Genomic DNA, 72,089 nt, shown 5'->3' on the forward strand with positions numbered 1-72,089 from the left:
AAAATAGAAATAACTTACTGTACCAACAATTACATGTATGAATATTTAATCATCATTGTTAGCTAATCTTTCACTAACTACATTTCCTTTCATTTGTAATCAGCACGTATGGGCCACAGTTAATCATCAATTTGGCAAAACAAATTATTAATTTTTTTGCAAATAACGGGATCAATCCAACTCAAACTTTTACAACACTTAAAAATCAGTTTGAAAATAAGAGTGCCTCACAACTCAGATAGTAAAAACTATACAAATTATTGAGTAAGAAACAAGATAAAATTGTAAATGGACTATGACTGGCCAAGAATCTCTGCCATTAAAGACAAACAAATGGAAGTTAAAGAACTTATTCTAGAAAGTTTATGAAATATTACTTGGGAATTCTATTAAAAAATTAAATTCAATATTGGAATTTAAAAAACAATCATCAGAAATAATCTTGTAAATAATTAAGTATGCGTTAAGTGGGGTCCCAATCTTTCATAGCCTGAAAATACAAAGAAAGAATATTGGTTACTACATCATTTATGCAGTGATATATATAGAATAGAGAAAAGTTTTACCAACCAGAAATAATCTGTGATAAAATGTGGATATGTTATTTTACTCTACAATTTAAACAAGCAAGTACACAGTGGCAAAATTCAAGTTCATCTAAACAAAGGAAAGAAAATACCACTTTTCATCTAATGAAATAAAGTCATTTTCTTTTGAAATTCACAGGGAATATTCTAATTCAACCTTTTCAGAAAACCAAAAATACATTACTGTTAAGTTCTTTGTAAAGATTTTAAAAAATAAAGAGAAGTCTGTTTTTCATTCAAAAGGAGTTCATTTTGTTGTTTTTTATTTGTGTCTTTCATAACAATAATTTACCTCACACTAAAACTTAAAACTATAGAAATACTATGTATTTCTATATGAAATACATAGTATTTCATAAATAGTATTTCTCTATGAAATATTTATTATGGAATTTTCACCCCAACTTCCATTTATATAACTGAAATCACTTACATTTGATTTGTTTAAGGAATTTTTAGAAAGGAAGAAATTCAACTCAGATTTGTCATTGATTATGTGCACGATATGTCAACATGTATCAGAAGACTTCTACTCAGGGATCAAGAATCTTCCTGAGCACTGGAAAAGTAATAAGAACATTGGAAGAAGACAAATTAAGAAATCATGGTTAAGTCATCTTATAATGCTCACAAAATAAATTATGGCTATGAAATTAGTGTTTATATTTTAGAACTCCTAGTCTAAGATCCGGGCAGCTGATTTCTAGAGGTATCTGCTTTTTTAATGAAACTCGATTTAAATGAATGAGTAATGATAATTTAATACATTACTGCCGAGTTGCCTAGCAAAAATTATTAGCCGCAATTACCTTTAATTAAATATATTGTAATTAATTTATTTCAATGAATTGCAACTAATTTTTTTTAAAGTGAATTTAACATCATTTAAAAGGAAATTATGTAATGAATGTAAAAAAAATGGTTGCCAGCTCTCACTCAGCCGCAACCTCCAAGTTGCCAAGTATAAACAGGTATGTTATTGTTAATTATTTATACTCTAGTGTTTTTCAAAAAAATTATACACTAAATTGAAGTCTAATTTTTTCTGTACACGATAACACATGGTTGCCTGTAAAAACAAATGGCTGCAAGTAGTGGTTGCCATTATCTGAAGTAATTACTTTCAGTGTAGATGAGTGTGAAAAAGAAAGAAGGAATGCGCGTGTTGCTTCTTTTGAATAAAGATGTTGACAAGCAACTTTAGACTTCTCATCTTTATTGCTGTTTTCATTGTTATGTAATTAGTTCAAATAATGGCAACCATTACTTGTGGCATTATTTTTTACAGGAAACCATGTGTTATCGTGTACACAAAAATTAAACTTCAATTTAGTATGTAATTTTTTTTAAAAACACACAGTGTAAATAATTAACAATAAAAACCTGTTTACACCTGGCAACTTTGCGGTTGCAGCTGACCGAGAGCTGGTAACCATTTTCTTTTTTACATTCTTCTTATCATTTTCTTTCAAATGACGGTTAATTCACTTTAAAAAAATATAGTTGCAATTCATTAAAATAAATTAATTACAATATATTTAATTAAAGATAATTTCGGTTAATTTTTGCTTGGGAAACTGGCAGTAATGTATTAAATTATCAATACTTATTCATTTAAATCGAGTTTCATTAGAAACCAGATACCTGCAGAAATCAGCTCCTGGATCTTGTACTATTCCTTATATATAAAGAAAAATGAATAAATAAAATAAGTTAAGGATAAAAGAAGGATAAGCAGAAATTTATTATTGTTGAGGTAAGATATAATATTCATCACTGCAGAAGCTTGCACTTAAAAAATATATAGAAGATAAAATATAAAGAAAACAAATTAGTTGATAAAAAATAATGATTTTATTTTAAAATGATAATTTTCTACAAAGTAACTGATTTTCTTACAAGCAGTTACACAGTTACGGTTAGTGGTTATATGCAAACTAGAGAAACAGGAAAGGGTGAAAGATTAAGAGGTCATTTAATTTACTCACTATCTGTCTGCTATTTAGTAAAGGGGTAGGTAGATACGGATGTAAAAGGGAAGTAGTAGTTGCAGAGTTTACTGCTATTAAAGGACCCTATCCTGTCTGTATATAATGTTGGTCTGGGAATAGGGGGGGGGAGGGGTTGTTGCAGTTAATGATATGCATAAGACTGCTTTACTAAAGGACACTGCGTGTACCTGTGGTTAACCTAGTTGCATATTATTACAAACAAACCGATTTAATTTGCTTACTGAATGAATTAATACTTTGTTTTATAATTTTAATTTAAATAATTAAAATTTATTGTCAAAATAAATCATAATAAATTTTCAATTAGTAATTAATATTTAAAATATTATGTTTAATATTTTTTTTTTTTTTTAAATTGATTTGGACACCACGTAACTTTCTTGTATGCCTATTAAATTACATATACACATTTTTTGCTACAATTCATTTAAACTTATTTCATTTGAAAGTGAGATACAACCCTCCATTTCTTTAATAAAGTGGACAGTTACACAATTGCTGAAATATTAGTTTTTATTAACATCAATTATTTATACAATTATTAAATTCAACAATCTTACATTAAACATTAGGATAGAGTAAAAGTCCCTTTATTACTTGTATTACTAGATCAGTATTATTCGTATCTTTGTGAGTTGCTGATTAACAAAAGTTTTAGATTTCTGGTGTGTCGTATAAGTAAAAGTTAATAATTGAACTATTCTGTTTAGGAAACTCTAGTATACTGGTTACAAATGTTAATTTCAACCTTTACAGTGTAAAATATTCAGTTTTTATTATTGGTGAATAATAAAAAATGAAAAAAAAAACAATCATACAGGAAGAAGAAAGATAACGTGAAGAAATATATCTCAAAAAAATGACAAGAAGATGAATATGAAGGGGAAGAAAATGTTAAGAACAAGAGAAGAATAAAAAAATTAAGAGAAGATTATAGATACTATAAAGAGGGAGAAAATGTTAAAACCAAAGAAAGAATAAAAAGGAAGAAAATGTTACAAACACATTAAGAGATGATAAATATAAAGAGGAAGAAAACATTAAGACTAATGAAAGAATAAAAAGATTAAGAGAGAATGACGAATGTAAAGAGAAAGAAAATTTGAAAACTAGAGAACGTGTACACAAATTAAGATCAGAAGAATTATATCAAACCAAAGAGCGATTAAATGATTGGCAACAAAAAACAAATAAACAAAATGATGGTCAACTTCGACTTAGGGAGAATATCAACCGATAATATCAGAGGGGTAATGAACTAAATGATAAGAATTTTCTGCAATTTATTAAAGATTGGGCATGTATGCCTCAGTGTATAAGTTGTTCTTGCAAGGGTTTATTTTTCAATCACTCTGTAGTTAACTTTAATGTAGATAAAATTAAACAGAAATTCCAGAATAATTAAACAAAATTAAACTAGAAAATTCAAATAATATGATTCTAAATTATAATTTTCTATTACTATTGAATAATCAGATGTTTCACCAAATCTATTACATATACACATAAGTAATAATGCCTATTAAATTACATATACACATTTTTATAAGTACGTAAAATTTTATTTCACTACAAATTTCGGATTTTATTTCAATTTTTTTTTTCTTTTTATTGTTATTATTGAATTATTAAATGTAAATTTATTTATAGTCACAAGTTAATTAATTATTAATAAATCAATACATTTAAATTTTAAAAAAGTTAGAAAAAATAAATTAAAAAAAAGTTAAAAAAAAAAAGGAGATGAAATCTGATTCAAACCGATGTGCCTTCCCTTGCAAGATCCAAATATTTCATTAATTATAATTTATTTGCTATAACTCTGAAACCAATGAAAATAGGTATATTTATGATATATTGTTGAAAAGCTCTAAATGAGCTCTAAATTACTGCAGTTAAGAAAAATGTCAAAATCCAGATTTTTTTGGATTTTGGGCTTTTTTGGACACTTTTAGTTCAGACGATTGCAATCAAAGGGGGAGGTGTACAACTAGATGTTACAACAGTCCTAAATCCATAATTTCAACATCCTACAGCTAATAAGTTTTGAGTTATGAGAGAGACGTACAGACGTCACGCCAAAACTATTCAAAATGGATTAAGGGATGGTCAAAATGGATATTTCCATTGAAATCTGAAACCGAAATTTTATGCAATCACAATACTTCCTTTACTTTGTACAAGGATAATAATATTACTGCCTAAGCAGCTGAATGCATTGATGAAAGTAACATTTGCACAATTGCAATGTTTTATGGAAATAAAAAATATTTCATAACATTATTTTTGTTTGTCTAAAAAATAATTGTTATGTAATAAAAATAATGTTTAATGTTATTGTTTAAAAGTTAAATTATCCTAAACTTCAAGTAAATTTGGAATGAATATCCAGTCCAAAAATTTACTCTTCTGTCTCATACAGTGTCTAAAACTACAGCACAATATATTTACTATTACAATACTGGTTAAAATACCATAAGATTGTTGTTTTAAATATAAATGGCCATTATCAAAATTTTTTTTTTTTTACTTAGGTGTTAAAAATAAAAATTAATAATGTTTTTGTAATTCTATCAGTTTGATGTTCATTTTGATTTCTTAAAGAAATCTTTTTCATGAAGTAGATACTTTCAAACAGTTCTACAATAACACTAAACTAGTGTAATGATAGTACACTAAAAAGTTTGACAATCATGAATCAGTGAGATTTTAACCTAAATAATTTTTGGACAAAAAAAAGTGATTAGATTCATCGAAGGAAAAAGAATTTTTTTTAAATTTATATGAATGAATTTTGCTCATACAGTATAAAAATGCACAGTGTTTTACATACTGAGCTTTATAACAAAACTGAATAAATAAAATTAAACACGAGTGTATTGAGGTAATATGGAAGAGAGCACAGGCAGAATGAAATTGACAATAACTTAGTATTATCTAGATTACATCATGATAGTTGAAACTAGAAACAACACTATCCATTCAGTTGCTGAGAGAACCCTTGTGACACAAAGTTATATCAGAAATGCTGGGAAACTACATGTTTACTCTCTCAGCAGCTTTGTGATGGTCCGCTTAACTGCTCTTTTTCTATATAGCCACTAAAATCTGATCCAGCAAAATTGATTAATTCATATGATGTGTTTGAATTAAATTTCCTACAAAATGATGTCTATTTAAATTGCCTGTTTAGATTCAGAGGTGGTAATGATGACATGTGTTACATAACACAAATTGTTTACGCCATTCTGGCATAAAGTTTCCGTTATTTTCTACGAATTCCAAGCTAGGGTGGGTCCCGTTGTTTTGTTACAAGGAATGTTTAAATCTCACTTTGTTTCGTATTTCTGTGTTTGTCAAATCCACCTGTTTCTATTATTTCTTCTTGTGTTCAACCCTCCCACCATCATCCTCAGTGACCGCGTCCATTCTTCTATCGAATTATTTTAACTACCCTTTTCATACACCCGTTATTCTTTCGTCCCCTTACTAATACATGCACACATCTCTTGTCTTTTACACACACTCTCTCCTGTCCACTACCTGGATCTGGTTACCCCCTTTTTCTTTCGCCATCTTTTCGGCAGAGTAGATCCAACATCTCACCAGTGCAGTCGCCTATGGCCATACTCTCCTGCAAACCTTGTGGTAACATTCTCATTCAAGCAGAATCTCAAAACTCGTCACTACACATCTGAGATTCTACGCATCATTCTACCACCAAACCACATCACACCTCTGTATTCCTGATACACCCGTGCGGACTACGCCCAGGATTACATAGGTATTCATCTGTACTTGCTTTTACGAGTTTATCTTTGGCTAATATTTGTGTGTGATACAGGCAAGTGTAAATTATTCATTATTATTCATATTAAACGTTTATGTTATCCTTATTCATGTGTAGCCCATTTTATGGTTCATTAAATGCAAACTATCGTTCTTATCAAATCTACTTTTAATTTAAACACTACTTCAGAATTATAAAACTTATGTATGATATATTTCATATATTATTATTGATAACAATTATTATATTTCGTGTTGTTCATCAAAAGTTCGTGTTCAAACGTCAGTTACTCAGAGCAAATTACCTTTACTTGAAAGGTTTATTGCAGTCAACTCTCTCATTTAATCTAATTTAACTTGTTAATCGCTGAGATTAATTCTTACCTATTCATGCACTGAATTCATATTCTCTTAAATTAATCTAAAGAGAATTACTCCGGATATGAAGTCATGTTTTTGTGCTTCTTTGTAACTTAATACTTTCAAGAAAACTTACTATTAGAATAAATTCTATTTATATTATTATTTATTTTAATGTGTTTATATTGTGATTTAACGCCTTCTATACTGAAATTATTGTAAACAACTCTCTTATTTTTCGACTCTGTTACACTGTGTATTTATAAAGGTTTATTCGTGTATTTTTGTATTTAACAGCATTATTCATTTATTAATTCAGCTGATATATTAAGTAGTATTAAGTCATGCTAATTTCACAATCTCTTGTTATGTTTTAAGATTATAATTATAACATAAATTCATTTGGTTTCAATAAAGTCCAATTTCTTTTGGCAAATACTAGCTGTGTGTTTTTTGTTAACTTTACCCAACACAAATACTATCATTTATTTCTATAAATATTTCTTAAAAACCTATTATTGGAGAATTTATTGTGTTTAATAATTTTTTCTCTTTCTTTTAAGGTCTTAAAAAGTAGTACTAATATTATTGATTTATTAGTTATATTTAATACCTTATTTAGTCTTTGTTTATATATATATATATATATATATTTATTTATTTTTTGTTGTTGGTAAATTCTGTATCAATAGCCTATAGTCTGTTGTTTCTTAGCTGGGTATGGTTCTTCCTTATACTATACGTATAAGGATGGTTTGAAAATTCCATGCAAAACTAAAAACACTTAATTTTTTGAGATAAACATTTTTTTATTTTTCTATGTAGTCTTCTTTTAAGCTTACATACATCTGACTTAACGCTGCTCCAGTTTGTTGATTGCTTCCAAATAATAGAATTGTTCCAGCTCTTCAAAATAGGAATTTATTCCTGCCAACACCTCCTTGTTTGAATAAAATCTCCTTCCTGCCTACCATGTTTTCATGTTGAACAAATACTAGTTCAAAGAAGCTAAATTTGGAGAATAAGTGGCATTTAGAATGCGTTTAAAACCTAACTCTATCAATTTTGTGACTACAACTGCAGAGGAATGAGCAAGTACATTATCATGACAGGAAAGAACTGTAACAATTTTATGCTCAAAATGAGACTTTATGCGCACATCTCTTTTTTAATGACCTCGTAATAAAGGCTAGCAATCATTTGTGGAGTTCCATGTTGGCTCACCCGATGTAGAGGCTCCTGGCCTGGTTCATCATCATACACAAACTCTCGTCCTGCCTTTTCTCGGTAGTTCAACTAACACGGCATGAGGCCTTTTCCACACACCTTGCGGTGTAGGGTCCTCTCGGCAGATGTCCCTGAGACGACTGTGCTCGGATAAGGCCGCTCTCCCAAACAGTCTGCGTGCCTGTGCTACGTCCACTCTCCCAAACAGTCCGCGTGCCTGTGCTATGTCCACTCCGACATGGTTTTTGTGTCCACGTCATAGCGAAGTGTGGTTTTTCTGACAAACCATGGCGCTCCAAAAATCGTCCGCAGCACCACGTTTTGGTAGGCCTCTAACATTTTCTGGAATGTAGAGCACAACAAAGCCCCCCATGCCGGGTAGGCGTATGTCAGAATTGGCAAGATGTAGAGTCTATATATGAGTATCTTAGTCGCCAGAGGAATAGGGGGGCACGATTTAGCACTGGGTATAAGGAAGCCCTGGCGGCCTTTGCCCTCTGGGTAACATATTTTACACGTTCGCCTAAGGTAAGTCGTTTATCTAGGACTACTCCCAGATATTTGATTTTTGTCTCAAAGGGTTTTTTTCCTCTGAGATTTCCAACTGTCGGGGCGGAACGCGTCGCTTGCATGTGATTAGCGGACTTTTCCGTGTTGACCCTGATTCTCCAATTATCAAGCCACGGCTCCACTAAATCCAGTTGCCGTTGTAGTCTCTCGACCGCGTAATCCATATTTCGGGATGTGTGGTAATATGCCATATCATCGGCGTATAAAGCGGTGTTGACGCCTTCCGACAACGACATATCGTTTGTATATGCAGTGTACAGAATCGGCGAAAGGACTGCCCCCTGGGGAACCCCGGAGGTTATCGTCCTGGTAGTTGATAAGGATTCCCCAACGCGTACTGTGAACTGTCTTCCCTGTAGGTAATACCTTATTAGTTTGACATAGCGGCCAGGGACCGTTGTGTGAGCGAGTTTATGTAGTAAGCCGTCATGCCAAACTTTATCGAACGCTTTAGCAACATCCAAGAAAACGGCCGCGGTCACTGCTTTCTATTCAAACCTCCGACAAGACTATCCACCAGTCGAACTAGTTGGAAGGTCGTCGAGTGGCCTTCTCTGAACCCGAAAGCTCAGACCGAACCTCCGGCCCCAGACATCGCCTTAGTCGCTCGAGGAAAAATCTTTCGAACAACTTTAACAATGTCGGCCTTTAATTTCGGGGAGAATATAGACTTTCCCCCGGTTTGGGCAGCCATACAACCTTCACCGCTTTCCAGCATTCTGGAAAATACCCTACGTGAAAAGGGTTGCCATGGTCGCTATAAGAGTGGGGGGGACGTACCGGTATGCTCGGGCCTTGATACCGTTCACCCTTGGGGACTTATCGGAACTTGTGGCTTTGATAGCCGCGGTCACTTCTGCTTCAGTGATGCGGTCTATTTCGCGGCGGGCATCCTCTACCTGAGCGAAGTAGTCCGCGAGGAAAGAGTCCACCTCGGTTACATGGTCGTTGTTCGGGTTTGGAGTGAACTGTTCCTCCAGTGTGTCCGCGAAGACCTCCGCCCGGTCCGACTCAGAATAAGCCAAGAAACCTCGTCGTCCGAACACCGGGTGGCGAGGCTTCTTTCCTTCGCGTGGCCGTTTATTCAACCTGAACATCGAAGAGATGTCGTCCGATATCGAGACGAGATAATCTGTCCAAGATTTTTCGCAATGTTTTGTCAGCTACATTTTCACTTTGTCTGTAAAATACCCGCTTATCGGCGGGGAACAGGGTGAGGCGATATCTCCAACTCAGCCAGCGCTTTTCCAAGATTGCCTCGGAGATGTGAGGCAGGAGATCGTTACGGAGGAACCGTGCAGCCTTCTCCGTAGTGTTATAAGACAGAGCCTCGTTTATGGATGACGTGACGCGATCGACCGAGTTGTCGATATCCTCCGGTGTGGTCAGAAGTTCTGGAGAGCTTCATGGAACTTTCTCCAGTTCATTGACCTTCGGGGAGTTAGTGGTGGGTCTCGCCCGGCCCCTGCTAGGCCCAACTCCAGCAAGACCGGAGAATGGTCTCAGCTGAGGTTCTCGATCGTTTCTATTGAGAACGGTATTTGTAACGCCCTCAGAATCGCAATGTCGAGTATGTCAGGTCTCGACCGAGACCATCTGCACTCACAAAGGTGGGCACTTCAGGGCCTGTGACGACTAGCCTGTGGGCTCTCGCTTCTTTGCATAACAACCTGCCATTAGCATTTATTATGTGGCTATTCCAAGACGTGTGCTTAGAATTGAGATCGCCCATGAGTGTGAAGGGAGCATTCCAATTTTCCAGCACGGCATCTGGGTCAGCGCCTGTTATATTCCGAGACCAGTCTGTATACTGCGCCTAGATGTGGTACATGTATGCAGGTCTGTTCCATGACATTGGTGTGGACCTCGACCCGCATATGCATGATTTGTCTGTGGACTAAAATAGCGTTTCCGCCACTGGCGGGGCTTCGGCATGGCACTACCCTGTCGGTTCTGTAAGTGAAATAGTTCCGAAGGGTCAGTGATTTGTCCGGCTTGAGGTGCGTTTCTGCTAACAGTATCACATCAATTTGTAGGTCATCAGCCAGACAGCATAGCTCCACCATCTTGCCTGCTACGGAACGCGCGTTCCACTGCAGCAGTCGCAAAGTTTGCCTATCCATACTGGGTGAGTAAGATCATGAGGCGTTCAATCAAGAACTAGAGTAGGTCCCCAATAAATTTCGCCTGTAACAGGCGGGACAATATAGCCAAAATTTTTGGTAGGACGTCCTTTATTGACATCCTCGCCAGAAAGTCGTTCCCGGCGCTCTCCTTCGAGGATGCGGCTTCCGGCTTTTTCCGGTCGGGGCGGCTGGGTGTTTTTGACGCCACCGTTGGTGGGCGCCGAGCCTCGGGTTTTGCCACAGTTTGAGTTTTGGTTATCACCCGCTGTGGTTTCCCGAATTTTTGGCTTCTTTTGTCGCCTGTGGGGTAATCCTAATTTTGGTTTTGGTCGGTTTTGTGGCCGCGACCTTCTCGGTTGCTGAAACCCGTTGGGGCTTTTGCGGGAGCAAAAGTTTGGGGCTTTTGTGGGAGAAAGTGGCGCCTCTTTTCCACCTCCAGGGTAGCCGCGGACTGAACCTCTTGCTGGGGTTTTGGTATCCCCCTGGTGACCAGCGCCCAGCTACGCCTGTCAGTGACTTTTGTGGGGTGCCCTTCTGTCGAGCCAAATGTTCCTTGTAATAAGGGCATCCCCTATAATTTACCAGGTGAGGCCCCTTGCAATTCGTGCACCATGCGGGCTTTTCTCGCGACCTTAGGCAAGACGTCGTTTCGTGGTATCCACCACATTTGACGCAGAGCTGTGCCTTGCGGCAATAGTGGCCAAACTTTTGTCATCTGAGGCATTGAGGGGGGCTTCCTCGTGACACGAATGTCGTCACGGTTATTTTACAGTAAAACATACGGTTCAGGTCGTAGATTCCCGTGGTAGCTGTCGTTCTTTTAAGTGCCACAAGGTACGTAGGGGTTTCCTTACCGTCCCTTGTGGTCAGCTTTTTCACTGACGCCACGTCATAGCCTAGTGTGGAGAGCTCCTCTCCCACTTCGCAGGTGGCCCAAAAGAGAATACCCCGGACAACAACTTGAAGTTCCCTCTCCTTAGGGAACTGGTAAATATGGAAGGCGATGCCCTTCGAGTCCAGAAAGCTCTGCACTTCCCGGAAATCGCCTTCGCTGCTTAATTGCAGCCTTATTGAGAGCCCGGTGCTCTTTACGACGAGGCGCTTGCGGACTATGACGGGTATGGCTCTCGCCAACGTGGGACGTGGACCATTCCCTAGGGCAGTCCAACATTATGGGCGGGATTTTCTCCCGCTTCTCGACCGTTGTCCGGACCGCCCTCGGTTGTGGTTGGCTCCATAGACTCAATATCCACGGCTACCAACGCCTCGCGCTTGGCCCTTTTCCAGGCTCCCATGGTTACGCCGGAAATTTCCGGTGATGGAGAACGAGGAGGTGTGGGCGATTAGTCACCTTTAGCGTTAGCGTAAATTGCTAATACAAGGGAATGGTTAAACCTGGAAGTCTCTATCAGTGAAAATCAAAATAAAATTTAGGTAAAAATGATTTACTTAATACTAATCACTACTTAATCTATAAAATAGTTCGAAAGTAATAGAATTACTTTCTTGTAAGACTAAAAATAAAATCGACATATTTAACTAATTGTTGGACACTTATTTAAAATAAAATAAAAGTAAATTATGCTAAAACTTATCCGGTTTGACCAGAAGGTTAAACAAAAGATATAACTCTATCACTGGCTGGACTAGGCGTCCTAACGGTATGTTGGTGACAACACTGGAAATATTATTCAGGTACATACAGACAACACAAAGCTCTAGAAAACATGTCCTTTCACAACCACTGCTAGACAGAGACTATAAAAAGTCAAACATCAATAAAATTAAAAGGAGTCCTACGCTAGTACTATGTCATCCGCATAGCCGACCACAGCAACTTCCTATGGAAGTGAAATTCGAAGGTCTCCATCATATACGGTATTCCATAAGATCGGTGCAAGGACCGACCCCTGCGGCACATCCCAATCAATGGGTCTTACAATCATGCCATTCTCCGTTGTATAAGTCAATTGCCTGTCTCTTAAGTAAGACAATAATAATTTTAATAGATATGCAGGAACCTACAGATTCCAGAAAGCATTTACAATGACGACGTAAGAAACACAACTGAATGCATTTCTCACATCCAACTCCACCAACACACACATTTTACGCTCTGCAAGCGTAAAATCCGAGCCATGCCTATCACCTCCTCCATCGCATCAAGTGCAGAGCTGCTCATCTAAGGTCAAAGAAGCCAACACCCTTTAGAGTAGCTTTATACACTATAATTTTTACATTTCTTAACTGTTTTTATTCTGTACACTTCCTTCTAGAATCAAATTCAGAAACCCAAAACGTCTTAATATAATTGCAACCAGCCTTGTCCTTCTTTTTATTAGATTCTGCCACACAGCTCCTCTCGCCTCAAATTCATTTCAAAACCTCTTATTTCATACTTTATTAATCTACATTATTTTCAATATTCTTCATTAATACCAGATCTCAAAACCTTCTTAATTTTTATTTCTTTACCTAATGTCTTTCTTTCTGGTCATAAAAAAACTTTTTTCGAAGTCCAAAATCTATGCTAAATTCCAATATAAAATCATAAAAGGTTTATGCAAAAATGCTTTTGATATTCTTCTTTACTTTATCTACAATTTATAATTTTGCCACACAATAAGAAAACTCTGTGATATTTGATAACTGAATTATCATATCTCAATATTTAACTCCTGATTATCCTTCATCCTTCTATCTGTCTTGATTAATGTACCTAATCTTTTGCTCTTTTTTATTTTCAAACAAAATTTCTCCCTCCACAATAACACTGGATGACAAAATTCAGTTTCTTGTTTGATATAGAAATGTTAACAGCTAAATCTTATAGTATTTTTGACACTGATTTCAAATGTGTAAGTGGTCTCTTTTTATCAGGCATAGTTTTTTTGTAATTACCATTTTTGTTGTAAGAAAAAAAGCATTATGATGATAGTGTAACAATATTATGCATGTAATTTCTAAATGCATAATATCTACTTCTTTTGGATTTTCTGGTATAATTACCAGTTATCAGTCTTGAGATTCCAGCATTAGTCAGCCAATATTCTTGGTTACACGACCAAGGAAAATTCCTTGGTCGTGTGTTTCCATGATGGATATTTTAATTTTAATGAAAGCATTCCCCATTTTCATCGCTCACGGCTTCAAGATTGATGTGAGAAAATCCAGATGAGAATCTAAGAAGGTAGATCTTTAGTTACGTATAACATATCACGTCCAAGTGCTTTATAGTTTTTAAAAAGCTCAGTTATAAGTTCTTTGTAGTTAGTTATCTGCCTTATGATTTTCAAAGAAAGCTGTTTACCACCTTTTTAACAGATTTCCTTGCAGCAACCTCACAGTCACTCAAACTGTATAAAATTCAACATCAATCATTAGTTTTCTTATTAGCAACCTAATAAATATACCTTCCTTTATCTTAGTATCACTTATCATATTAAGGAACTTGGTTCTTAAAAAGTGAAATCCAGCCCCATCATCATCCATGCTTTAACAAAATTTCTCATTAAACCTACAGGCAAAACCTAGTAATTAATCCTAAACATTAACAATTAAATCTAAAAGTGACAAAAGGTAAACATTTTTCAGGTTTTACTAGTGCTGGACTCACATAATCTTTTCTCCTACAGTCACTGTTTCTCTTTTTGGCCATTCATTTTTAACATAATGATTCTTTCTATCTCTAATGTCTCACTCGCATAAGAAGTAACAAAATTTAGTATACCCAACTAACAGTGCTAATCACTTTCGGGTTTCTACAAATATTTCTCATTTTGAATATCATCCAAAACAAATTTCATATTTTTATATGATTTCTTCATGTGAGCTGCATGAGCTAAAGAGAGTTTTGGGTATTATTTTCAAATTGAAGAAATGCTTTCAAACTATGCTTAGTAGAGTCTATAAAAAGATACCATTCATCAGGACAGTGGCATATCTCCTAATGTTTCTAGTAAAGATTTCACATCATTGCAGTAAACTAAGTCCTTATACTAGAAAAGAAACATTAAATTCATACTGTCCATCACAGAAAGCATTTATTTTAATGATGTATTGTAAAAGATTCAATCCTTTAAGTCATGGTGTGAGAATTTCTGCTTGATTTATGGATAAATTTATATCACAAACAAGATCATTTAATTCTGACTGGTTAATTAAGAATGGTTCAGTATTTCTATTTTTCAAAATGTTTGTTTCTTTCCTTTGTTCATCATCTGATAATCTGCACAATCTTCAACATCAACCTTGGAAAACAGCTACATCTAAAACAATCTTCCTTGGAAAGCAGCTTCATCTTTATCTAATTCCCATATTTTTGGTGGTAATGGAATTGAAAACTGTGGAATGTGAAGCACTGATCTTAGAGCAGAGAGAATATCAGGATATTTAACAGTACGTCTAGTCTTAGTTGTTATCCCTGATATTTTCATTATACAAAAATAGCAGTCTGCAGAGTAATTTTGCAGTTCTTCCAAACTATTTCAGATGTCATTTGACAAGATCCATTCAACCCAGTCAGCAACATTACATGAATCTTAACTGCTTCATGGTCAAAAACACCACACTCTATAAATTAAAAAAAAAACTTTTTTTTTAATTCCAAAATCTATGTTAAAATTCCATTATAAAATATAAGAAGCCAAGGACCTGTCCTGATCACTTGGTTTATATCCAAAATATAGTTCATATGATTTATTTTTATCAACTGAATTATTTAACATCACAAAGTAAGCTGTTTTAATTAAACCAAAGAAGATTAACAGCTGGGCTATTAATGATGGAAGATTCTGAATTAATTTTTATAAAAATTTACCAGTAGCTACTAGCTACTGATCTATAAACCATTAACATAAACCATAAACATTATGGCACTTCACAACATCTAATTTTAATTCAATCATCTGACTTATATGTTTATTTAAATTCAAATTTTACATAATATATCTCTTCTAACACATTTTTCATCAATATTTGATGATAATATTTAACACAGGTGTACTTACTGTAGTTAAACCTAATAATGGACCAATACTTAATTTTCAATTAAGTTTGTTGCAATCTTAAGTAATGGTTTAATTAGTTAATAAGAGTACATTATATCTTCTTTTTTTGTGCTATAAAATATTATTTTCACTACAGCATGTTGTTTGTATATTTGTATATTATGGTGTTTGTTTTAAAGATTACAAAAATTCCATCTTTAAACTTAATTGCACTCTAGTTCTTTAAACTTAATTATACTCTAGTACAAAAAAGTAAATTGAAATAAATACAATTTATATAAACTAAAATCAATCACCCATGTTGATTTAGATAATTTAATAAACCAAGCATATTTTGTTACACTATATGAAAATTAAATAAAAATTTTAATAATCTGATAAAAAACTGAACTATTATATTTTGTTCGCTAATTAATATGAGTAATTTTTTTTTTTTAACAATTCACTCGTTCTACCGATTATTACTTTCTTTGGTAGTTAATATATTACTTTTTATTTATTTATTTTTAATTCACTTCATGAACTCAATGCTTATGCCATGGAAATATAATATGGAAATTTTGTAGTGTGTGAAAATTGCCATGCTTGACCAGAATTCACACCTGGAACCTCCGTTTGAAAGGGTAAGACATCACCACTCCATCACAGAGACCAACAAGTTATGTAACAAGTTATTTGACAACTACATGTACTATTGGTTTAAACTTTTGGTTGTTTGGTTTTAACCAACATGTTTGAGTAGTTTATCAACATAATTCTGTCTCTTAACCTCTTTATATATTTTGCATTTTTCATACAATTATCACTAAAAAATATATACTTTAGATTGAAACATGTAACCATTGCAAAATGCGTATAATTAGAATAAAAGTAAAAATTCTTTGACAAAATACAGAGTTCTGAAAAGTAATGATCTAATTAATTAATTTAGATAATTCAACAAACTAAACCATATTTCATCACACTAAATGGAAATTAAGTAAAAGTTTTAATAATCTGATAAAAAATTGAACAATCTTTACTATTATACAAAGAGGAAGACTGTTTTTTTTGTTTGGAATAAACAAAAAATGCCCGAATTATCGCTACTAAATTTTTACTCATTGGCATAACTGAGAAGGATTTTGGATATATTTCATCTCAAAAAAAAAGAAATATATATATATATATATAGTAGTGGAGGTTTGCTGATTGAAACCAACCTTAATGAACTGAATTAATGAACTGTGAACAGGGTTTGAACTGAATGATTTCATCTCAAAAAATATCTAATATTTATATAGTAGTGGAGATCTGCCCGTCGAACCACAAACTTTAATGAATTGTGAACTGTGAGTGTCTATCACTGTGTGAGATGATTTTGAACTGAATGATGTGAATATCTAAAACCAATTTCTAGATTTTTGAAATTCCAAGTTTCAAGGGTTAAAATGGATTTTTGAATCCCTGTTAAGTTTTTAATTTCTTGGTAACAAATGAAGAAATCAACCTGATTTTTTGTGAGTGTAATCTTCACGTCAATAAACCAATTTCTAGAGTTTTAAAATTCGACCTTGAAAGGGGATGAAGTTAGATAAAATAAATTTTGAACAATGATTGTAAATTTTCCCAATCCTGGCTATAGTAAAAGAGATATTCAGTAGATTTGGACTTGAAAATACTCTTCAGGCAAATATTTAAAAACCATTTCCAGGTTTTTTCAATTCAGATTTTTTTAGGCAGTGCAAAGGTATATGGCAATGTAACACAACCAAAACAGCTACTGCCACTGTTACTGTATGTGTGACTAGCTGCACCTACATCCAGTTACTTGACTAAAAAACATAAAATAAAGAAAACTAGTCAAGTAACCACATAGCGCAGACAAAGCTGCGATGGAGATCTAGTCATATATTTGCTAATTAGTAATATTTTTCTTTTTTTGGAAAATTATCTAAACAGTAGTGTGTAAATTTCATTAATTATACAATGACTATTTGAAATACATCTGCTGTGCTTTCTCATGAATATTTGATTGTGATTTTGTTTAATTGACAAAAAAAATCATTTTATAGAAATAGTTTAAATTGCTTACCTCCTTCTATGAATCATTAGACCTTGCCGATGGAGAGGGGGGGCTTGAGTGCTCAGTGATACAGAGTGTAACTGGACCGAAGGTGCAACCATATTGGAGACGTATCTGTTAAGACCCGCCAGACTAAGGAATGATTCCTGAAAGAGGGCAGCAACTCTTTCAGTAGTTGTTAAGGGTGCAGGTCAGAAGAACTTAAACGGCCATATCAACATCACTCAATCTTCTGAGTACCGCAGAGCTGAAAGCAATGGAAAACTACAGCTGTTTTTTTTTCCAAGAAAATGTAGCTCTCTGCATTTTCATGTAACAAAGATGGAGGTGTCTTCCTTGGTAAAATATTCCAGAGGTAAACTAGTCGCCCGTTTGGATATCCAGTTGAATACTATTATGGAAGGGGTCACCAGAAAATAAAAAAATAACATTCTACGAGTTGGAGCATGGAATGTTAGAGGTCTAAAAAAGGTTGGTCGGTTAGAAAATTTAAAGAGGAAAATGAATAGGTTAAATAGATGTAATAGGAATTAGTGAGGTTTGGTGGGAAGAGGAAAATGACTTTTGGTCAGGTGATTTTAGAATAATTAACTCAGTATCAAATAAAGGGCAGGCAGGAGTAGGTTTCGTAATGAACAAGTAGATAGGGAAGAGAGTTGAGTATTTCAAACAGCTTAACGATAAAATCATTGTAATAAGGATAAAATCAAGACCTAAGCCGACAACAATTGTTAAAATCTATATTTCTACAAATGCCCATGATGATGATGAGGTAGAGTGTGTATACAAAGATATTGACAAAGTAATTAAACACAAAAATGGGATGAAAATTAAAAATAAATAATAGTTAATAATAGTTAGTTAGTTAATAATAGTTAATTAATAATAGTTGGAAATTGGAATGCAAGCATCAGAAAATGCAAGGAAGGAAATATTGTGGGAGAATACAGACTGGGCAAAAGGAATGAAAGAGGGGACTGACTTATTGAGTTCTGCACAAAGTATAATTTAGTAATTGCCAACACCCAATTTAAAAATCATAACAGAAGAATATATGCATGGAAAATGTTGGTGATACTGCAAGGTATCAGATAGATTATATTATGGTTAAAGAAAAATTTAGAAATCAACTTATAGACTGTAAATCATACTCTGGAGCAGACATTGATAGCAACCATAACTTAGTGATAATGAAATGTAGATTGGGGTCTAAAAACCTACAGAAAAAATCTAAGATGAATCGGTGGAATTCAGAGAAGCTTGAGAAAGGGGAGGTAAAGAAGAATTTTGAGAAGGACATTGCAAGAGGTCTGAGTAAAAATGATAAGGTAGAAAATATAGAACAATGGGAGAATGTTAAAAAGGAAATTCTTAAATCAGCAGAAGCAAACTTAGGTAGTACAACGAGAACTGGTAGAAAACTTTGGATATCACACGATATACTGCAGCTGATGGATGAACATAGAAAATATAAGAATGTTAGTGGTGATAAAGGTAGAAGGAACTATCAACAGTTAAGAAATATTATAAACAGGAAGTGCAAATTAACAAAAGAAGAGTGGATTAAAGAAACGTATTCAGAAGTGGAAAGATAAATGATCATTGGTAAAAGAGACGGAGCACACAGGAAAGTTAAGAGCAATTTTGTGGTACATAAATTAAAATCTAATAATGTATTAAATAAAGATGATACACCGACTTATAATATGAAAGAAAAGGTCAGTAGGTGGGTGGAATATATTGAAGAGTAATACGGAGGGAATGAATTGGAAACTGGTGTTATAGAGGAAGAAAAGGAAGTCAAAGAGGATGAAAATGGAGCTACAATAATAAGACCTGAATTTAATAGAGCATTAAAAGATTTCAATGGCAGAAAGGCTCCTGGGATAGACAAGATACCTGCAGAATTACTGCGCAGTAAGGTGGGGAAGCAATTAACAGATTATACAAACTGGTGTGTAATATTTATAAAAAAAGGGGAAGACTTCAAAAAGTGTTATAGTCATGATACCAAAGAAAGCAGGAGCAGATAAATGTGAAGAATACAGAACTATTAGCTTAACTACTCATGCATAAAAAATCTTAATTAGAATTCTGTACAGAAGAATTGAGAGGAGAGTAGAAGTGTTAGGAGAAGACCAATTTGGTTTCAGGAAAACTATAGGGGCAAGAGAAGAAATTTTAGTTCTCAGATTAATAGTAAAAAGAAGATTAAAGAAAAACAAACCAACATACTTAGCATCTACAGACTTAAAAAGGCGTTTGATAATGTACACTGAAATAAAATGTTTAGCATTTAAAAAACTTTTAGGGTTCAAGTATATAGATAAAAGAACAATTGCTCTCATTTACAGGAAGTAAACTGCAATAGTAATAATCAACGAACATAAGAAAGAAGCCATAATAAAAAAGAAAGTCTGACAATGATGTTTCCTGTCCCCATTAGTTTTTAATCTTTACATAGACTAGCAGTTAATGATGTAAAAGAACAGTTTAGATCTGGTGTAACAGTGCAAGGTGAAAAGATAAAGATGCTACCATTTGCTGATGTATAATAATTCTAGTTGAGAGTAAAAGAGATTTAGAAGAAATAATGAATGGCATGGATGAAGTCCTAGACAAAAACTACCGCATGAAAATAAACAAGAGCAAAACAAAAGTAATGAAATGTAGTAGTAATAATGTAGATGGACCACTGAACATAAAAATAGGAGGAGAAAAGATTATGGAGGTAGACGAATTCTGTTATTTGGGAAGTAGAATTACTAACGATGGACAAAGCAGAAGTGATATAAAATGTCAATTAGCACACGTTAAACGAGCTTTCAATCAGAAATACAATTTGTTTACATCAAAAATTAATTACATCAGGAAAACATTTTTGAAAGTATATGTTTGGAGTGTAGCTTTATATGGAAGTGAAACTTGGACAATCGCGGTAGCTGAGAAGAAAAGATTAGAAGCTTTTGAAGTGTGGTGCTACAGGAGAATGTTAAAAATCAGATGGATGGATAAAGCAACAAATGAAGAGGTATTGCGGCAAATTGATGAAGAGAGAAGCATTTGGAAAAATGTAGTTAAAAGAAGAAACAAACTTAGGCCACATATTAATGCATCCTGGAATAGTCACTTTGATATTCGAGGGACAGGTAGACAGGAAAAATTGTGCAGGCTGGTAGCATTTGGAATATGTAAAACAAATTGTCAGGGATGTAGGATGTAGGATATAGGGAGTATACCAAAATGAAATGACTGACATTAGATAGGGAGTCTTGGAGAGCTGCATCAAACCAGCCATATGAGTGAAGAAAAAAAAAATTGCTTACTGGCTAAAATTCAATCACTGAATTATTTTTTTATATAATTTTTATCTGTATGCATTTCCACAGACAATATAACTGCTAATTACACGTGTGTTCTGTTTAAGCTACTATGTTTTTATTCAAAATTTTTACTATAACTTAAATACGGTTTTAATGTAGAATATGAAAATAACTTTCAAAGATAATAATAACATTTTTAAATTGAAATTAGTTTCAAAATCTATCTTTTAAAAAAATTAATTTCAGTGTTTTCTGTTGTGACATCCATTTTATAACTTAACAATAGGATGAAGTGACATAATTTTGTTTATCCAAATGAAATTTTACTTTAAAAATTGATTTGATTCTGCAAAACTTGCCTAGCTTATCCACCCAACGCTTGTACTTATAATTGCTTCCACTTCCAACGGAAGTGAAAAACACAAGTGCTAAACTTGTATTATTCGTACATATAATTAAGTTGCAACAAAACTTACCTTATCCAGAATCACTATAATGATAATTAATATTAAACTACTAATAATCATTAAACACTAAAAAATTTGTTATACAATAACAGAGTATTTTAACAAAGTGAATAATATTTATTTTTATAATTCTGTTGGGACAACTCCATTATAATATGCTATCAGCAGTTCCCAAAAATACCTAAGAAAATTTACAGTCAAATATGCTTGTTGGTTAGATGTAGCAGTATAATTTGTTTGCAAGTTTTTTATATACCAAATTATTGCAGAAACTTAAAATGTAAACTTAATTATATTCTAGTATAAAAAAAATAAATCAAAATAAATTCCATTTATGTAAATTAAAATCAATCACCATGTTGATTTAGATAATTCAACAAACTAACCACATTTTGTTACACTATAAGAAAATTAAATAAAAATTTTAATAATCTGATAAAAAATTGAACTATGATATTATGTTTGCTAATTAATAATATTTCTTTTTTTGGAATAATTCACACGTTCTACCTAAAATTACTTTCTAAATAATAGATAATAATAATAATAATAATAGTAATTACTTTCTAAGGCACATAAATATGCCTTCGAATGTTGCACCAAGAATAAGAAATACAGACAGTGGAAAGACTAGAGAAAGAAAATATGATAAAGAATCTTTGAAAAGAGAAAAAGGTAAAGCAGAAGTTTATGTAAAATTGATTTTTGCAGTAAGTCTACATTAAACAAATAGACACAGTTTTTAGAACACGGAAGTTTTACTGTGTTCCTGATGTAATTTTTTATGCTGAATTCAAAAATGCAACAGAATATTTCCATCACCCATAATTTTTGTGTGATAACATTTTTAAGTATTGCTTTTGTGGAATTCTATGCATATTTTTAGGGATTACTACATACAGAAAAGAATATTTTAAATGATTTTTAACAGAAGGTGGGGTAAAAACATTATGAGGACAATAGCTGTATATGCACGATGATTCATTTACTGTAGGTTCTGACATGTCAGCACATAGCAGTCTTTTGGGTCATACAATTAACACATGAGTATTGTTTAAATATTCACTGTGTATGCACATAGCATATACTGTGACTTCATTCTGTTTTATGTTTACAGTTACTGTGTCACGTATATTGTGTTAGAGAGTAAATATGTCATGTTGTGTTATATGTCATGTTGTGTTATATGTAAATAATCTAAACAACTTCTTTATGTGTGTGGGAATTTGACATGTAAACAACGACAAAGTTTGACTCCACTACTGAAAAAAATTTTATGAATTACACTTTTGCTGTAAGGTTGGGTATCAAGACAAGAACTAAGCCCCTCACATCTGCTGTTTGACCTGTGTGAAATGTCTGACAGAATAAGTTAGGGGTAAACAGCATGAGTTTTACCATACAGATGGTATGGTTTGAACACAAGACCATTTGTCAGACTGTTATTTCTTTATTAAAAACGTAAAAGGAACACGTAATAAATTCTAACAACAGAGCAGTATTCGAATTTACCACCTGCTACAATGCCAGTGCATTATGGTGAGAACTTACCTGTACCACAACCTCCAACTTTTACGACAAACATGACTCCTGACTTTATGATAAAATGCAGGATGTGAGACTTTTTCACCAATTATCCTATGAAACCACCATAAAATTTTGCAAGACAGATTCATGCTAAATACTACTCTCAGACTGTAACAAAAGATCAATAGCAAAACCTGAAAACAGTTCTTGTAAGGGTTCACACATTACATATTTTGTTAAAATTAAATCTTCAACAGTTCAGATATGTTCAAAATCTTTTTTAAGATTCTTGACATTTATAGTGATTGGATTCAATAAATTTGCTGAAACCATTTGATAACTGAGAAATCAGTAAATGTGAAAAGGGGATGTGAGGTGACCAACAGAGACATATTTATTTTAATATATGACAATTTGTAAAATTTCTTTATGCGGTTTTCTACATTTAGTCACATTACTCTCATGAAAAAAGAGCTATGGTTGGTAGACAATATAAAAGTAGTGAAGCTAATATGAAAGTATATCTCTATTTAAGGAATAATTGGGTACTTACGTATTAACGCCACCGCAGCTACAGCTGCTGTTTAGGTTATGTTGACTTCGTGTACTGACAAATCGTACGTATATCAAAATAACCTAACTAAATATAACCTACGCTCGCTAACCTCTTATAATTAACATTAAATATGCATAATATATACAACTTATTAATAATATAACCTCAATGTTATAGCACCAAAATCCACTTAATGTTAATCCACCAAAATCCAATTGACTACTTTGTTTTTAAATAAAGCTGTAGCTGCGGTGGCGTTAATACGTAAGTACCAATAATTGTGTATAAATTTAATATATGCTTATCAAATGTCCTCTCCTGATCCTTGCAATGAATTCAGTTAAAATAAGCCATTCCTCAGACATCAGATGCAGAAAAAATTATTTAAGACAAAACTTAGAGTGTACAATTTTAGAGCCAAAGACTTTTATAATCTACTGAACGTGGATGATTCATGCATTTTAATACTTAGTTTTGATTGCCAAAGCAAACCTAATACTTCTAAATGTTCCTGACTAGTCACTGTACTATAACTGTCAACTATATCAATATAACTTTACCATCTGTCCAGGTAATTCTAAGGGTCTGCAAAGTGTAGACGCTGTTGTTATTTAAATTTGAAATAAATAACAACAGAGAATGAAATTTTAAAGGTTCCAGTGAAATTGCATCAGCTATTTATGATCATTTAACTAATGCTGACTTGAATAACTTTACTATGATAAGACTTTTTTGATGGTACCCTGAAGCAGAACAAACATTTTTTAATAGTGGGAATGTTGGCAATGTGGTTTACCTTTGACAAAAATTGAGCTTATTTTCCTATTGTTGGCTATTCTTTAATTACTGCTGACAGGGAATTAAAAAGATAGAGAATATTATATGGAAAGTGGAACGACAAATTTAGCCAGAAGAATAAAACACCTATTAATATTTATAATACTTATTTAACAAATACGATGTCTGTAAATAAAGTAATGAGACTAGTTTTTTTTACAGACCAGTGTTGCTAAAGTGGCAACACTATAAAGTTACTAGTAAAGATATGGTTATATGAACAGCTGATTTATATTAGGTATTAATATTTTTAGTCTATTGTTGCCAAATGAGATGTGAACAAACTTTTTGTGAAACAAGTTTTTGTTGTATGTTACAAAAATGAGCGATACTAATTATGAACAACATTGTGCAATCAAGTTTTGTGTTAAGCTTGGTGAGAATGCTACTGAAACTTTTTCAAAATTGAAGGGCGTATAGAGATGACAGTCTGTCATGAGCCCAAGTTTTTAGGTGGTTTAAAGCTTCTTCAGATGACTGCTGGAAATCACTTACACATGATCCACGCTCTGGAAGACCTTTAAAGTCAAAAAGTGATGACAATGTTAAGCGAATCAGAGACTTGATACGGTACGACTGGTGATTAACTGTCAGAATGATTGCAGAAAAAACTGAATTTGAACCATACCACAGTCCATCAAATTTAGACAAACAAATTGGACATGAAAAAAGTTTGTGCAAAATTGGTCCCAAAAAACTTCACTGTTGAACAGAAAAACAACAGGGTGGATGTGTGTCGCCATCTTCTAGGGCGAATTGAAACTGATCCTACTTTCTAAAAAAATGTTATTACTGGCGATGAATCTTGGATGTTTGAATATGACCCAGAAACAAAATGCCAGAGCAAGGAGTGTACACTTCAAACTCACCACATCCCAAAAATTCAAAAATGAGCAAATCAAAACCATGCTAATTTGTTTCTTCGGTAGTAATGGCAATGTCCATAAGTTTTTGCTTACAGGACAGACTGTAAATCAATATGTTTACCAAGAAATTCTTGAAACACTGCAGAAAAGAATTGCCCACCTGAGACCAACCATCAAAGACAACTGGATGCTGCATGATGACAATGCACCCTGTCACACTGCACTCTCAATTAATGAGTTTTTGGCAAAGAAAAGCATTCCTGTATTTCCTCAATCACCTTATTCACGTGACTTGTGTCCCTGCAACTTTTTCCTGTTCCTGAATTTACACCATATTGGAACAATAGAAAACATTAAAAAAATTGTAACCAACCATCTGAAGGATATTCAGGTTTCTGAGTTACAAAATTGCTATGAAAAATGGGAAAGCCATTTAAAGTGTTGCGTGACTTCCCAAGTAACTACTTCGAAGGTGATAGAGTTCATGTAGAACTGGATTGTAAATAAAACATTTTTCTGTAACAGTCTCATTACTTTATTTACAGACCTTGACTAATACAGTCAAAATATTTGGTTCGGATGTCACTGTATACAATTGTTAGGAACTTAGTCAACAGTCTTCTGGACAATGGAATTTCCACTTTGCTCAGACAAAAAAATTATATTCACTAAAAGTAAAAACAGCAATATTTTATTGAGTGAATACACTTTACATCTGGTTGTAGTGTTGATATAACAGTACAGGGAAAATAATTAACAAAAAATAAGTCAAACACAATAAATAATGTAGTTTCATTAAAAAACTGAACATTTAATGAAATAGATAAAAAAAAAATTAAGAAATTTCTGTAATGAATGGAAGAAGCTACATGAATTGGCCTGCTACAAAAATCTTTTTGATAGTCAATACAGACGGGAGTTTAATGTTAAAGAAGAAAACAAAGATTTTGTACAAAATTTTGATTTTGATGATTTTATTGAGTAATATTTCAAGAGTATTGTTTTTTAATCAAAATAAAAAGCTGCTGTGAAAAATAATGATTTAATATAATGTAATATTATATATTATTATTTAATATAATTATTGCTCATTAGTTAAACAAATTGCAACATACACATTAGAGAATAAAAAAAAATCCCTTTCAGCATGCTGGAAGGCGGTAGATTTCACTAGTGCTAAGTAGGGGATAAAAAAGATTTCCACCTTAAAATCAAAAAAAAACCTCAAATTTACTCAATACAACAATGGTTGCATATGCAAAAAAGTTTCACATGTTTAGCATACGATAAGCCTCCATTTTCTTACAATCCAGCAACATTTTGGTCATCCATTGCTGTAAGGGTTGATCATATCAAAAATTGTTTCAGACAAAACTTTTAGGTAATGTTTGCAGGACTAATGAAAACTTTAAACCGGTTTGATTCTGCGCATAATAAGGGAGGGATATTTTTTGTCCTTGAAACCCCATTTTTCCACCCACTGGGCCAGTGGTTGGTGATATCAAAAAACTTTACTTAGATAAGTTTTGGGCCCATATCCAAACAATAGCAGGAATTTTAAACAAATTTGATATCTTATTTAATACAAAAGTTATAGCAATATTTTGTTTTTTTGAAAAGCCTCCCCCCTTTTCACACCCATGGTCTGATTTTTCCCATTAACAAACTCAACAGAGATTTTGGGTCATTATATTTTATGTATCAATTTGAAAGTGACTGGCTCACAATTACAGCAGTTATTTTACCTACAAGAAAGTGAAATATATATATATATATATATATATACAAATATATGTTGTAAATGTATAGATAAATTTTTCAACGGATGGCGGTTTTGGGGTCTGGGGGATGTGAAACACGAAGATAAGTCAAATCATGGTACCCATTACAATAGGTAGCTTTCTTATTAAATTTACCTAAAAAAATAATTTAACATAATTAAAAATTAGCTGTTTTATGATAATTTCTTATTAATAGATGAAAATTTATTTAGAATCCAAATCAACCTAATCCATTTAATGCAGTTGCACACCTTATTGTAACAAATTTTTGGCAAAACATGTTATCCCATCCAAATTTTCTAGTTAAATTTATATAATATTTTTAACAAATTATTTTTGTAAACTTCAAAATAAATAAAATATTGTTTGAAAATATAAATTTTTAAATATATATATATTTTTACAATAACTTTACACAAATAAATATACTTACAAACTTGTACGTGCCCAGTTACTATTTTAAGAAGGCTTTTAAAAAGCAAAATATATTTTTAAAATATTCTGACACCATAGGTAAGTGAACTACAAATATATAAACTTTTGTGTTTTCTTAAAAATTTGTTTATTTGAATTAGAGAAGTTTTGCAACTTACATTCTAAATTCTTTCAATTCTGATGGTTTGAAGTTGGGGGCAAATTAAAAACATTTACAAAAACCTCATTAAAACTTATCTGACAGATTTGAAAATTAAATTTGTCAAATTAAGGGTTCTGAAACAGAAAAATTCATCTGAAATGAAAATTTGTTATTGGTCTTCATCATATTCCATGCTGCCTCCAATATTATTATATGTGCATTATATTTTATATTATTTTTATATGCGCATGCCTAACCAAAATTCACTGAATAGATGAAAATATATATTCATTGAATTTATGACTAAAAGTCCTTAGTTTTAGAATTATACAACAGTATAATTATAACCTAATGATTTACCTAGCCTAACGTAAAGCTGATTTACATTTAAAATGTTGAATTTACATACCATTCTAAAAATACACTACTTATTTTTAAAAATACTACAAAAAATCTAATAGACTGAATAAAACTATAAGTTCTAACATTTTGTGATTTATCCAAATGATCAATTATTTTTTCATTAGGACTCTTGTTCAACTTCAACGTAGTTTAAAACACATTTCGAAGATTTACGTGAGTTAATACTTTTTCCTAACAAAACTTCCGTTTTTCGCATCTTGTTTTTCTTCCGCTTTGCTTCCGTGATATGTTTGGAAAATAATCAGATTTTGTTTTATGAAAATACAAAAAGATATTTTAAAAACTTCTTCAGTAATCTATTTTAATAATTGAAATTAACATGAAATTTAATTAATATTTGTATTGCGCTTTCAGATTTTATTAATTTATTAATCTTTCAGTTTTAAATAAAATGTTAGTTAACATTCCAGTGAGTAGATTTTTTTTTTTTATTAAATAAAGTAATCGTAATTTTTAATTTAGACCGTTGGCTGCAATGAGATATTGTTGCTTATGTGGGTTAATTTTGACCTTTCAGAAGTAATTCATATCTTAGGTATCAAAATATTTGAGTGTTGTAATAAACATAAATTTTAATTTTTAAAATCCTTGTTGACAAATTTTTAATTGGATTCGTAGAAGTTTGTAAGTATATTTATTTATTTACAAGTTACTGTAAAATTATAACTAAGAAACTTGTAGGTTATCTTGAAAAAAAAAACGTAGGTGTAATAAATATTTATTGTAATCTGATTTATTTACGAAGTGTAAAGTTGGGTTGAATGGAATCCTACTATTAGTCATTTTATCTGGCAGAGTTTTGTAATTTCATTAATCTTCGACTTATCATTTTTGACCAAATTAAGTTGCATAGCTCATATTAATGGTATCAAAAAGATTTTTTTGAAAATTTACTCTGGTCATTATGATTATTTCTAATAAATTGATTTAAAGTAATTTATAAACGATAAATAATTCTTTACTAGGTTTTCTGACATGTAATTAGTTTTTTCTTTATTTACCCGTTTAACGTTTATATTGGCTGAACTTTAATATAAGCAATTAACAAAGATAATTTCAGTTATTATTATAATGTTTAGCACTTAACAGGAAATGTTATAGCAGATATACAAATGACCCCTTTTTAATTGCTATGGCTATTAAAATATTACATAATTGAGAAGATCGTTATAGTAATACATTTTTTCCGTACATTAACTGGGATTTACATATTGAGATATTTTTCCCCTTATTTGTCAACATGGAATAAAGTTTTACATTGGTGCATTTTTGCCATTTAAACATCAATTTGTCGGCAAATGAACTTTCTGTGATAAAAAAAATTAATCCAAAGTTGCCTACAGCTTAGAATCCAGTATTTTAAAACTGGATAGTTTTAAGCATGCAAATCAAGAACTTTATTTGCTGAAGGTATAAAATGAAATTTGATTAGTCACAATGTAAAAGACCGGTTGGTAGTTGTGAGGAATTAACTTGGATTTTTTTCTTATTTTATTTAATATACCATATTAAAATGCCTAAGATAAGGATAACACAAGATTTAAGTGTTGGAAAGCAAGTTTGGACTGTGAGGTTCAAACGACTCAAGGTCAAAGTCTGCACCATGTTTATCCAATCAGCAGTCAGTTTTGAGTTATGGCGACATTGTTCTGTAAAGGGAGGTTAGGGTTAAGGTTAGAGTTTGAGTAGTAAACCGTAAACTAACTGTAGTAGTCAACAGATTTGGGCTCTGAGTGAACTATTGAAGATGACTAACAGCGCTCTTTGTGAGATGATTATCTCTGTCATATATATGATGTATAACAGAACATATGGTGTAATCTCTCTGTAGAGACTATATTTCCATCAATATACATATATTCTACCAAGCCCTCTACGAAATGGTGTTAAGTATTTCCATATCATATAGCAATCTGAACAGTTTTCAATAACTCACAAAACTGATAGCCAGTTGACTAGAGTACTGATAACACTGCGTGAACTTTGACCTTCTACTGATCATTCACTGTCCAAACCTGCTCTCTGACACTTAGATGTTGTTTTCCTGATCCTAAGCATATCCACTGTGGTATATTAAAGTATGACAAAATTGAGGTTAAGTAATTTCTGAGATTTACTCAAATATGGGTTTCCCTTTATTTTTCTACACGAGGAATAAATTTTTTATTCCATACAAAACACACTGGTGTTTTTTTAATTTGCCATTTTAATATCCACTTGCCAGCTAATGAACTTCATAAATTTTATGTAATGCAATTGAAAATTCCCCAAAGCTCTGAATCCATTACAAGTGTGGTGGAGTACATTTAAGACAATACCAGTGAGAGGTTCATATACTTCATTTTTTTAAGCACACAAATTGATAACTTTGAAGAATTATATTACTGGTAGTAAAGATACAAAATATATATATATAATATATATAATATAATATATATATATAAATAAAATATGAAAATTAATATTAAGTCATATGTAAAAGACCTGTTATGATATCTAATATGCAGAGGTGTAAAAATACAAAAATAACGTAATTGCACAATTATAGAGATATTTAGGTGACGACCTCTTATTATAAAATGTTTAAAATTTTTATTGAAAATGTTTCAGGTTAATATAAGTTAAAAATGGGTTCAGGTGAGCATGACCATCACCACAAAGTAAAAATACCTGACTATAGGATATATAAGGTGGAAGATGTACCTGAATTGGTTCAGGTTAAAAGTAAACTTTCTAATATAGGACTTAAAGATCCATGGTTGAGGTAAAATCTCCTGTATTTTCTTTTTAAATATTTTTGCTTGGTAAACTTACTTACCCTACTTAGTTTTAAAGATGTAATATTTCAATTAAAATTTGTTTTTGTAATTCTATTTTATTTGTATTATCCAGTGTAAAGAAATAGATCTAAAACGATAAAAGTAGTTCTGTTATGTATCAGTTTTACAAATTGTAATAAAACCGATCAGTCTTATAGTTTGTGAAAAGACCCATGTAGCATCACTTGCTGTGCCCACAGAACTGCAGATGAGTTTTTCTAATGCTTGTCTGAAGATTTATTATAGTGCAGTTAATTTCATTTTTGTGTAGGTAAAACTACTAAACTTTTACCCAGTTGTAATTTTTTTTACATTAAGTAAAGGATTTAGTGATTATTTAAATTTAGTTGCTTATTTAATTTTATGTGATTGTTTAATGATGTTTGATCCATTTTTATTTTTTTTTTGTTCTTATAGCAATGAAATGGGTTTGGTTCTTAACTGAAATTATTACAAATTTGATTTTATATGTAACTTAATTTGTCATAAACTTTTGTCTTTTAAAATTAGATTGTTTTACTAAAAATAAGGTTACATAGGTTAACCTTCTCCTATCGTGTACATTCAAACCTACCCACCGTAGTCAGTATTTTTGTTGCAGAGCTGCATGCTGTTAATAAGGCCTTAAATATAATTAGCCCAATATTTTGACACATATACACTTGTCTACTTGGATCCATTACTGCCATACAGGTGATTGGTGACATGTACTCCAAACACCCTATTGTCTGTGGGATTGTTTTTTTCTCAAATGACTCAATGTAGTACATCTGTGAGCTTCTGCTGAATCCCTAGACATATTGTAATTTCATGAAATGAACGCATTATTACGTCAAAAAGGTGTTTCTTCCAGCCTCCTTTCGCCAATCTCATTATTTCAAATGATCTTACCTGTTTTTTCAAGAGGGTTGATGAGTGGCAAACTGAATGGAATGCTACCATGAACAATAAACTTTACCTAATTAAGATCACTGTATCACCGTGGAGCTTCTCATGCAGAAATAACCCTCAAGGAGTTTATTGTTTGCCGTTTGCGAATAGGGAACATAGGCTCGCTCATGGATATGACTGCTCAGATGAAGGGTATGAGGGCATCTGATCTTGGCTCAGATGCACCTGTTTGTGCTCACTGCAACTGCCAACTAACTGTGCACCACATCCTTGTGGTTATATGGCATTGTGTGACAATAAACTAGAATCTGACATGTGGAAATGTGCTAGGGAATAATGAAATGTGCACAGGAAAAAAATTAGGATTACGAAAAAATCTTTTCAGACTTGATTTTGAGGAAATATTTTTTACATTTTATCATGAGGCATTGTAATTTCATGACCACTTGTCCCAAAGATATTTATCTGTTTTTGTAGGGTAGGTTGGCTTCATTTGCAGCAATGTTCTGTCTGGTTTAAGTAATACTATTTTTGGCAAAAGAAATAGTTTTATGTAATATAATCATATAATATTCAAAGATGCAGTAAAAAAATTGAATATTCAAATAGAAACTACATTCAATAGAAACATTCAAATAAAAATGTATTTTATTTTATAAAGTAAAAATATACCTATTATAGCACTATTTTTTTTCATAACTACAAATAGTGTAGTTTTTATTATAGTAAAACAAGTTAATGTAAAATTAGCTCTTGTAGAAAAATATTTGAATTGCTTGATCTTGGGACTTCTACATTTAAATAGAAAAAAGTATCATCATACAGGCTGATAGCTTGGGGTGTAAATAAGAGGTTTGTCTCAAAGTAGATTTACTGATTTTCTTGTATGGATGTGTCTATACACACACTGGTTTGTTACAAGTGAGTTATGTAAAGCTGTATTATTCAATCTGTTTGTCATACAAGGATATTGTTGAAAAATGGTATGCTATTAAATTTTCTGCGAATCTCAATAAATATTCCCATAGATACTTGATTATTTAACAGAAGACTTCAGAGTTGTCACTCTTTCAACACTTATGGTTTTTAAGAAAGAGGACTGAGAAAATATTTAGATAAATTCATCCTGGAAAGATCTATCTTAACAAATAATCAAATTATAGAAATGCTGTGAACTGTGATGTCAAAAGACCACTGAGTATAAGAATTTTTGGATGAAAAACAGTTCACAGAATTCTGAGATCAAAAGATTTATGCTGAATTATTGCTCTCTTCTATGGAGATTAAGTAAAATGGTTATAAATTAATAAACACTGGAGAAAAGCTATCAGCATATGTACTGCAATAAAAAAATGTTATTAATTGCTCGTCTAATTGTAAAAATAAAACTGATAAATTACTGGCATCAGTATAAATCATACTTAATAAAAAAAAAAAATCCTTTAATCACAGAGCCCAAAATGTGCTGTATTTGCCCTGGTTTGCTAGACTCTTGTCCCTCATTTGAACATTACTTTGTTACTACTGCTCATTTTTAGTCATCGTTCATCCTAAAATGAAAAAAAAATCAAATTTATTTAAAATCTATAAAATTCCAAAACTATATTAGAAACTATATCAGAAATACAAGAGTTAGTAAAATTTTTACTTTTCACATAAAGGGTCAGATATTTTGCATTTTTAAATATAAATCATTTTAAACTACAATAAATGTGCTACATAACCATAACCATATTTAGAAATGTTTATTATTGGATCTAAAATATGGAACATGCATTGTTTCTTCCTAAATTGTTTGTTGAAATCTGAACATTTGGGGGGTATAAAAAAAAAAAAAAAAAAAAAAAAAAAAAAAAAAAAAATAAATAAAAAAAATTTGGGGGGTATATTATGCCTGTTATTAGTGCACTAATCATTTAATAATTTAAAAAATCTTGTTTAAAAACCTTTTTGAAAGATGTTTGCAAAGTTTCACTGATCTTTTATTTTTTGGGCAAATGAGTTGTTTTAAATTTATTATTTATATATTTTTACAAATAAACTAGTGTATTAATTTTTATTTTATTGTCAATATCATAATTACCGTAGTTTCACAATTGTCATGTCATTGTGATTTATATCTGGTGATAAAAGATAAATTTGCAACAGATGTGGCAGTCAAGGTAAAGTGCCCAAAACGCTTGTTTGTCATATAATTATTTAATTGTAAGTTAAAAAGGTTATTCAAATCTATACGTTATATGAATTATAAAGAATAAAAAGTTAGCAAATGTAAATTGTAATCTTATGAGAATGTCTGTAATGTACTAAACAAACTGAAGCAAGAAATTAGTTTGATCGAGAAAAAAAACCAAAACCTTCAGTATTTTTTGGACTGTCTGTTATTTCTTATTCATGACTGCTGTATTATTTTTATTATAAAATAAGTAAATTCGTTTTTTTGTAAGACAGTAAAAATTTATCATACATCAATTATGCTGTGAAAGTAATAAAATTATGTTCCTATCCATAAGCATTTAAATATATCCAAAGAAAGGATAAAGTATCAAACAAAATCAGGCATACAGGAGGAATATATGAAATATTTATTGTTAATTATCAAAGCTAGGTTTTGTTTTTCTGACTATTTTTCAGCATTATCCTGTAAATAAAATTTTACATTTTATATTTAAAAACTTATACATTTTAGGTAATAATAAATATGCATTCCTAATTATAAAACAAAAATATAGGAAGTATGAAACTAAATAACCCTTCATATGCTAACTCTGTTAGCATATATTCATTAATGCTAATAGCATTGAATGAATTAGTCTATCCATTTTACCATGGTTTCACTGTTAATTTCCCTTACATTTACCGAATGTCTGAAAAAGAAATTCAGTTTTAAGAAAAGGTTTTTATTTTATAGAATATAGCATTCACAATCAGATAGCAGCTGTATGGCAAGCTGTTATGAGCTTGGGCTTTAGTACCATGGTATCACCACAAGAAAAAGCAGTGTAAGAAACAAAATCAGATGTATTGTACAAAGAAACTATGAGTCTGTTGTATAAATTTTCTGAGTGGCAAAATAATGATGCAAGCAGTTTTTGGAAAGGACACTCACCAGTAGGCCTAAAACAAGTGCTGAACAACACAGGAATAATGTGACTGTCCTAAATGCTCTAAATGAAAGAAGTCCAAAACATTCAGTTCACTATAAATATTCCTATAACCACTGTCCATGATGTTCTTCATAAGCAATTGAAACTTTGGGCTTACAAAGTGCAGCTAATCCACATGAACATTTCATGTTCATGGATTTATAAATTGCCATAATTGTTAAGGGTCAGAAAAAAACACAAGTCTGTGGAATTCATCTGCAATTGTTCGGTGTGATAGATCAAGCATAATCTAATTTCTGGGCTCATTTTTTTTCATGAGCAGACTATTGTGGGCATAGTATACTTGGACATGTCAGAGAACTTTGTGTTTCTGCAGTTTATGGAGGGCTTAATTTTCCATCAGGATGGAGTCCCTTTAAATCATGCAGAAGTTGTGCGAACTGCATTCAACTGGATAGCCAGTGAAGCTTAGATTGCTTGGCCATCATGAAGTCCCAATTTGATGTCTAAAGACATTGTATATAGTCTCTTGACTACCTGTAACCAAAGAATAACAGCAGCTGTGAGCTTATGATTCATTCCATATTCTGTGAGCATGTCAGCAGGAAGTGGATTATCAGTTTGACATCTACATTGTTAAAACAGATACATGTCAAGTGAAGTCAACCACAAGCTTGGTACTGCAGCTTTCATTAACACAACTTGACAGCTCTGCAGAATGAGTTTTTATGTGATTGATAGTATACAAACACTTTAACATCTAATTATGCAAAGCATATGCTGTAAAATTAACAATAACAAAATCATGTCCTACAATTCCATTTTATTAAGGTGGCAATGTTTGGTTTAATTTTTTTATGTAGGTTTTGGCTTTTCAAAAATTAAAATTTTAAATTGAGGTCAAATTTTTAAGTAGAATTTTAGTAAAACTGATTTTTAGGTTAAAAAATAGCATTCTTCAGTTTGAATCGGAGATACTAAATATTATTAAAAAATACAAATCCACCTTACCAGCAATTGATTTTGAACTTAAGATCTTTCAGTCCTTAGACCATTGTCAGGAGATTTAAATATTATAAAATAGTTAAAAAATAAAAATATACTAGCAGTCATGACTGACTGCTAGTTATCAATATACTGATTGAAATGTACAGTGTAATCTGATGGGATAAAATGAAATCAACAGAAATTATTTTTTTTTTCTCTTTATAACTGCATTTAGGGTCTGCTTAAACAATTTAAATTTAAAAAATTTTTGCTCATTCATTAAATTTTTTTGTTACTGTAAACATATTTTTCTAGAGTATTAAAAATAATTATAAGACATGTCCAACATTTTCAATCTTAGTGTTACATTTATGATGTTACAATCTTCACAAACCAAACTATTATACCCCTTGTTAATCAAGATTAGTATCATTATGATATCTTATAATTATTAATATATTAACATATTATTTGTAGTATATGCACAGGTGTTAATTCAGTTCTTAGACTGAATGGAGTATTTTTTATCTGGTAATTTTATATTTTTAGTTATTTGTTATTTTATTGTATAATTTATATATAGTATTATAACCATTAGCAATAGCAATATATTTATTACTATTTCTTTATCATTTTTGAGATAAAATGGTAAAAATGCTCTATAAAAATGCATTAAACAGCCATCTTTTGGGACCATGGATGAAATGAATTGAAATTGTCATTTAAAGAAGGTTTAAGATAGATTTCTAAATTTATTTTATATATATTTTAACTTTATTAAATTTATCCTGATCTCATTTTGTCATTTTGAATATTTCCATTATCTATGATTATGGTGTCAACATTGTTTATATAACATATCATGTTATATAACTTCTAAAAATTGTAGGTATTTCTGCCACAATTGCTGATAATGTTTCACCCATTGCCAAACCGAATGGATGTTTATAACATTGGTTATTAAGAGTAAAAGAACAATTCCAACATAATTTTATCATTTAAATTAATTCATTTATATAATGTATATTTACATCTTTATTATTATTTAACGATTGTAAAGTTTTATGTCTATTAGAGTACATATTGCAAATATCTAAAGATGTGCATTTTGAATTGTTAATTTTATGTAAAAGATCTATAATATTATAACCATTTTTTAACGTGTATGTAACAGTACAACCTCATTTAATACAGACCTCATTCAACTAGACTTCCAGATTATTTGGACTGATATTGGGAAAGGCAGTGTTTTTTTAAATTCTTGTACTTACTGCAAACAAGAAAAGCAGTACAGTACCAGAATTCACTGAACATTGTAATTGTAAGGTGTAGTTTGCTACAGCAGTGATAGTGATTGAAATTTTGTGTTCTGCATGGTGTAATTTAGTGGAATGGCAACCAAACAAAAGAGGGTAGTCATTTCCATGGAAGAAAAACTTAATGTGCTATTTCATATAGATAAATATAATTAGTTGCTATTTCATATAATTAGTTGCAGGAAATAACTATTTCAGATGCGGTTTACCCAAGAGGGAGCATAGGGTTTTCTACATAAGGTGCCATTTTACAATTTAAGGCTCTAATTTTAAATGACAAAGTGGTGATCCATCATTCACAGCAAGTTCAGGTTTGTTAGATAAAATGGAAGGCTTGCCACAGAATACAGCTCACTGTATCAGGGGATCATGCTGCTAGCAAAAATCAATATCTCAGATTTTCAATGCTGATGAGATCCATTGCTCATTTACGTAGCATTAAAATGCTGCCTAAAAACCTCTCACCTCAGAATTGAACTCTGCTGTTAAGGAGGAAGTTTGTAAGCAAAGGGTGATTCTTTTGTGCAGTAATGCATCAGGCAAAGTTGAAGCTCCCAATTCTTGTGATAGGATTGGCTATAATATTTCTTTGGGTGGTATACAGGTCACAAAAATCAGCATGGATATTTTGTGAAATATTTAAAGAATAGTGTTTCTTCATTTTTCATCCCCGAAGTGAGAATAGCTACCACATTAAGAGTTTTATTTATCAGCAGTTGTTATTTGCCATACAAATGCAGATTACATGAGAGACGGTGAATCTTACCTGCAAAAACTACAGCACTCTTACCTGCTGTTTACAACCTTTAGACAAAGTTGTAATAGAAGCCTTCAAACGACATTACAGAAAAAATTTTTAAAAGAAATAGTAAGGAAGCTAGGAAGCTCTAAATGATTTAGATTAACTTAAACAGATTAATATTTGAATAGTAATTTAGAGTGCTTCAGCACGGAACCAAATTAGTGCTTCTACTAGAAATCTGGCTAGAAATAAAATCTGAAACACTGAGATGACTGCTGAAATAAAGTTCCTTAAAACAACTTATTCATTGTTTAGAAGATTCATGGGCTGTCGTAAGATGAAGACTTAGCTTAATGGATGGACTACGAAAATGATGTAGATCCTAGTGTCTAAGTTTTTAATGTCTTCAAAATCATTATAAATTGCAATTTTTTTCTCTTGTCCTATGTGTATATACCTACAATTTTTAGAGGATATAACAGTGATAACTGTTGATGACACCATAATCATATATAATACCCTAAAATGTTTACAAGATAAGCAGCAAAAATCTAGGGTTTTTTTAAATCCTTAAAAATTTTTTAAAGTTGATTTAAGTTTCAACATCTTACATTAATACTGTAGTGATTTTTCATCATTAAGTTGTAGTATATATAATAAATTTCCAGATTATATAGACTTTCATTCATCTGGACAATGTCCAGTCCCATCTAGTACAGTTATACTGGGTTGTACTGTATATGTATTTATGAAGTTTTTAATGTCTTTAAAATCATTATAAATTGCTTAATTTTTTCTCTTTTGTCCTATGTGTATATACCTACAATTTTTATAGAGAAAACTGACGTTAAGAACCCAGCATAACAGCATCAACATAACAGTTAACATAGTGATAAATGTTGTGTTGATGACACCATAATCATACATAATACCCTAAAATGTTTACAAGATAAGCAGCAAAAAATCAAGCATCATTAAAGCAAAAAACTATGAAGGATTTTTTTAAAAATAAATATTGATGTAGCTGTAAGTTTGAATTTATATTTCAATTACTGTAAAAGTTATTTTGTTAATATGTACAGAGTTGATTTTAAGTTTCAACATCTTACATTAATACTGTAGTGATTTCATCAAGTTGTAGTATATATTATAAATTTCCAGATTTTCTAGACAATTTCCAGTCCCATCTAGTATGGTTAAACTGGGTTGTACTGTAAAATTTACCATGGAAATATAAATTTACAATTGTTTAAATATTAACAAAATAATTTAAATATTAACAAAATAATTTAAATATTAACAAAATAATACAAATATTTTAACAAAATAATTGAGATATATCGTAAACCTTCAAATGATAATTTAATTAATTTCATTTGCATTTCATCCATGGTCCCAAAAGATGGCTGTTTTAATGCCATTTTTTTATAGAGCCTTGCATTATCTAAAAAATGATGTAAAAATCTAAAAATATTGCTATTGCAAATGGTTAATATTGTAAATAAATTATACAATAAAATAAATAAAAAAATCAATAGAAGTAAAAATATAAATTTATTACCAGATGAATATTTTTTTTCTCTTTAACACCTTCATATACAATATTTTTTTGGTAGGGTACCTAGTTTTTATTTTTCAGTAGGGTAGACTGATGATACCGTTCTGAAGTCGCACATACCTACTGCAGCACTCCTCCCACTAGGCAATTAAATCACGCAAGTTATTATTGTCGCACTTATTGCATTAGTTTAGTCCTTAATTTGAGCAAAGTTTAATGTGTACCAAATTTCTGAAAAGTGCCTCTTTGTAAGATAGCTGACTATCTTGGAATATTTACATACTATGGCAATGTTTTAATTTGTGAGAAAAATATTTTGTGCACAAAAAGTTTCAAATAGACCAGCATGTCTCCATATTGCAGGATTGCAAAAGAAAGGCCTACAGGAACAACTTATAACGCGGCAAGTAGCAGTGATTTTACTTCCAAAGAAACATTGTTTACAGTGAAGCATTGTTTACAAGTAATATTCCACAAACTTACAAATCAAAGTTTTCTGCAAAAATATTGGAAGAAATACGCAATGAACTCAAGGATGGCATTATTTGGATTTCAACTGATGAAACTGACAGTTGTGGCAGTTACATTGTGAATTTGTCTGTGCATTAAAACTAGAGCCTTCTTTTTCTATCTGGTGGCCTGCAAAGACCTTGAAAATACAAATCATTCTACAACCTAATTAAATGAGCTTATTAAAAAAATATTCCTGAATCTTCTACAGATGAAAGTGTATATATTTCTCTCAGATGCTGCTTGCTATATGAACAAGGCAGCTAAATCCCTCAGTATTTTATCGCAATTTGATTCATGAGAGTGCTTTGCTCACGAAGTACATCAATTTGCTGAAGTATGATCCACATTTGGGAATGTAAATGAACTGATTTCATCAACAAAGAAAGTGTTTAAGGCACCTGCTCACAATAAGGCCTACAAAGAAAAACTGCCAAATGTGCCTTTACCTCTTGAACCAGTGGTAACTTGATGGGGAAGTAGATTGAATCTGTACTGTTGAACATTTTGAGGCCATCAAAGCTGTCGTAAATGACTACAAGGAAGCATTTAATGATTCTAGTATAAAAAAAAATCATAGCTATGATTAGCACTCATATTTTTCTCCCCCCCACATACCTTCGAATTACCAGAACCTTATGTAAACTTAAAGGAAAATTTGAAAACATTTTTGAACAACCACCCAGGCTTTGAACCTTTGTGTCGAATTGATAGTTTTATTAATTGGATGGGTGAACTTTTGCTGGAAGCAAAGTGCTAACATAGCACCCAAATTCAAATACTGCCCAGTTACCTCAGTGGATGTGAAACTATCCTTATCCAAATCTTACTACCGAACATTGCGAACAGTACCTGTCATTTACATTTACAAAAGTAACAATGTTAAATAATTATCAAATTTATCAATATGTTATTCAACCACTTAGTAATTTTATGGCAATTTTGAAATAAAAAAACAAATAAAGTAAATAAATAATAAAGTTTCATATTTTGACACTTCATGAATATATTTTAACCATTCTTCATGCATATTTGCATGAATATTTTAAGTGTTTTATGTTGCATATAGTCTAGCCTCTATTGATAAACAAGGGGTATATAGTTTGGGTTGTGAAGATGAATGGCAAAAGAACACATGGATAGTATATAAAACATAGTATTATGTATAGTATATTATTACATACATGGTATAAAAAAAATGGATAGTATTATTATAATACATCTGATTTAGAAAAATCACATTTACAGTATACAAAAAAATCTAATTCTTCATTTTATATTTTTAATATCCTGACGATGGTCTAAGGATTGAAAGATCTTAGTAGTTCAAAATTAATTGCTGGTAAGGTGGATTTGTACTTCTTAATAATTTATTAATATAGCAGTGGTAACCATGTTTGAGAAAATAAATTAAATTGATGACTAGTGTAAAATATTTTGTTTGATGTTATTAAATTATATGTTGAGTGTGCACTGGTACACTAAGTACGCTATATTTTTTAAGTTAATAGATGTGTATCTTAGTCATAGATTTTGCTGTTAACAAGAAACATGATTTCACGATTAAAGGCTCCATAATTTCTAAGATTGCAAATTAACTAAGTAATCATGTTGCTCTTAAGACTCATCTAAGCCTTGGTAATATGTTTTTGCTCTTTATTTTAATCAAGTTCATTGAGCATCCTCAACACTGATAATACTTAAAAAAGTGTATACAATAACTATGGTTGCAATATTAAAAAATAAATATATATAGTGTTATACTAAAACTAAACTAGTTTTAGACTTGTAATAGAAAGTCTAGTAAGTTATTACTAGTCTAGTAATAGAAAAATGTTGATTCCACTTGCATTTTTCAGATTGACTTAAAATAGCTTATTTAATCTGTTGTTGTAATAAAATTTTTACTTTTGTTCCTTTTTGTCAATTTTTCCTTTTCTTACTTTTAACTTCCAATCTTTTTAAGCTAGAAATCTTTCTTCCTTATCTTAATTTTCCTCACCTTATAAAGTTATATTCCTAATGACCAGCAATGAAGGTGTTAATAGAATTAATTTTCATATGTGAAAAAATATTTTCAGGAATGAAGTTTGGAGATTCCATCCATCGTTAGGAACTCGAAAAGAAAGAATAAATTTGTTAGTCTTTCGTGGATTTAAGTATGGTTTTGGTTTGTTTGTAGCAACAATTTTAGCTGAAAAAGCATATGAATATGCCAGTCCTTCATCTTCACATGATCATCATTGAAGTTAATTCTTAAGAAATCTAGTGCTCGCTTCAAAAGTTAATTTAGTATAATTGTTATTCGATTATAAATTAAAATTCTTAATATAAAATAGTGTATGTTGTAATTGTTTAATAATTATTTATATTAACCTTTCTAAAACATTTTTTCATATCCTTTTATATCCATGTTTCCTCAAGTTTTTTTTTTTTAATGTGCTGAGTTAAGCAAAAGTATTTTCAACTGAATGCAGTAAGAATAAAGACTAGACTAGGTATTTTTTTGTTGAGTTTCAAATTTGTATTATTAAACTGAAAAGTACGCTTGTACAAGCTACTGTAATGAGATTGTCTGAATTTTGATAGCAAAGATAGAGTACATTCTCCCTTCACCATAAGTGTCAATGATAATTCTGCTATTATTTGGGTGAATAAAACCATCTGCAGTATGGTAATAATGTAGTTGTAATTAAAATGAAAGCGTAAGCTGATAGATTTTATTTTGTTACAGTACTCTAAATGTACTTTTTTTTACTTTATTTGATGAAAGGTCTAGTACCTTAAATGTCTTAGGAGGTAACGAGTTATTTCTATTTATGTAATATATATTTAGGAAAAAATATTTAAAAAATTTTAAATTATTTTATTTAGGGAGTCAATTTACACAATGATGGATAAAACAAAAAGCTACTAAAAGTACACTATACCAAACCATTTAATTCAGTGAAAAAAATAAGTACATGAAAGAAATTATTTAAATTGTACTGCCCTTAAAATCTGCCGTGTTTTGTGGATGTGAAATAGAACATAATAATGCTGTGGAAATATGTTGAAAATTAAGATCAGTTGGAGATAAACAAAAGGAGGTTTTAACATGGAGAAAAGTGACAAGAGGCAGAATCTTTTAAAAAATAAAACTGGGAAGGTGGGACTTAAGGGCTAGGGCATTTTGGATTCATGTAAACATGATTTTTTTTCATTATTTAATGTGCGACTGGGAATTTATTTTAAGGTACTACTTAACATGTTAAACATATATTATTGTATTGTGCTTATAAATTTTTATTACTAAAAGTTAGGATTACATAAACAGGAGTGGGTTCAAAACTGTTAATTTGATTATATTAACTGTTATATTATAACTGTTATTAATTTTTTTTGGTCTAGTCATTTGACTGATTTGATGCAGCTCTGATTCCCTATTTAGTGCCAAAACAGTTTGTTTTAGATATTCCAAACTTTGCCTGCCTGCACAATTATTCCCATCTACCTGTCCCAAAATCAAAGCGACTATCCCAGGATGCCTTAAGATGTGGCCTGTAAGTCTTGTTTCTTTTAGCTATGTTTTTCAAAATGCTTCATTAATTTGTCGCCTGATCCACCCATCTGATTAACATTCAACTATAGCACCACATTAAGCTTCTAATCTTTATTTCTCAGGTACTCAGATTGTCTAGTTTGCACTTCCGTATAAAGCTATGCTCCAAATGATGAAAGCAAATTATATTTGACTGAAACACTCGTTTTGCCTGTGCGATTTGGCATTTTATATCGCTCCTGCTTTGTATCCATCTTCAGTAATTCTACTTCCATGTACAACCTTTCAGTCCATATACTTTATTTCTACATTATTTCATTACTTTCATGTGGTGGTTCTTGCGTAGGACTTCAACCATGCCATTTATAGTTTCTTATGAATATTTTTTACTCAGCTAGAATTACTACATCAGCAAATCATAGCATCTTCACCTTTTCACTTTGCACTGTACTCTGGATCAAAACTGTTAACATAACTGCTAGTTGTGTAAAGAATAAAGTAACATGGATAGGGAAACATCCTTGTCAAACTCCTTTTTTTATTACTGCTTTCTTATGCTCTACGATTATTGCTGTTTCAGTTTGGTTCCTGTAAATATTAGTAATTCTTTTATCTCTTTACACACCAGTTTGTATAGTCTATCGCTTCCTCACTAGCACTGTGCAGTAATTCTGCAGGTATCAAATAGAGATCTATTAAATGCAGTTCACTACAGAGATCTGTTATTTTAACTTCGGTTTCCTCTCCTATAAGCTTCATCTGTTACCAATGAACATTTATTTCTCTTTCCACTTCTAATCATTTCTTCTTTTGCTAATTTACACTTCCTGTTTATAGTATTTCTTAATTATCAATAGTTCCTTTTACTTTCATCATTAGCATTCTTATACCTAGTACATTCATCCATCAATTGCGTTATATCCTGACATCCAAGGTTTTCTACTAGTTCTCTTTATTCCGCCTAAGTTTGCTTCTGCTGATTTAAGAATTTCCTTATATATTAACCTTATCTACCTTATCTTTTTTACTTAAATCTTTACCTCCTCTTCCTCCAGCTTCTCTAAATTCCACAAATTCATCTGACGTCTTTTCTTCAGGTTTTTAAACCCCTATCTACATATTTCATTATCACTAAATTATGATTGCTATCAATGTCTGCTCGTGGATATGCTTTGCAGTCAAATTTGATGTCTAAAGCTTTGCTTAACCATGATGTTATCTATATGTAGCTTTTTCCATGTGTATATTCTATTATGATTTTTAAACTGGGTGTTGACAATTACTAAATCATACAATACTCAATAAGTCGGTCCCTCTTTTACTTTTGCTCAGCCCATATTCACCCACAACACTTCCTTCCTTGCTTTTTTCGATGCTTGCATTCCAAGTATTGTAATAGACTTAAGATGAATGAATATATGATGAGGTAAGGAATTAATGTAAAATATAATTCACTTAACCTTGGTGATTCTAGGTTAACAAATATTTAAGATTGAAAAAGGGCTTTGAATTATTTTAGAATATGCTGATTCATACAAAAATATGAACAAATATGAGCATTTCATGTTCATATTTGTTCATTGAAATGCAATTTTTCATTCAGCTTTATAAATATAATACTAACCATATCAGAGAGGTATATGTGCAAAAGAAGAGTGGATTAAAGAAAACTGTTCAAAAGTGGAAAGAGAAAGATTTTGGGGTACATAAATTAAAATTTAATTATCAGTACTGAGATCTGAATTTAAGAGAGCACTAAACGATTTAAATAGCAGAAAGACTCCTGGAATACCTGCAGAATTACTGCTCAGTGCGAGTGAGGAAGTGATTGATAGATTATACAAACTGGTGTGTAATATTTATGAAAAAGGGGAAGACTTCAAAAAGTGTTAGTCATGATACCAAATAAAGCAGGAGCAGATAAATGTGAAGAATACGTAACAATTAGCTTAACTAGTCGTCCATCAAAAATCTTAACTAGAATTCTGTACAGAAGAATTGAGAAGAGAGTGGAAGGAAGTGTTAGAAGACCAATTTGGTGTAAGGACAAGTGAAGCAATTTTAGTGCTCAGATTAATAGTAAAAGGAAGATTAAAGGAAAACTTGGTATTTATAAACCTAGAAAAAGCATTTGATAACGTAGACTGGAATAAAATGTTCAGCATGTAAAAAAAATTAGGGTTAAAGTACAGAGATAAAACAGCAATAATTGAAGAACATAAGAAAGAAGCTGTAATAAAAGTCAGACAAGGATGTTCCCTATCAGTTACTTTTTAATCTTTACATAGAACTAGCAGTTAATGATGTTAAAGAACAATATAGATCTGATACAAGGTGAAAAGATAGATGCTATGATTTTCTGTTGATATAGTAATTCTAGTTTAGTTGAGAGGAAAAGAAATCTAGAAGAAACAATTGCATGGATGAAATCCTACGCAGTAACTACCAAAAGAACAAATAATGAAATGTAGTATACATAATGAAGATAGGCCACTGAATGTAAAAATAGGAAGATTATAGTATGGAGGTAGAAGTTTGTATTATTTGGGAACCTGAATTACTAAAGATGGATGAAGCAGGAGCAAATAGCACAGGTGAAACGAGTATCTGAGAAGAAAAGATTGGAAGCTTTTTAAGTGTGGTGCTACAGGAGAATGTTAAAAATCAGATGGATGGATAAAAGCGACAAATGAAGAGGTGTTGTGGCAAATTGATGAAGAAAGAACCATTTGGAAAAGTATGGAATAGAACCATTTGGCATCCTGGAATAGTCGCTTTAATATTGTAGGGACAGGTAGAAGGAAAAATTGTGCAGGTAGGCAAAGTTTGGAATATGTAAAACAAATTGTTAGGGATGTAGGATGTAGTAAGTATACTGAAACGAAACAACTAGCACTAAATAAGGAATCTTGGAAAGTGTGCATCAAACCAGTCAAATGACTGTGAAGACAAAAAATAAATTAATTTCATTAACCATGGCAGTATAATTGCATCATATTCTCAAGGAAAGCAATTCTAGTGATGTAGATAACTAACAACTACCTGTTGCATCCATAATGACTAGGAGGAACAGCTAGTGCAAAACAACAAATTAACATTCTTTTTCTTATGAAACATTATTTCATTGCATGCATCAATTGTGGCAATAAAGTATTACTAAATTAAATATCAAGCAAAATCCTTTTAATTAATGATTTGTTCTAAATAAATAAACCTTCAAAGTACACGAGGCTAATTTCAAGTATCATCAATGTGTTTATAAATCATATACAAGAAGTTTTTTTTTGTATTCTGTGATAAAATTTCAGTTGTTTATATTTGTTGATTTTTACATAGCATTTACAGCTACAGTTTTTTAATGGATTGCAATGAAGCTTCAGATTAGTTTTTAATGATCTGGTCTATCCAGTGAAACAACTAATCTTACGCATGGATCCTTCATGGTATCTGAAATGTTTGTTGCTGTATGTTTTTTTTTTTCACTTTTTTATTTAGTGGCTTAGTATTATTATTTTCCTGATAAGGAAAACAATAATAAGTATTGTTGTACAATCATAAGATTGGACAATTACATCATACTGGACATAGTCTTTCATCTGTTAATATAATATTTATGCAAATTTTTTTTGAGACCAAAATGATAAAGAAATTTTTCTTGTCTCATATTCTTACATGTCTTTTATTCTTATTCCAGCTTAGACATCAAAATATATTTTGTAAAAATCATTTTATACTTTGATGAGAGAAAAATAATATTGAACTTCTGTTCTAAATTGGGTTGCTATATTGGTATTTTATCCTAAAAAAAAATTGTATATAAACTATGAAACAAATTATTTACAATGTTAAAAAGTATTTTAGCATTATGTAATAAATACTAAGTATACCAGTCAGTTTCACATTAGTGTGAAAGTGACCAGTGCTGTTTTAATTACTTATTCAACCTCATTTAAATAAGCACCTTTTGCCAAGAAATCATATGGAGGAATTGAATATAAAAATACATGGTTTATTATAAATGGTTCAACTTGCTCAAAAGATAACTGAAATTAAATTTTTTTGCAAGGTATATAACCCTAGACATATGCTTGTATCAGGTGAAAGTAGACTGTGACTTCATAATGTAGCATATACTGTTTAATGTTAGTGTAGTTTTTCTTAAAATCTGTTTTTTCAGTAATTGCTTATAAAAAATAGTCACCCATCTTAATATAATGGGCTCACCGTTATGTATTATAAAAGCATTCTTAGGTACTCACCATAGAATTTACCTTGGACCATGCCATGTCTAATTACAATGATTTTTTTTTCTTGGGTAAGACTAACTTTATCTTCCATAACTAGTAGTGAGTTAGATTCACTACAAGTTTGGATAATAAAGTTTACAGACTTATTTAGGGATTTAATGTCATTGTGCTTCAAACCAAAAAAATGTGTTTTTTGTCACCAAATATTTCTTTTTACATTAAATATTGTGAAAACTAGGAGATTGTGCTGGGAGCTGTTTTGCAGGTCAAAAAACATGAAATCCGGGTTAAATGTTCTAGCCATAACTTAAAATTCTTGTTCACTTTGTAGAATAAAATTCAAACTGATTACTAGTCCCAGAAAGATGTATATGGTTTGGATTAGGCTGTTTGTACCAAATAAAATATTACAAACTCTATATAGTAAGATAATATGAATCAAATATATACACATGTAATGTTTTCTTTGTTATAAAAAGGGTGTGTGGCTTATATTATAGGATCTAAAATGAGAAAGTTATAATTGCAAGTTAATGTAGGAATTTACTGAAAGATATGATTTGTAGTTAGTTTTAACCAGACGTTTTCTACTCTACTTAAGCAGGTGCCACTAGTAAAATAATTTTCCAAGCTATTCGTATGCTATTATTTTAAAAATAAAATGCAATAATTGAAATATTCTATAAGGTGTTCCCTCCTAATATCACCAGATGGTAATTGTCTTCATAAACTTGATTAGGTTCCATGATTGTAAATACTGTCTGGAAAACATAACTGTGCATGAATACTGTCTGACAACTGTGTAGAGGTTAAGCCTGTATTTTTATTAGGTTCCATGATGAACCTTGTGCAGGTTAAGCCTGTATTATTTTCAAATGAGTATTTCTCATGTGAAAATTCACACTAAGCCTTAATGTATAAAAAGCTATTAACTTTAATAGCTATTATTAGTCTTATTGGGTGCAAACTGATGATTTCAATCATTAATGTAAACAAATGCTCCAGTCGACAGATTCTGATAACATTGGTGGGTAAGAGTGAAGGGAAGGTATATCTGGTACCTCCCAAGCCTGATCTGCTCAGCTGAGGTTTGGTAATACTACCAATAGAAGAAATCCTGGTCCTCCAACTTTGAGAGGGTGAACAGTTAACAAAATACTGTGAAGTTTCTAATGTTTAGGTACTGGAGATATTATAGTGAAACTAGATACCCAAGAAAAAACATAACAGCCAAGAAAAATGAATGTGTGATAGATGAAATAATAAAAATTTTCTTCAGATGTTATACTTGATGAAATAACACTAAATGACAAAGGTTATTCACTATTTTTTGGTAATCCAAACAGAACAGGAACCGATGGTGTGTATTTTATTATACAACCTAAATTAGAAGATACTGGTATTAGTCTGAAATACATTTGACATAACCATTGGCAAATGAACCCTTCAGCATTTGGATGTTTCAGGCAACTGGAGTTTACAAATGTAATCTCTTAGTGATTAAAATTACTAAACCGAAACCTTGTATTTGGAAACATGATTACAAAGACCATAAAATTGTTGTACCTGGAAGCTTACTTCTATCTGTAATAAAAAATTTTTTTGTAAGGTACTGTTCTGAAGCACTGAATTTCATCTGTATGAAATAATGTTATAAGTAGAACAACAATGGTTAAGAAAAAAGTGTATTAGAATATAAGGCAGAAAATCTAATAGCCTTTTCTCTTAAATCCACTGAACCTATCTGTATCTTTCAAGATAATTGGCTCAGATATAACAACATATAAAGATAAAACAATAGGTTAAAGGAATATTAAAAAATTATCAATCCCAAAAAATGTCAGGCTTTATTTAGTGTGAATGATAAAATTGTGATAAAAAATTCATTTCGTAAAAAATCATTTCTGCAAAATGATCCTGCGGAAATAAAATCTGAACATTTCACTGTAACTTTGTAACAGATAATAAATACAGCTTTATAATATAACAAACAATAAAGTAATGTTAGTAGCATAATGCCTAATAATATTGTAGGACAGTGATCATTAGTGAATGATCATGAAGATGTTATTATAGATAGCTATTTGGATGATCATAGATAACATTGCTTAAATATATTCTTGTTAAAAGATATTCTAGGTTAGGTAAATTTATTAGCACAACTAAACAAAATTTTATAAAAGATTTTGAGCTAAAAAATGCATTGTATTAACTCAGTTTTGAGTCAACAGAAAATGATAAAAAAAAGGAGGAAAACAGATTGAAAATTAGCAGTTTTTTACTTTTTGAAAGCTTTGTATCAATCAGTATTATAAGTACTGTACAAGTCAGAGAACTGTTGTAACCTGCTGATTTTTTAGATCAAAATGTGTACAAAAAAATGTAGTCTTAACCAAAAGTAATTAGTTGTTGCAACTGCTTCAGATTCAAAATTTTATCAAAGCTATCTGTATTAATGCATTTGTACACTACAATTTTAGTATGATTGAGAAAGATTAAAAGGGACTAGAAACAGATATTCTCATCATTCTGCTGGCAGTGTCCCCTTCCAGATCACACATTATGCATTCGTCCTAAATTTTGTGATGTCCTCAGCATGGGTCTTTAGGGTCTGCTTCATTCTTAGAACCTGAAATTGGGAAGGATTCAAGTGTAAGGGAAAAATATGATTTTTCTATAAAGGGACTACAGCCAAAGATAAACAATCGTTACAGTAAATAAATTCAGTGGCTCTCCAGGCAGTAAACATACTCAACTCCTTGCAAGGCCAGATATTTTTTATCCATGGTGGAAGCAGTCAAAATATATTCTTCCACAAAAAAGTTGCCCTCTGAGATTAGCTAGATTGGACACATAGTGATAGGCAATCTAGTGCATATCTTAGACTGATTAGACATTTTATCTGTGAACTGCGGAGTTGCAAAAATAAAACACAGCTAAATGCTAATAAAGTATAGTTTAGAGAAAGTTTATCATGATCAATTTCATAACTTAATCAGCAACTGCTGAACACTAATCAAACTGTGCTAATCTTGGTAATCATATTTTAATTTATATATTCCAAGAGTGAATATACTTAAAAATTCTTAATTTTTAAGGGATTATAAATATTAACCCTGAATTAATAGTGTAGAACATAAAAATTATTTTTTAAGCAATTATAAATATTAAACCTGAATTAATAGTGTAGAACATAGATAGATACATGTTAACTAGTTGTCCAGCTTTGTGACATATTGAGGAAAAAAAAATATCTTTGATCAAATATTTGAAAAAGTGAAAATCACTTGATTATAGTAGAGGTAATCATAACTGTATTTGTAAATGCAAAGATTTTAGTAAATTCAAAATAGAGGGGTTATTATTTTACGAAATTATGTAAAAAGAAAAAAAATAGTTGACAGTATTCGGCACACGGTTGTGACACTCTGACAGACTCTATAACTTCTTTTTTTTTCCTGTTTAAGCCTGAATTACCTTTCAGATAATACTTAAGAGGATGATATGAGTGTAAATGAAGTGTATAGTCTTATACCAAAAAACACCGATATCCACGATCTAGTATTCAAATGTGTATAAATAACTGGAAAATGCTGGAACGCTGGAAAATGCTCTACTTACAAATCAGCTGATTTGAGAAGACCAATGGATTGATCTCTATATAACTGGATAGATGATCCCCTTATGGCGTAAAATAGTTTTATTCCTACTCTTACTTAACCTCTGCGCATGAGCAGTTTCATTTTGTTTTAGCCACTAATTTAGTGATGCTAGTTTATGCTTCAAATTTTACCACTTATGAGATCAATATAATATGACTTTCAATTCCAATATATGAGATCCTTTATCCAGTCTTATAGAGATTAGTGACTTCAATCGATATTTACGCTGCTGCTCACTGGTGTACTACCACCACTCCATGTATAGTTCTCATAGTTACTGCATTTCACTCCGGTGGTTCGCACTGGTTGGCAGGAAAGGGACAGAACTGCAATAAAACCTGGTTTGGAGGTAACTGTTGATGAAAGCATGATCCCCTTGGAGGCGCAGCTTATTGTCATTAATATGAGATTATTACTGGAAAATGTATTATTGTGGAAAATGTACCGGTTATTATTATTATTACCGGTTAATTATTATTGGAAAAGATAAATTATTGCAGACCTCTTTGGGCAAATAGAAAAGGGGCCTCCCTATAGATTTTATTAATAAAACACAGAAAAAAGTAGAAGTTGACGGCATCAGAAAGTATGTAATAAAAGTAATAAAGTGGATTGATTTCAAGCATTTGTTTTGCACTACAGTTGTAAATGCCTGGACTTCGATAATTCAGAACTATCATTCTGAAGAAATAATAAATTTGTGTGCCAGAAACAGGAAGAGGAAAGAATATGCATATGAGTAGTCAGAAAAGATGCAGAATTTGCTGTAAAAATGTATGAAAAAAGAAAGATAAGAAATTGTAAATTCAAAAGTAAAAAGAGTAGCCAACTATTGTTTACGATGTCATAATCAGCCTCATGTGTGTTTGTCGTGCTTCAGTTAGGCTCATGAAAATGTAAGCCTAGTTTTAGAACTTTTAGTATTTTTAAAGTTTATGTAACTTACAAAAAATATTTACAGTTTTGCATTCAATTTTCTATAACATTTGTGTAATCATTTATAATATTTTTATTAAATAAAAGTAGTTTGAGTTATTGGTTAATAATTTTGATGCACTTTTGACAATAAGGAATGCTTAACAGGAATAGTTATAATTTATGCATTTTACTGATCAGAAATTACTGAAAGGATTCAATATTTTCTTGTCATTTGTAACTGTTATTTTTTTATTTGTAACAGAGGTTGAACAATTAATAATTTACAATAGGTTTTAAATTGTTAGAACAAGTTTTCTGTTATGATCATCAATGAGTATTCTGTGTATCCTATACTGTTTTACAGTAGGAATATTCTTAAATGAAGCAATTTTAATAATCAATGAATTTTTTCAGTATGGTTTCTGCTAACTGAACATAAGCTAATTTCAAGAAGTACCAATGAAGTGAACTGAAATATGAATTATTTATTATTTATTTCTAATTAACAAATAGTTCAATATTAAGGAAAAAGATGATTTTTATTCATCTCCCTCATCTCAAAAATGTCGAGATTAACTGTATTTTTTGCTATATATGATCAGCAATTAAGGATTAAAAATAGGATAATGCATGTTTATATCACTTGTGTTAATCTGATATTTAGACTTAATGTTTCTTTTTCGTTTTTGATATTTTTATATTTTATGAATTGTAATTAAACTGCAATCATTGCTAATAACTTCCTGCAGGATTGTTACTGTCATGATTCAATAGTTATGCATGAACATACCTGACCTGCATTAATACCTGACAAAACAAGTAATCTTTGTTTAGGTAATGCTTTTTTTATATTACTTTACTGAAAGAACTTTCATGTGTTAATAACATTTTTTTATTTTTACAGAAATTATGTGTGGCGGTATTCACCTAAACTTAGTTATGGTAAAAATTTTAGAGAAAGAACTTTATACCTTCTTGGCAGAGGGTGTAAAACTGGTGCTGGATTGTTTATTGCTACTATATTGGGTGAAATAGCTTGGAAAAAAATGAAAGATGATGATGGTCATGGTAAACCTCCTGGTGGAGGTGGAGTTGGAGGTGGAGGCCATGTTTCTCAAACGTTTGGACAGACTCCAAATATTTTAGTTCATTCTGGCAGAAGTGAAATTTCTCCTTCAGATAACACACAATTAATTCCAGAAAGTGGTGATAATTTGGCAAAAAATGATAAGCAGAGAAGTGATTCAGGTTCAACCAGTTTATATGACTTTAAGGCTTTTGGTTATCCTTTTGCTGGTGGAGCTAACAAATTTACAGAGGATAAGTCACAGCCATGTGATCCTTCTCAATCATCAGACAGTTTTCAATCTACTAGTACTCAATTGCCTGATAGTGTTCAATCACCTGATGTTCAATCACCTGATAGTGTTCAATCACCTGATAGTGTTCAATCACCTGATAGTGTTCAATCACCTGATAATGTTCAGTCATCTGATAGTTCTCAGTCTGCGACTAGTATTACATCTGCAAAAGCTGTTACTGAAATAGTAAAAGTAAAATCTCCTCCAGTAAATGATTATGATGAAGTTGATAAAAGAATAGATACAGCAATCGATAGTATTATTTCCTTGAAAGTGCATGTACCCGAAAGAAAAACTGAGACAACTGGATCAGTCTTATCAGATAAGAGTTCTGAGAGTAAAGAAAGTAGGGAGTCTTCAGAAAGTTTTGGAGAAGATGTGTTATCTGGTGATTCTGTCATTTTTGTTAAGGAACCTGAAATCAATAATGATTCTTTTTCGTCTGATGCTTCTTTTTCATCTGATGCATCTGAGGAAGCTGCTGATACTACTAAAGATTCATCCCAGAGACATCACAGTCGTTATGAATCTTAACCATCTCTTTTTCTATTACAATGATTGTTATAAATAAATATAAATTAAATTTTTTTACTATAGTAATATATTAATCTTTTTTTTCATTAGAATTTTAATATTGTCATGATGAATTTATTTGTGCTGATATTTCTGTAATCTGTAATACAAAATTAATAAATTTTTATTTTCCTTGAAATCAATAATTTAGTTTTAAGTCATTTCAATTTGAATTTAAATTAAAAAAATTAATCATGGCTTATTATGATCACAAACATTAACATCACTGTTTTGACATATGATGTGATGGAATTGATAAAAAATTTTTTACTTGAAAGAAGTTGAAAAATTAGTTATATTATGTGCTTATATAAGTGGATATTTACAGGATGATAAACTGTATATCCTAGAAAATAATGTCCAAAAATAAAGGCACTACTTGAGAGTTGTCCCTAAAACCATTTATGCTAAATGAATTATCAATCCCTTCACATTTGTAAAAATGAAAATGAATTAATGTAGAACAGATCTGCTTAAAGTTTAGAAATAAAGCTTATGTAACAAAATGCCAGGTTTACGCAATCAAAAGTTATAATATGAAGTACAAACACGTTGACCAATCAAGAGCTCTTACATGCTCTTAAAAACACTAGTATAAATCCTGTGAGCTCTTTATACCTAAAGGTATCATTTTATAATGAATAAATTTTTTTTCAAATACCTTAACAGCCAAGTACCAAAAACAGCAATCTGTCTGTAATTACTTGCATCTTTCCTCTCAATAACAGAATTGTATTTAGCATTTTTGAATTTAAATGTGATGTGGACATTTATTATTAAGACCAAGATTTGAAAGACTTTTAAATTGTTAGGTACAAATGTCTGAGACTGCGGTACAGAGCCTTCTAGGTTTACCCATCTGTCAATGAATATATTAGTATGAAAGTGTACAATGTTAATTGAAATTATGTAAATCTTCAAAATTATCTATTTGAGAAAACTAATAATCACATAAAAATTAAATAGTTTTTTCAGTAAGAAAAACACTAATTTTTTTTTCATTAAACCACACCAAACATTACTAATGTTATGTTATCTGTATCAGTTTTCAGATACAAATATTGATGAATTGTGTGTCTATTAAATCATAAATTATGGGAAAAGTTACATCCATGAAAATGATTTGGTTACTAATTTTGTCTAAAATATAACATATTTTCTTCATATTTATAAATGATTTTTTTGTAATTTATAACTCGAGGCTTCAGTGAGCAAAAGATCTATTTGTACAACTCTTTACTCTGATAATATAATGCATGTTGAATTAAAATTTCTGATTTCAGTTTGGCATGTTACAAAGAACACTTTTAAAATAAAAAACTGTAAAACACATCTCATCAATAATACTTGTGCAATGATTAAAGTGACTTGTTATCCAAACTTTTTGGGGTAGGCTTTCAGAGTTACAAATATTCATATTGCTGTGATCTGAGCTGCTGAGACTCTCCTGACCATTCTTTAAGGTGATCATGTAGAATCTAAAATTGTATTTAAATTTTAATGACTAAGAGATGTTGACATCATGGTAAACTATTATTTGGAATTACCTCGTAGTTGCTTGTAATCTTAAATTATCCAAGCTGGTTTTATGAGTAGATTTTTTAATATTAAATAAAATTTTGCTACGGAGACCTTTTTTTTACTAAGAACATTTACTAAGACTATGCATTCCAGAGCTACCTTCTACAAGATATATTAAAAATATGTAGTAACTACATTTTTGATTTAAAAAAACAATGTAAAGACACTGGAAAAGCTATAAAATTATATTGATATGCATTTTATTTTATAAATTTCTCCCTCTGGCAAATTTGCTGTATATTAATGGGTCAAATGTTGGCTATGGTGCTTACATTGATAGGAAAGAATATTATGTTGAAGGTCCCAGACCAAGGGAAAGGATAAATCATGAAAGAAAAAATGAAAGGTGGTTCACCTGCTTTAATCTTGGAAATTTCCAAATGTTCATAGTCATTAATTTGTGCTATTTTTAGTTGCTGAGCATTACAGAAAATAATCTTCTAGATTAGTTTAAACTGATAAATCAATTGCTTTGTAAGAAATTTATTTATGAATTGAGGCAAACCTGTACTAAATCCTTTCTAAAAATGTGGCTTGACAAGTGAAATTTTCCAAGATATCTTGGAAAAAAAGATGTAATAAAAGACATGACTCAAGATCAGTAACAGAAATGTAAAAGACTACTTCCAACAAAGCCTTCTATTGTTCAAGAAGTAAAAATGGAAAAAATAAAAATTACATTTTTGTAATATAGAAGTATGTGTGATAAACAGAGGTATCTTCCACTGGGGTTACTGGTGGTAACACTGTTGTTGTTAATGACTTTAAAAGCTTACCCTAAAGTGTGTAATGGAGTAATATGAATTCAACTGATTTGTTAGTTTGAATTCATTATTTATGAATTTATCTTGTTTAATATTGTGGTGTATTTATGTGGGAATAAATCTGTTTTCTGAGAATCAATTTGCTGAAGATGATTCTGGTGTTTGTAAACTATCCAGTTTAGTATTTAGTGTACACCTGCCTTTTAATTAAAAATGGAATTTGAAATTATAAATAATATTCAGTGTAATATTTGTCAGTGTATAGTTTTTTTTTACAACAGATATGTAGTAAAATAGTTACTACATATCCTTTGTGGAGCTTGTTATGCGTGCTGCTGAACTCAGTGTACCAAAAACTTCTGGATTGATTGGTAAGAAACGTATTCCCTGGTTGAACAATGAATCCAAATTAGCGATGCAGGCGTCAAAGAATGGTTTTAACAGATACAAACTGCATCAGAACAAGGCAACTTTTGTAGGATATAAAAAACTACGCTTGAAGGGTAGAAGGACATATAAAGATTGTAAATGTCTAGCGTAGTGCAATTTCCTAGCCTTGCTTAATAAGACGCACTCCTATGAGTGAGGTGTGGAACAAGATCAACAAAATCAATCAAATTTTCAACCAATCATGTACATGATCTGGTTGAAAATAATTGCGTAATTCACAACCCTTACGACATTGTGAATATTCTGGGTGACAGGTTTCCACAGAACTCTAGCAACCCTGAATTCTGTTTAGAGGATGTACTTTGACAGAATAGCAGCATCAACTAGGATCTGAACGCTCCCCTCACCATGAGTGAATTGCAAGATGTACTGCATGTCTGAACTCTTCTAGCCCTGGACCTGATGGAATACTATGTCTTCATTCAGGAACTCTCAAATTAGGGTCTTCTACCTAACATCTGTTCAACATTATCTGGATGTCTGGAGGGAGGCTGTAGTCATCCCTGTGGCTAAGCCCAATTGTGATGTCACTTCAGCAGAAAGCTACCATCCGATTGCATTAACATGCACCCTTTCCAAGGTGATGGAGAAGATGATAAATAATAGACTGAAATGGCATCTGGAAAGAATCAAATTCTTCTCCCAATACCAATACAGATTCAAATAAAAGAGATCTACCACGGACCACCTAATACCTATACAGACAGATTGGTGTGAGGCATTCGCCTCAAGGAACATCTTCTTGCTATGACCTTATGACATTGAAAAGGCTTATGAAATTGTTTAGAGAGAGAGGATAATTGCTACCTTGTTACAGAATGATGTTAACGGGAATATTTTGCGCTTTATAGCTAATTTTCTGAGTAACACAGTTAGAGCTAATGGAGTCCTTTCAAAGATCTTCAGAATTGAAAACTGAGTCCCACAGGGATCTGTCCTAAGAATACTGCATTTCTTGGTTGCTATCAATGGGGTGGATGATGTGATCACTTTGCCAGTTAAGAAATGTATCTTGGCTGATATCACTCACCTGCAGAGATAAGGAAATTGGAACAACGAGGGAAATAATGCAGAATTTGTTGAACTTTGTGCACAGATGGGAAAAATGTAGTAGTGGTTTCAAATTGTCTGTAACCAAGTCTAGCAAAAATTTGGCAAGACTGCACTTAAGTGAAGACGAGATAAAGGAAACAAATGAGATTAGGCTTCTTGGAGTAACTTTTGATCAGAAACTGATCTTTTTGAACCACATGAACTACACCAAGGCTGAATGTCTAAGAATGAATGTCGTTAAACTCATTTAATCTTGCAACTGGGGTGCGGATAAATCCATCATCCTGAACATGTACAGCATTGCTCTTTTGAAGCTAGAATATGGGTCTGTACTATATGACTCTGTGAAAGAGATAATTAAGGGCATACTTGACCCCTTGCACAACACCTGCATTCGCATGTGAATAGGGGCGTTCGCCACTTCTCCTATTCCAAGCTTACTGGTGGAATCCGATGAACTACCATTGCGTTACAAAAGGAAATACAAGACTATCAAGCATGTGATCAACTGCTCATGGCAAATGACCAGACATGGTCGCACTTCGATACTTGAAGGAAGGACATCCTTATTGCAGTCTTTCAGTCTCAGGCTGTTTCGCTATCTAAACTAATCTGCTTGCCTCAAAGATCCTTGAAAAGGGAATAGAATGCGGTGCCCCTTGGTTACACACGTCTCCAGAGATTGTATACTTACAATCTGGAAGTCGTAAACGGGACCGAGGTTTCCACTCTGCTAGAGACAAATTTAACAGCATCGCTAAGAAGTACAATGTGTACAGTCTCATCTACACAGATGGCTCTGTGTCTGCCGATGGATGTGGCTATTCTATTATATAAGCTTAATGCCTGTTCTTCTGTGTTCTTTTGTGAAGGCTATGCAATTTACTCTTGCCTTGAAAGTTATTGAAACTCGTAGTGATGACAGCTTTTTAGTAATTACTGACTCTAGGAGTGTACTCTGCAGATGTTGTGAATCCATCATCCAAATTATTCATGACATCCTTTCAAGGATAAATAAGACTGTAGTACTGGTATGGCGCCCTGGCCATTGTGACATCCTCAGGAATGATCAGGCCGATGAGGCTGCCAAGAGAACTGTGATAAATGGCATCCAAGTACAATCGACATGTGAGAGAGACTTCATGAGATAAGTCCGTAAAATTGCGGGCTCAATGGAATAGGTTCTGGCTGCTGAGTTTTCCCACGGAGCACATTCCGGGAGAATGTGCTCAAGAAACCTCTTTCCCCGAACAACAGATGAGACAAAGTCATCTTAACTCGGCTAAGAATTGGACACACCAGGCTTACCCACACTCATCTATTTGGCTCTCCTCAGAAGTGAGACTTGCAAGGTCAAATGGTCCATGCACCATCTGCTCTTTGATTGCCCAATCTTTGGAACCATCCAGCAAAATTTAGACCTGGGTTCAAATATGAAATTTCTACTAAAACGGAAAGAAGATATAAAATGTCTGTTGTGGTTCCTCTACTACAGTCGAATGAAGAATACAATTTAGTGGTTTTTGTCTGATTTATTGTTATTACTTGTTTTATTGTATATTGATTTATACATTTATTATTTATTGATTGATTTATTGTTTATCATTACTTGATTTATTGTTTATTGTATTTGTTGTTACTTGTGTATGTTTATTCTTTATTGTTCCTGTTTTTTTATTGTTTATGATTTTTGTTGTTTTATGGTTTTATGTAACACTGCACGATAGTGTTACTTTAGTTGTTAATGACTGTAATTGTTGATGCGACTTTAAATAAAAGCATTAAAAAAAAAAGTTAATAAAATTATTCTGTAATTTACAATGATAATAATAAGTTAATTCTGTCATTTTACCATTAATAATTAAAACATCTTTGATAAAAAGATTTTTTATTTTGAATTCATTAAAACAAAATAACTATAATTAAAAATTCAGAAAGAAAAAAAAAAAAAATTAATATTTTCTTTTAATTAAAAATGAAAAGCTATTAAAATTAAAAATACTACATTTTAAAAAATGTATTTTAAATCAAAATATTTAATTCTATTCTGTATGATGAATTTGTTTCTATTCTAAATTTTGCTAATATTATTATAATGAGAATTACTGTTTGTAGTATGGACGATGTGAATTTTGATATAGTTCATATAAATGCCAATAGATGCCATACAAACTCCGTAATTGTAACTTAGATAATAAATAAAAAATGGTTACATGAAATAAGATTTTTATATTCTGTAATATACAAATGTAATTAGGATTTTGGTTTTGGTGAATCAATTAGAAACCATTTTGTAAAAAAAAAGAAACTCATATATAGAAATGCAAACATTAACCATTAACAATAAACAAATTTTTCTCAAAAATAATTAAAATTAAAAACAGTAGATTATTTTACTTCATAATTTTCTTTGACTTTCAATATTTCACCTCTCTTTTTTATTTTTAATTACAATATTTTTCGTATAAAGGAGTCAAGTTTAAAAAGTAAAAATCATAAATTTAAATTAATGGGGTGCTGACCTCCTGAATCTCCCACTGCTGCATCCTTTTCTTATTATTAAGAAAAGGATGCAAGAAAAGGATTAAGAAGGATCCTTCTTATCCCATTATTGTTTATAAATGATTGGTTTGTGTATTTCAATGATTGTATCTCTGCTAGTGGAACACTATTTTCAAATTTTGTCTGTAATTATCTATATATATTTCCAATATTTCAGTAGCATGTTCTTAAATCAATGAAAGAATAATGTTCTTAGTTAAGATATAATGGTCTGAAAACGTATTTTTTTCCTCCTGTATAAATTTTTTTTTAAACTAAAAATTCATGTATTTAGATCAGATTATGTTGTTTGAATGGAATTTGGCAAATCTTTTTAAATTTATATTTTATATAAAATAAATAAGTAGAAATTTTATGTTATTAGCTCAAGAATTATTAGTATTTATAAAGTAATTAATTGCTAATTAGTTATAATTTTAAGCATTTTAATTAGTTTTAAGTGACAATTTAAATGTTACATTTTTAATGAAAAATGTTAGTATGGTTCTATGTTCGCACTAATAACTTGTTTAAAGTCTGATTTGAAAAAAAACAAGATATCATTTTGTTACAAGAAAATGCTTAAAATTTTAATTAACTGGGGTTATTAGTTAACATTTTAAGCAACAATAAACTATATTTATATTTTAATAAACAATTACTTTCAGAACTTAGTATTTCTGAAGCTGTCTGATAAATGAAGATGTTGCATTTATAAACTCTGTGGTTAGATTGCAGAAGCAATGTGTGTTTTTGTAAATTTTACAGAAGAGTTTGAAAGTTTTATAAAGTTTGATGATTCATGCCAGTGCAAGTTAGTACAGTAGGAATATGAAAATTAACTTGTCCAGAAAAAAATGGGTAAATGAATGAATACACTTTAAATTAAAAGTTAGGTCAGCAGTCAGATATTGTTGATTTTCTGACATATGTTTTGACTTCTGAAAAATGTTTACTTTTCAACATTTTCTTGAGATAGCAAAAATCAATATGAAGAAAAAATCCATTTTTTTTTGTTTGTACAAATTGATATTCTTACTGTAATAAAATCTTCTGAAAAATAAATTTTTATTATAAAATATGTATTAATATTACAACAATAAAGTTATCTACAATCAATAACAGTAAACAGCTGACTATTGAAAACTAAATAAAATTGTAAAATGTGGCAATCCACTACAATGTGAATTTTTTATGTTTTACAAACAATTTGCCATTGAAATAAAATGCATGTTTATTACAAATTATTTTAACAAAATATTGTCAAATGTAAAAATATGTTTAATATAAATTATTCCAACTACAGTATTATTTCCATCTTTGTAGAAAAAAGATTTCATTTAAGTTAAAAATAAATACAAACATTTTTAAAAGAGAATAATTGGCTTATATTTACATATTATTATTATTATTATTATTATTATTATTATTATTATTACTACAGTATTATAACATAGGCATTTTTAAATATAAACTCAGATTAACTGGCGTGTACTTTAATATTACTATAATATTAAACATAAAAATACTCTATAGTCATGATGTTATTCTAACTGCAGACTTAAAATATTACAAAACTTAATTATTCTAAATAATATTTTTTATTAATAAGTACTTTATTCAATGCATATAACAATTAAAAAACTGTTCTTGGTATTCCTTAATTTCTTTGCTATTTTTACTTGTACTTATTTTTTTGAAGAAATTTTTTCTTAATGCCAAAGTTGGTCTGCTTCTTTTTTTTATATTTTGTGGTTCATCTTCTTGCACTTCCTGTTCATCTTCCAGTTTTCTAATTAAGATGCTTCTTTTGTTATTGGTAATGTTTTATAAAAAAAAGATAACAGTCCTGGTTCAACAAAGCCAACATTGAAAGAAGATCCTTTTTTGTGTGGGGGGTTAATTCCTAATAGGTGAATTTCAAACAACAAAAACTGAATAGGTTACTTCAACCAACAATTTACTTCTTGATCTTTGCTGCATATCCAGTGTCAGATCCAATGTTAGGAATGGTTTTCTGGGTCCAAGTTGTACTTGAATTTAATAACACCAAATTCTGAAGTAAACTTCAACCATCTAATTTTTACATGGTCCTTTACTGTCTTCTCTTCGATGTACCAGACATTTATTTATTAATTGTGAAAATGCCAGGTAGTCAGGTCGACTTCCTGGCATTTTCACAGGAATGTTACAGTCATTTCTGTAACAATTAATTTCTTTTTACCTGTAATCATCCTGATAAACTGATACCAGTCTTGCAGTATTATTATTTTCATATCAGCCAGCTATTTGCTTCCTGCCTTCTTCAATTCTGGAATGATCACTATTGCATTCCAGTCTTATGTGATCAGGTAAGAGAAACTTTTAGTCAGTACATTCAAAAGTCAATTTTTTATCGTAACAAAGGAAAACATTGCTGCCATATTTATATTTATATTTTACCCACCTGCAGTGTCCAAATATGTAGTAATGCTTTTAACATTATCAGGCAGACTCTTTATTTTCTTAAAAACACACAAAACAACGTCATCAGAACCTCTGGCCCCTATCGCTTCATGCCTCATAAAACATTCTGTTGTCTCATCTGATGAGCAGTCATGTGTGGATAGATTGTACATAGATAAAAGCTTCTTATAGTAAGCAATGCCTAAGAAATTAATGATGTTAAGAGAACTTGTAAATCAAAAATCAATCCTCTTTTGGTAGAATTTTCCTTGGCACATAATTTGTTTACAATTTCGCTTTTGAATCCAATTTCTGGTTCATGAAGATAATTGTCATGAAGGTTTGAGATATTTTCATGCACTACTTTGTTAAAACATTGTTTTTAAATTTTGAACAATGTTTAGCATTTTTAAATTTCTGAATACATTGTAACCAGCCCATCAGCTTTTGCTTAGTTCTTTTATGAATTTTACATACTCATTGTGGATAATTTTTATGTTTAAATGATTGAAGAAATACTACATTTGGAGAATCTATTAGAGAGTAGTGACTGTAGTGCTCAGGATAGCAATCAGTGAAACATTTAATTTCAATTCATTGTTGAACTAATTCATTTTTAGGACAATAACAACCCTGTCTATCCAGCACATGAAACCCAGTTGAAGTCCGCAAGATATGTACAAGAACATTTATCTTCCCTGCAGATACCCCATGTACATGCATAAACGTTACCTTGCAGACCTTTATTTTTTAAGTTCCAAGAATCATGTTGTACTCAACTGTAATCATTCTATTACAGGAGTTTTCAATATCTTTTTTTATTCTTTGTGTCTTTTTCTCACCAACAAACATTCTACTGCACACAATTTCAGCTTTACTTCTTTTGATTTATTTATGTACTCAATAAAAAATATTGCTTCTTGATTGATCATCTTGATTGCATCTTTCAAAACATTTCATTCTACAGTAATGGTCAACTGAACTGAATATTTTAGTTGGAAACATCTTACCTCTTCTACTCATGTAGGACAACTGTATATCTTTCTTCTTACTCTCTTTTTGTTTTCAAATGCCTTCCTTTCTTTTCAGTACAGAGCCTGTTGATACAGTATCAGGAATAGGACCATGTGGTCCATCTTATGTATATATTAATTTAATGTTAAAGTATATGCTGATTAATGTGAGTTTATATTTAAAAGTGCTTGTTATAATATGGTAATAACAATAATATATAAATATAAGCCGATTATCATTTCTTTTAAAGATTTTTATATTGAATTTTAACTTAAATGAAATCTTTTTCTACAAAGATGGAAATAATACTGTAGTTAGAATAATTTATATTAAATATATTTTTTCATGTAACAATATTTTATTAAAATAATTAGTAATAAGCATGTATTTTATTTCAATGACAAGTTTTTTGTAAAATGTAAAAAATAATGTGTAAATTTATTCATAGTGCCGAAAGATGTAGGGTTTTTCATAAAATTAAATTAGGTATTTTGATGACCAGATCTGGTTGTATTAAATGACCATTTTCTCTTTTATTTGTGCTCCCACAAATCAGCCATCCGTAATGATAGCCTTGTTTGGCATATTCAAAGATATTGCCAATCTCCATGGCAGAGTGGTAGTGTCTCAGTCTTTCATTCAGAGGTCACAGGTTTGAATCATGGTCAGGCATGGTATTTTTCATATGCTACAATATTTTTCCACATCCCACACACAAGCTTCAAGCTTATGTGGCGATATCATCAAGCCAAAATCAAAAATAAGTTTTATATTTCAGTTATTAGATGAAGCTGTAGTAAACTTCTTCAGTAACTAAATTAAGGTGTGGGGTTCAAACTTCAATGAATAGATTAACAATTTGTGAGGAATTTTAACAATTATAACATATCTTTACTTTTGGAAGATAAGAGATGATGCCTTAGCAAAGATAAAAATTGATAAATCACCAATGAAAATGTATACTGTTGCATCAGTGGCATACAGACAGTGATCTTGCTGATGGGTGAATATGTAGTTAGAGTCTGAGGTTAATAAGACAATCTCTGGTAAAATTCATCACAGCTAGAAACAGATGGGCTAGTACAGCAAATGGAATTGCCGCAAGGCAGGCCTTCCTCCAAGAAGGTCAGGATGTTGTAACAGGCTGAGAGCTTATTTTGGCATTCAATATTTTTTTTAACAATAATACTGAATTTCCATTTCCCATAAAAGCGTAAGCTTTTACTTTCCCGTCTAGTGCTACAGCAATAATAGCTATAGCAGCTATTATACAATACTTTCCCTTCTATAGCAGAAGGGAAAGTATTGTAATCGGTCCAATTTGAGCATATGTGGTTTTCACTGGATCTTGACATTTTGACACCTAAGGAATCCAAAAACTAGATGGAAATTTTCCAGATGTTCGTGTGTATGTGTGTGTGTGTGTGTGTGTGTGTGTGTGTGTGTGTGTGTGTGTGTGTGTGTGTGTGTGTGTGTGTGTGTGTGTGTGTGTGTGTGTGTGTGTGTGTGTGTGTGTGTGTTCAGTGTTTAACACCTTATATCTCCAGAACTATTGGTCCGACTTTGATCAAACTTGGTCAGAATATTTCTATATATGGAGCATTGATGTCATTAAGGGTCAAGGGGGTGAGGCTGTAGAGTAAGGTCACCCTCAGTATATTCAGATTTCATCCAGTTAAGGTCCTATTTTTCTCAGGCACATTTGTTAAAAATTAAAAAAAAAAAATTTTCAAAATCACCCACCACCACTCCAAAAAAATGCTCTAGTGGCTAAGTGGGTTTTTGTTGTCTTAAATCATTTGATTGATTTGATGCAGCTCTTCAAGATTATTTCATATAAATCTCCTATCTAGTTTCAGTCACTTCATTTTGGTGTACCACCTACATCCTACATCCCTAACAATTTGCTTTACATATTCCAAACGTTCCCTGTCTGCACAATTTTTCCCATCTACCTGTCCTTCAATATCAAAGTATACCCATAATATCAAAGTGATTATTCCAGGATACCTTAAGATCTGGCCTATAAGTCTGTCTCTTCTTTTAACTATATTTTTCAAAATGCTTCTCTCTTCATCAATTTGCTGTAACACCTCTTCATTTGTCATTTTATCTACCCATTTCATTTTTAACATTCTCCTATAGCACCACATTTTGAAAGCTTCTAATATCTTTGTCTCAGGTACTCTGATCATCCAAGTTGCAAACATATGTTCCAAACATATACTTTCAAAAATGTTTTCCTGATGTTTAAATTAATTTTTGGTGTAAGCAAATTATATTTTTGACTGAAAGCTCATTTCACCTGTGCTACTTGGCAATTTATATTGCTCCTGCTTCATCCATCTTTAGTAATTCTACTCCCCAAATAACAGAATTCTTCTTGCTCCATAACTTTTCTCTTCCTATTTTTATATTCAGTGGTCCATCTACATTAGTTCTACTACATTTCATTACTTTCGTGTTCTTGCATATTTTCATGCGGTAGTTCTTGCATAGGACTTCATTCATTTCAATCATTGCTTCTTATAAATCTTTTTTACTCTCAGCTAGAATTACTATATCATCAGAAAACTGCATCTTTATATTTTCACCTTACACTGTTACTCCGGATCTAAACTGTTCTTTAACATCATTAACTGCTAGTTCTGTATAAATATTAAAAAGTATCGGGATACAGAACAACATCCTTGTCTGACTCCTGTTTTTATTACTGTTTCTTTCTTACGCTCTTCGATTATTACTGTTTGGTTCCTGTAAATGTTAGCAACTATTCTTCTATCTCTATATTTGAACCCTAAATTTTTTAAAATGCTTAACAATTTAGTCCAGTCTATGTTATCAAATAACTTTTCTAAATCATTAATTAATGACAGAATTAATAAATGGCATTTAATAATGCCATTTATGTTGATTTGTTTTTCTTTAATATTCTTTCCAATATTAATCTGAGCGCTAAAATTGCTTCTCTTATTACTATACTTTTCTTGAAACCAAATTGGTCTTCTCCTATCACGTCTTCCACTCTCCTCTCAAATCTTCTTACAGAATTCTAGTTAAAATTTTTGATGCATGAGTAGTTAAGCTAATAGTTATGTATTCTTCACATTTATTTGCTCCTGCTTTCTTTGGTATCATGAGAGTAACATTCTTTTTGAAGTCTGATGGAACTTCCCCTTTTTCGTAAATATTACACATCAGTTTACATAATCTATCCATCACTTCCTTACCTGCACTGTGCAGTAATTCTGCAAGTATCCCATCTATCCCTGGAGCCTTTCTCTCATTCAAATCCTTTAATGCTCTATTAAATTCAGATCTCAGTATTGTATCTCCCTTCTTTTCAACTCCCAATGATCATTTCTCTTTCCACTTCTGAACACTTCCTCAATCCTTCTCTTTCTTTCTTTCTCTTCCTTCACTAATTTGCACTTATTGTTTACAGTATTTCTTAATTGTCAATAGATCCTTTTACCTTGTTCATCAGTAGCATTCTCATACTTTCTACACTCATCCATCAGCTGCAATATATCCTCTGATATCTAAGATTTTCTACCAGTTCTCTTTGTTCCGCCTAAGTTTGCTTCTGCTGATTTAAGAATTTCCTTTTTAACATTCTCCAATTCTTCTTCTATATTTTTTATCTTATCTTTTTTACTCAGACCTCTAGCAATGTTCTCCTCAATAATCTTCTTTACCTCTTCTTCCTCAAGCTTCTCTAAATTCCATCGATTCATTTGGCACCTCCTCTTCAGGTTTTTAAGCCACAATCTACATTTCATTGTCATAAATTATAGTCAATATTAATGTCTGCTCCTGGATATTCTTTGCCGTTGACAAGTTGATGTCTAAATTATTTCTTAACCATGATATAATCTATCTGATATCTTGCAGAAGAACTCAATAAGTCAGCCCCCTCTTTCATTTCTTTTGCTCAGCCCGTATTCACCCACAATATTTCCTTCCTTGCCTTTTCCGATACTTGCATTCCAATTTCCAACTGTTATTAAATTATCATCCCCTTTTGTGTTTAATTGCTTCATCAATTTCTTTGTATATACACTGTACCTCATCATCATCATCATCACTAGGCACTTTTAGTCATATAAATGTTAACAATCGTTGTTGGCTTACGTTTTGATTTTATCCTGATTGCAATGATTCTATTGCTATGCTTTTGAAATACTCTACTCTCTTCCGTATCTTCTTCTTCATTACAAAAGCTACTCCTGCCTGCCCTTTATTTGACATTGAGTTAATTATTCTAAGCTCATCTGACCAAAAGTTGTTTTCCTCTTCCTACCAGCCCTCGTTAATTCCTACTAGATCTACATTTAACATACCAATTTCCCTCTTTAAATTTTCTAACCTACCAACCTTTTTTAGACTCTAACATTCCATATTCCAGGTTGTAGAATGTTATTTTTTAATTTTCAGGTAACCCCTTCATTAGTAGATTAGTAGTCCTCTCCCGGAGATCTAAATGAGGGACTAGTTTACCTCCAGAGTATTTTACCAAGGAAGCGGCCCCCATCTTTGTTACATGAAAATGCAGAGAGCTACATTCTCTTGGAAAAATAAAGCTGTAGTTTTCCATTGCTTTCAGCTGCACAGTACCCAAAAGAGTGATGTTGATATGTCTATTTAATTCTTCCTGACCTGCGTCCTTAACAGCTACAGAAAGAGCTGCTGCCCTCTTTCAGGAATCATTCTTTAGTCTGGCTCTCAACAGATACCACTCTGATAAGGATGCACCTTTGATCCAGCTATTATGTATCACTGAGCACTCAAGCCCCTTCACAATAAGCAAGGTTTCATGATTCACAGAGGGGGTGTGTAAGTGGGTATACTTCATCAACAGTACCCCTGTCACCACAAAGAGCGCTAGTGTAGCACTGATGTACAGCTGTACAAAAAATATTATATTTAAATAAAATTATAAATATTTTTAAATTAAGTTGTGTTGTTTATGTGTGTGTAAGCCGTGCATCAAAAATAAGCCGTGTGACGGTAAAGTCCTGCAACTGTGTTGTCAGCTTTTTTTCATGTAAGTCATGGTTGTGAGAAAGAACCTTATTATGGTGTTAAATTACCATTTTTATTAAAATACTGAACCATTTAAAAAATGTTCTCCTCAGCTTATTAAAAATTCAATTAAATGATTATTTACGGAAGTAATATATTTTAATTAAATTTTTTTTTTTTAATTTTAATTTTCTGCACCTCCATTCAACGTATACATAAATAAATCATTAATTAATTTTCATTAACACCTATTTAATTGTGATTCATTTTGCAGTTATTTTATATATTTAGTATCTTCATGTATTTACCTTAATATTATTTCATGAGTTTTATATTTTCAGTAATTAAAATTAACATTAATCACTTCTAATTTTGATTTTATAATTAACTGTATATGTTTAATACTATTTTGATCAAGGTTTTCGAACAATTTCCCTTGATGCTTCTTTCCAAATGCTGGGGCAGTTCCTTTTTTTTATCTCTGGAGTAATTTATTTACCCATTCCTAACATCTTTATAAAATATTATGCATAATTATCAAAATAAAAGATTTATTTAGACGTCCATGTTCTTTTTTATTTACATGAACAATAGTAATGTAGTGGAAGATTTAAAGGTTATTGTTATCATTCATTGATGAGACAGCTTGATGTTATAGACAAATTCTCAGCTATATACTAAAAAATTGAAAAGCACTTGAGACTGTCTCAAATGAAAGACTGTCAATGATAGTCTTTCATTAATAGAATTTCTTTCAATTTATTAAAATCTGATTTCATGATATTTAATCTAAAAGAAAGTGAATGTTTAGTAAATACTGTTAGACTAACTTAATTTTGAAATAAATGTTGTCTGTAATAATTGTGTTTTTTTTTACTCTCCTGGCGTCTAGATCACTAAAAAAAAAAATCAAAATATTTGGTATTTTTTTTAAGTTTTGTATCTTAAGGAGACATTAAACAAAAATTTAACAGAAAAATAAATTTAAATATATTGTAAATAATCTGTGAAAAAATAATTATTCTAATGCTTGCAAGTCCAAAAAATCTACTTTTGTTAGATGGACGTATGATTATATGTGGCCTGTATTTGGTCTTATAACTTTGGACCCTGTAGACCGATTTTCTTCAAACTTGGTAGACAGGTGACCTTCTCGGGGAAAGATGTATTAAATTTTGCAAAAATTCTACATTTTTAATTAAAAATTTTTTTTTTTTTTTAAAAAAGGGATCGGTGTGTTTTGGTCAAAATAAAATTTTAAATCTTTACTATGTCACTTTAGCTAATTTTTTTTTTTTTTTTACAAAAGTTGTAGCTGCTCTTATCAAGATCAAACATTTTTATTTAATAGTTATCCCTGTTGTAGAAAATTACAACTTTATTCAGAATTACGACTGTATCTTTGTATTTTTTAAAACTATTTTAAAAAGTTCTATTTTTAAATTTATTATCAAACTCTTAGGGATTATTTTCTTAAAAATTAATTTTACTTGAATTCTTCCCCTTCAGTAAGGGAACCTCCAAAAACCAAAAAAAAAATTCTTTTGAACTTGATAGAGCTTAAAGATAGAGCTTAAACTGATTAAATTGAAAAAAAAACTTTATGGCAATGCCAGAAAGTTTTATTTTATTTAGCCAAAAATTTGCAAAATTATTTTTTTTCACAAATGAATTCTATGACTTTCCCGGCTATGCTGGTCTTTATGTATTGTCTTGAAGGCATATTGATGTAGTAAACATAGATGCAAAACACTACCATTAGCTCCTTTTCTGAAACAAAATATAGATAAAAAATAAAACTATACAAAGTCATATTTAGGAGAGAAAATGAACTTTAAAAAAAAAGGCATTGCTGCCTTTTTTTTATGAAGTAAGTATAAATATATTATTATCACATATTGATAATACAAAAACATATAATATGGATAGGACCTCTGAAATTCAAGTTACCTCAATCCAGGGTCTTATTCAAGGAATTAATGTGCATTACCTTTCTATTACCTTTATCAGTCATTGAATTTACAATTAGATTATTTAAATGCTAAAAGCATTGGCTAAATGGAATATTTTGAAAGAACAAATGGCTATGTGACGCCTGCAGTTTTTAATGTTTGTAAATATTTTATTGGAAAGTACATTCAATTAATATAAAATATTTGTAATTGAAAAACTTGTTTGCATTTTTGAGACAATAAATAAGCTCACTATATTTTAGTATTAACTAATTTCATTTAATATAATTGGTTTAGTAAAGATGGAGAGAAAAATATTGAATGAAGGAAGAAAATGTTTTTAATCTTTATGTTTATTATTTCAACTAAAATTATTCTCTCTTTTGATTTTATTTCATTATGTTTTTTTTCTTTTTTTAATTGAGTAAATATGAGTAGTTAATCTCCAAAACAGGCAAGCCTATGGAGATCTTTACAAATTGAAAGTATGTGCATTTATTCTGTCTATTAATATTGTTTGTTTTATTATTTTGTTAAAGATTTACAAATTTTCAGCATTTGCGTTGTTCTTAAATTATTGTATACATAATGTCATAATGGGAGCCTATGTATAATGAATTCAATAAGTAATTTATTTTATTAATACGTATGAAATTATAAATATTTAATAATTTATAATTGTAATTATAAATTACTAAAAAAAATGTTAATAAATAACTAATAAAATAATTTTTGTAAAAATTAAATTGACTCATTAAAATTAGCCTAAATCAGTAATTATTTTTTATTACAATGGTTAAGATAATTGTTCAATTATTATAGGAAAGAATGGTAGAGGTTATCTTTCCAAATTTACCATAGTGTATATAATATAAACTTACTTTATGTTGTGTAATATTAGGTTAGAGAGTTTCAGTGGTACTCTAGTTT

At 31.0% G+C, this 72,089-nt stretch overlaps 1 protein-coding gene across 1 annotated transcript; it reads left to right on the forward strand.

Annotated features, from left to right (window-relative positions):
- The first annotated feature begins 28,568 nt into the window (after nt 1–28,568).
- ND-B12 (NADH dehydrogenase [ubiquinone] 1 beta subcomplex subunit 3) lies at nt 28,569–42,383 on the forward strand. The gene is made up of 3 exons (XM_075364155.1): nt 28,569–28,726; nt 30,713–30,866; nt 42,114–42,383. The coding sequence occupies exons 2-3, from the start codon at nt 30,730–30,732 to the stop codon at nt 42,277–42,279; spliced, it is 303 nt and encodes a 100-aa protein (XP_075220270.1). The 5' UTR covers nt 28,569–28,726; nt 30,713–30,729; the 3' UTR covers nt 42,280–42,383.
- The last annotated feature ends 29,706 nt before the right edge of the window (nt 42,384–72,089 follow it).

The sequence above is a fragment of the Lycorma delicatula genome, chromosome 4 (assembly GCF_047948215.1).
Source record: "Lycorma delicatula isolate Av1 chromosome 4, ASM4794821v1, whole genome shotgun sequence".
NCBI classification, from domain to species: Eukaryota; Metazoa; Arthropoda; class Insecta; order Hemiptera; family Fulgoridae; genus Lycorma; species Lycorma delicatula.

Excerpts from the sequence above, each read along its gene's own strand:
- ND-B12 (XM_075364155.1), top strand. The coding sequence starts at position 30,730 with ATGGGTTCAGGTGAGCATGACCATCACCACAAAGTAAAAATACCTGAC. Across the intron at positions 30,867-42,113 it reads CTTAAAGATCCATGGTTGAG|GAATGAAGTTTGGAGATTCC; the intron begins GTAAAATCTCCT and ends AAATATTTTCAG.